Here is a 72,089-nt window from a genome sequence, read left to right as displayed (position 1 = left end):
TTGGAACCAAACCCATGGGTATTCCTTCTTTTATCTACTATTTTCTCTCTTAACTTGATGCTTTACAAGTAAATGGCTTTAATTTATGGAACTATGAGTTGTGAATAAAATAAATTTGGGGCTAGGGTTTAGCCCTAGCCGAATTTATGTACAAACTATGTAGTTAAATTTAATATCGATCATGCCATGAATTTTTACTTTGCTAGTTTAATTGTTCATCATTTATGCTTCTTAGATTTGTCACCTAAGGTTGGTAAATGTTGATAATTTTATGGAAGTATGCTAGGCTTGACAAACTTAGTAAACTAAAGCATGTTGCAAATGTAGAAATGGTAATCTTGTGATAATCAAATAAGGTTGCTTGGGTCCTTACAATTGAGCTTATCATGTGGATGTGGCTTAGGTGTCCAATAATCAAGGGATCTTAGCTTGCATTTACATAGGTCTACTTGTATCCGATAATCAAGGAATGGGTAGAAACTAAAAGGATTGTAGGAGAGTTATGTCCGATAATCAAGGGGTAGCTTCAATACATTCTCTAGTATAATTGTTTCTTGGTTACTCGATAATCAAGAGAACCGAGGGGGATTTCATCTTGGCATGAGCATGTTAGATTTGGTTACTTAGAATTTGCACAAATGAGGTTAGGTGTGATGCCTTACAACCCCTTTTATCTCATTTGATCAAATCTCTTACACTCTGTTAGTTTATTTTGCTTTATTTGCACTTTAATTTTAATATAGTTAAAATTAATTCAAAAGCAATCCACTACTATCCATTGTTAATATCACTTTTGGTAGTTAGGCTTCCAAAGGGCCAAAACTATTAAACTTGTAAAAAGGTAGACTTTGCATGTGTTTTCTAGGTTTATTTTCTCGGTGATCTAGGTAGGGTAGAGTTACTCAATCCCTTGGGTACGATGCTCTTTACTTTTCCCCTTTACTAAAACTTGACCTCCTATACTTGGGAGTAGGGAACATCTCACAAATTTGCACATATTTTCACACTCAATGATGTCTCCAACAAGTTTTTGGCGCCGTTGCCGAGGAGGAAAACGGACGGCCTAAAAGGTACTCAATTGTGGGTTTGGTGGCCTTCATTGTTTAAGGATGCCCACGCTATCGTGAGTTCTTGTGACCGGTATCAAAGAGTAGGCAACATTTCTTCAAGAGACCAAATGCCTTTAAACTACATGCTTGAAGTGGAGATATTTGATGTATGGGCCATTGATTTCATGGGGCCTTTCCCAAGTTCACATGACTATCTCTACATTCTTGTGGCAGTTGATTACGTAAGTAAATGGGTGGAGACAGTAGCCACCAAGTCAAACGACCACAAGGTTGTACTCAAGTTCCTTAAAGAGCACATCTTTACAAGATTTGGTACACCCCAGTTGAAATGACAAAGAAATGGAGAAATGAAGTTTTCTCAATTCTACTAGGAGAATCCCAGTTGAAGTATGAATCGTAACGCAACTAGGAGTGAGCTCGGAAAAATGTGTTTGGAAATGAAGAAATGACAGAGTCCCAGTTGGACTAGGAGTCCTGATGCTACTAAGAGACCTGGTGAGACTAGGAGATGTTGTGTCTTGAAGATGACTCAAGATAGTTCAAGAATGTTCTAGAATAAAGAAGGAATTTCAGCAATATGAAGATGGATTTCGAATTGGCCCATTTTGGGAGAGTTTGGCCTGAAGTTTGAAGCATGTGACTTGCACATGATCTAGATCCTTCTTGACGTTTTGGAGGAGTCATAGGCCTATTCTACATGCCTTTGCCGTGATATTTACAAGGAATTATCAAAAGATTTCAGCAATATCTTTAAGGGATTATTATTGAATTTTCTTGAGATTTTATGAGAGAAAATAGAGGAATAAGAATTGATTTATGACTATATATATACAAGGAGGCCGAATTATGGACTAGATACATGGTGATTTCTGCAAGAAACTAAGGTGACTTGTTCTCTACTTCTCACGGTATATTTTCATTGGTTGAATGATGTCACAAATAGATTTTGACCTAGATTCTCTAGCCCTTGCAGCCCACTATATAAAGGAGGTTTGTGAAGACATTCAACACACCACAAAATTCAGAATCAAAATACACAAACACTCCCCTTTCTCTTCCAAGTTTTGGCAACTTCAAGAAATCAAAGTTCAAGGCCGTGAAGCATCCATTCATCCATTCAAGCATCCTTGCCATAGCTCTCATCCATTCCACCACCTTTTGAAGCTTCTTGAGTTCTTGAAGATCAAAAAGTGTAACCATGGAACTTTACTTTTGTTTTCGGTTTTGCTATGTAAACTATTTCAGGTTTTATATAAAATTGCTATTTGGTTTTCTTGCTTGCGATTTCTATGGTGGATGAAAGATTGATTTTAGTTATGTGATTTTCGAATACTATGAAGCATGTTTTAGGTTTGGGTTATTATCACAAATGGTACCTGAACTATACCTCAATCTTATCGATGGTACCTGAACTTCAATTTTGATCACAACCAGTACCCGAACTTTTCGATTTCATTTTAAATGGTACCTAGAGCCACCTCCAATCACTATTTTGACTAAAAAGGGCATGGGAGGCAATCATAGTGATGATTTTTGATGATTTCGAGGGTTGCGAACATATATAGTGATGATTTTTTGATAATAGACTTGCCTTGAACTTGTTTTTTTGCTTTTTGTCTTTTTAGATTTGGTTTTTTTGGCCGGAATAGTGATCGAAGGTGGCCTTAGGTACTATTTAAAATGAAATTGAAAAGTTCAGGTACTAGTTGTGATCAAAATTGAAGTTCAGGTACTATCGATAAAATAGAGGATAAGTTCAGGTACCATTTGTGATAATAACCCTTTAGGTTTTAAGTTTTCAAAAAGATAAATTGCGATTTCATTATATGCTTGCATGATTGTTAATTTCGAACTTCAATCCCATCTTTTATGTGTTAATTGATCTTTGGATGCATACTTAGGTTGATGAATATGTAATTGAATCCATATTAAGCTGCTAGCGTTCTAGACTTTAACAATTTCGGTGGAAAACCTATGATTACTTAGGTAAATTAACAATGAGTCTTGCATGATTGATTAGCGTTCTAACTTGTGTTCTTGACTTGAATTGATCAAACTTTAATGGTTCTTAATGCGTTATGATTGTTTTTGTTAGTGATTAGCTACCACTAGTGATTACATGATTATTAGAGTTAACTATGGTGCGTTCATCGAGTTAATTTAATTAAGGAAAGTAAAAAGGACTTTGTATGCGTTCATCTTTGTTCTTGATTAATTCTATGCTTAAACATATTTTGATTTGTGGTTTGATGTTTGAAACCTTGCCAATGTATTAGTAGTAGTTAATTACATACTATTTTCGTTCCATTCAAATAAATTCTACTTGATTCTTTGTTTTGATGTGTCACATGTGTATATTTACTTAGTTGTTAGATAAAATAAAATCTTAAATCCTCTTCTTATTTTCGTAAATATTATGTATATATATATATTCTTCAATTTGTTTTACTAACGTTTTATTTTTCAGGAATTAATTAGGCCCTAATCCCCGGTTGAGAACGATCCCTACTTATTCTTACTATATTGATAGGGTTTTAAATTGATATACTAATTTGTGTACATCAAAATGGCTTTTGACTTTACCTTCATTAGCTCCCTGATTGGCTTAGGTGTAGCAGCTCAAGAAAAAAACTAAACAAAACAACTACATATCAGATACACATCCAATCATACTAAACAGCAAAGTAATCTCAAACAACATGGAAATGTTTCAAGTACATACTGTGTGAGCCACCAAGTTGTTGAAGGGCATGCAAGAACCGGCTATGCAACTCCAGCGACCAGTTCCACCTCTGTTTCCTCAGCACCTCCTTATCTTCCTTGCTGTTTCCACCCCCGCTACCGTTATGGATTTAGGAGTTTAGTATTCTCATTTAAACCGATTTACAGAATTAGTCAGCTTCATCAAATTTAGGTTCTTTCAAAAATAAAAGAATCTGCTATGTAAGAGGAGCAAAAAGCTATTGAACATCGTTTTCGATAAAGACTTTACATTCGAAAGAAAAATAGAGTAATGTTTAGAAAAGGTCGATCGTATTTATAGTAAGATATCATAATTGGTTTTTGTGAAGGTTCAAATTATATGTATAAAGACTTTACTTTCAAAAGAAAAACAGAGTTATGTTTAGAAAAGGTTTAGATAATTTTGGAAAATGTGGTATTTATAGTAAGATATCATAATTGGTTTTTGTTATGTTTGTGTTTTTCATGAATTGATTATTGGGTAGGCAAGTGTGATTTTTGTTATGTTTGTGTTTTTTTTATATGCTGTTGATATGCTAAGCTACAAAATCATCTTTGTTTTAGGTAATTATTATATTACTTGAATATTGAATGGTCATTTGAGTCTATGAAAGACTTAAGTGCCACTAGTTTTTTTTATCATGTTGCTCTATTTATATAGTGTTTTTTTATTGAATACCTCTGGTTCCTGTTGGTAATCGTTCAATGTACTTTTACTACAGGCTCTTTTTCCACACAATACCTATAGTGTGGACAGTGGAGATGATCCAAAAGTTATTCCCAAACTGAAATATGAGGAATTTAAGGTCTGTTGTGTTAACTGAGAGATCTACAATAGACTTAAGACTACAAAAGTTATTCCTCGATCATGAACAGTAGTACATTGTTTGCAGAAAACTTCATATATTTGTTTATGTATAGGTTAAGGAATATCAATATGCTAAACATAGGAAGGGAATTGCAAGTTTATGTTCATCATTGTCTACATCGATATCCAGCTGAAACAGTGTCAGAGGTTGGCACAATCTACCAAATGAATCTAGCAGCTGCATTCATACCAACTTTGAATTTAGCTGCTAGATTCATTTGCTACAATTACAACAATATTGATATTTGTAAGTCTAATTCCATTTTAAGAACCATAACTATCTTCCTTTACCTTTCTCTTTCAAAAAGACTCAATAGTATTACTTTTTTTATCTTCTCATGTTCACAATTAGAGAAACTACCATGTGAGATCTGCATTTTGTCACCAACTTATTGATAATGCTCAGTCTACCTCTGTCACGCCCCAATTTTTAAACAGAATTAAAAATCAATAGACTATCCCACAATTATACATGCGTGATGGTTCAGCCATCAATAAAAAATACCTGAAAAACTTTTTCCTTTTAAACCAAATACCTACTGATGTCCTGAATCCACAATGTCAATATATACTCGCTATGCAGAGTCATATATTACACAAGTTTACAAATTAATTTGCCACAACAAAATAATAAGTAAATGCTCCTCAGAGCTTATTACAAGCGGAAGTCTTAATCACGATAAAGTCACAAAATTGGCTTCCTACCGTAAAACTGCTAGCACGCTGCCCTAGCTTCAGCCACAATTTTCCTGACCTGCAGGATTGACCCCTACACCATAGAATAGTGCACCAGGTTGCCACACAACAAACCCGATAAGCTTATGAAAGCTTGTATGAGTAAATGCAAAACCACAGAGCAGAAACACGTACATTCTTAAGTCACCTCAACCTAAACAACGATAAACACATAACTCACAACTACAACCATCTGTTTCATAACCTTCCATAACATGCTTACGTAGGTCAACTCGTGACTAAAACCACATGCTTAGATTCTCAACCTAGCATCCAATTACACAAATTCCAGTCAAACAAAACTTCCTGAAGCAATGTTTGATACCATTTTCACGCACTACGGTGAATTCTAAAATCACACTCATTTCCTTCTCACTGGAAGCCTTTGTCATCAACATGACATCAAGGTGAAAAATCAATGAATTACCTTCCTATCCTCACCACAAAGTACAATCGTCACTACGATGGCCTTTAAGATCAACCAAACTATCAACAAATAAAACCCAGAAGAAAACAAGGCAATCACAATTCAAAACAAAGTGAAACAATTCATAATAATCCCCTGCGTGTAGTTTTAGTTCAGGAGGTTACATTAAAACAAACAATTCAAGTCATCGAAATCATCACAACCCCATACTCGGACATCTATAGGTAGCTCGGACTATCACAGCAGTCTTCTCGATCGTTGTTAACTTAATAACAATTCAACTCTTCTACAGAGTAGTCATCACACTGATCATCACACAGATTTCCCCGGTCATCACACAGATAGCAATCAACCTACTGATCATCACACAGATTCCGCCGGTCATCACACAGATAGCAATCATCCAACTGATCATCACACAAATTTTGCCATTAACCAATGAATAACTTGATGTCATTAACTTAATTAACCGAGCACATAAATCATTCACTTAATTCCCTTAAAGCCCATCGAATTATTCTTTAATGGAACAGTGATCTAGAATTTATGTTTGTAGAGATCTTCCTTTAATAGATAAATTCTATTATCCATTCCCAAATAATCCAAATGATCAATGAAGCATTTGAATCATTCGGGATATGGCGATTATACTTGGCACTTTCCCCTTCATTTGTTTAGCATTTTTTACTTTAGGAAAACAAAAGGCAATTTACATTCTACTAAATAAATTTCTCTCAATTTTCGGGACATGGAGAAATTAACAAAGCTATGATCCGAAAGTAAATCTTGGGTCAACTCATTAGACCTTTATATTTTCTTGGTACCCTAGCTTCCTTAATTTCCCTTTTAATCGTCAAAGTATTTACTAAACGTATTTCTTATTAAGTTCGGCCCAATGATCATTAGCCAATACAACTTCATTTCGAATACCAATTCCTTATGAACTTAAGCAATTTACATTTTCGTTAACAATAACCAACTCACTTCTTTTCTTACAACCGTGGTATCCGGAATGATAGTTCTAGATATTGTCATTGTTTACCGTCTTGAGCAAGCTACTCTTATTCATCACCAATCCAACACTAATCTCTTTCATTAATCAAATTAACCAAGGACAGTTTCGTATTTAACCCATTCCGTTCAACAACATATCAATATCACCATTTTTAACACTTTCCCATTCATGAGGCTACAAACAACATGCTGCTGATTTTAACAACTTCACCAAGTAACAGATTCAAATACCCAAACCTTACCATTCTTCTTTTCCAACAAGGTCGAATCTAGTCTTTTAACTGCTGCGAATCGGCTATTCCACCACCACTGGCCTTTCAAATCCCTAGCAGCATAATGTGATTAAAATCAATCCCTCAATCAATTCTTCAAAACCAAAATAGAGTCTGGGAATCCTTAATTCCAAGCAGACAAAATATGATCAATACTAAACTCCCACCTATTTCAGAACCAAAATAGGATTCGAAGTCATTACCTTTCCTCGATGTCAATCAAACAGACCCAGCAGATCTTTCCTAATACAATCCAATGTCAACAACAGAAATTAGGGGTTTCAATCTAATTCGAATTGGATCCATAATTACCTAGTAATTATTCCCCTAATCTTGCACTTTTTCTTAACCTTTGTGTTTATTTATATATATTTATTATGTTTTCCTTATCATGCTAGGAAATGATGGAGAAGCTTGGAAATGCACTAAAAAGTCAACTTTAGCACATTTTCATACTCCGGCTAGGAGAAACCAAGTTAGGCATGGAAGGAGGAGCGGCAGACTGACCAAATAAACTCTAAATGAGTTAAAACTTTCCAGATCCATTCTAGACGTCCTAAGGATCATTTTTTATGAAGAGTGCAAGAGCTAGTTCGGAGTGGAAGGCCATCAAAAGATCTGTCCAATTTTCTGCACTAGAAGACGAAAACTGTAAAACAGAACCTGTACTGATTCCGGCAGCATTTCCGGCCAAACTAGGATGAACTAGGCTCTGAAATTTTACTAGGATGATCTACACTCATGGAGGCACATTTGATATGAAGAAGTCGAGGGCCAATTCCTGACTCTCAGTGGAGATTCAATTGAAGGAAAAAAGGAGAAGAAAGTGCGCAAAAGGACAAAAAATGGGTCAACTGTGTTCAACGCCGGATTCCAGACACTTCCGGCCAAGTTCGCCGGCCAAGAACATGTGTAGAGGACAAGGAAGAGCTGACTAGGGTTAGAGACTTTAGGTTTAGGTTATTTTGAACTTCAAAATTTGAAAGATGACAAGTGGTTCTATTCTTACACCTTACACCTTTGTCTCCCATTTATTACCTTGTTCCCCTACACAATGACCCTTCTACCCTTACTTTTTCTCCTCCATCAAAATATATATGGCTTCTTAGGTCATTTCTGTGTGGAGTGAAAAGCTAGATCCATAATTTGTGCTTACACATTTGTCAATCACATCTAGCCCTTCATTCGTTTTGATCTCCACCCTTGATTTGAATTGCCTTGGCCTTTAAATAGCCCTTCCTCTCTCCCCAAAACCGTGCATCCCCTTGGCTCCCTCATTTTGGAGCATCAAAATCTCTATTTTCTCTAGTTTTAGGTTAGTTTTTCATACCTTGTACATAGTTTTTTGAGTTTGTGTGAGAAATAGGTGTGTAGGCACTTGAGTTTCACCAAAACCGAAGTTACTACACACTCTAAATCAATTACAATACTTACTTTCACACATCCAAGCCTTTGTTCTTCTTTATTCTTGAGTTTTGTGGATGTGTATGGTGTTTTGGGTTGTAAAACTGAAAATCTCATACCTTGAAGCAATTTTCTCATCATTTGACATCTTTGAGAGCTAGGTAGAAGGTTGGGTAGCTCTTCTCTTTTTCTTTCCTTCTCTCTTTAATTTGATGTCCATGGCTTGTATTTGTAATAACATGTGTTGTGAGTAGTTGGATTTGAGGCCCTAGCCAAACTTATGTGCAAATAATGTAGATTTCCATGTGTTTTGATGTTTATGCATGTTTTGAATCTATGGGCTTCTAAACTTTAATGCTTACTAAATGTGTTTACTAGCTTAGTCACCTAGAAAGCATGTTTAGAAAATTAATGAATCGAAAACTTGAACTTGACCACTTCTTGAATCCGTGAGCATGTGTAGCCTTTAGGTGGTGGCTTAATGATTCTTATGGGAATTGTTAAGTTGCTTGAATTTCTTACTTTAAACTTAATGCATGTGTCGTGAGTTTAATTACTCTAAGGGGGTGTTAGGCTTATGGTTCATAGCCCACTTGTGTTTTAATGAAATATAAATGGGACTAAGGTTGTGTAATTTAACTTAACTTCACCAAAGTTTGTTGAATTGCATGATTAGTTGGTTTCTTGGTAGCTTCACCAAAGCACTAAGGGGAAGTTTGTCAAAGCATGTTATTAGATCAAATATGGGTTACATTTTGTGCATGAGTAAGGTTAGATGTGATGCCTAAGTCTCTATTCTTCTCATTGATCTAGTCTCTACATTTTTAGTTCTTTATTTTATTTTATGCATTTAATTTTCTTTATCCAAATTAAAATCAACCAAGCCGCTCACTACCACAATTGTTAATACCATTCTCATGTTCTTTAGCTTCCAAAGGGCTAAGGTTGTGAATTTGTAAAAAGGTAGACTTAAATGTGTTTTCTAGGTTTTATTTTCACGGTGATCTAGCTAGGGTAGAGTTACTCAATCCTTTGGGTATGATACTCTTACTTTTCCCCTTTACTAAAACTTGACCTCCTAATCTTGGAAGTAATAGTCATCATACACCAAATTTGCACTTATTTTTATACTCAATGATGTCCCCAACAATAGCTTCTGGGTTTTTGCTCCTCATTGTTTGCTAAGCTAAGCGGTAGTGGTGGTGTGGTGAGGCGGTAGCCGGAATTTGAAAAGAAGTAGCGTCGGTGGCGGCGTGGTTTGGAGGATCACGTGCGCAGGCCGGTGTTGATGCATGGTTGTGCTGGGCTCGGGTTTCAGTCGAGATTGGGGGCTGGTTCAAAGGATGGTGGCAATGACGTGGTGTGGTGGCTAGAGATGGTGTTCTCCGGTGGTTGCAGAGAACTAGCATCCATAGGTCCATAAGAGTCTCAGCAACTAGCATCTCCCTCTTCATTTAACTTCTCTATTCATTCTTGAACATTGTTTTTACTATTTGTAAGAAAAAGTATAGAAATTAAAGTAGGAAATTAGTAATACTTCTTAGGATGATAGAATATGTAAAAAATAAGTCGTACATTTCCTAGATATCATCCATAGGTAGAATGAGTGCAAAAGGGAGCACATCACCATCTTAGTAAAAACAATGTTCAAGAACGAGTAGAGAAGTTAAATAAGGAGTGAGATGCTAGTTGTTGTGACTCTTACAGGTGCTAGTTGCACTAATATTACCTAAGGATGATATCTAGGAAATGTACGACTTATTTTTTACATATTCTATCATCCTAAGAAGTATTACTAATTTCCTACTTTAATTTCTATACTTTTTCTTGCAAGTAGCAAAAACAATGTTCAAGAATGAGTAGAAAAATTAAATAAGGAGGGAGATGTTAGTTGCTAGGACTCTTTTGACATGTTCATTGACTCTTATTTACTTATGCGTAGAATAACAGTTTATTGCCAAACCGCTACTCGGATAGGTCTTTAACTGCTTCTCTTGTACATAGATGTTGTTAATTTACCTCATTTTAGAAAAAATTACTGTTAGAAAATATGATGCTAAAAAACAAACAGAGAAGTCTCATGTGGAGTCACTGAACAAGACTTCTACAGATACTCATAAAATTACTTTATTGCAACGGATGATTACAAAAATATTTCAAGGTAAGAAGTTCCATAACATGATCGAAATCTGCGGTAAAATCCTAAACACCCCATCATGCAGATAACCAACATTAAGGATATCTACGTTGGTATATAAGTGCTTGTAATAATTATAGACCACATTGAAAACAATAGCTGGTGAATTTTGACACAGTAGATGAACCAATCTAGACTTATTTAAGAAAAAAATTCAACTCTTGCTGTAAAGAGGACCACAAATATCATTTAGGGAGACTACTTATAAGGTACTGCACATCAATCTTCATCTTCTGGAAATTATCAAAAGCAGTAAACCACTCATATACCAAAATTTGACGGTGCCCATGTTGCGTAATCAGATAACCATTCTTACAATACAGCATCATTGTCATAGCATTGAGAACAAACTTGACAGAATCTCGCGTAGTTCGTAAGTGAGAATGAATTGTCATAAACAGCACGTCACTCCTATATAAAAATAATATCAGAAATGGAGAATAAAACAAAACCGATATAGAAATAGAAAAATAAATAAAGAAGTTCTGAGTTAGAGTCATTAGTAAAAAAAAGAAAATAAAAATGATTTGATTTGCCCATGTTTTATAATCTCTTAGTTTTTACTTATTAACTTAACCACATATGTAGGTTGTTTCTCAATCGCTACCGAGATGATGTTGACTATATTCGAACATTGTCATAGAGGCACCTAAAAATATGATTGAAAAGTACCCATCAAAGTTTCATAAAGATAGTTGCTTCAAGTATCTTGGATGGACATTGATTGATAAAGTACGTTTCAAACCACAGATAAATTGTACACTTATTTCCTCTTTATTTTTGCTTATGTGCTAGAAAAACCTTAATTTTCCACTCATTTATTGCTTCTAAGAGTACTGATGTAAGGACAACTTTAATAAGTGGAATAAAACATATTTACAAAGTTGATCCTAGTGCAAAAACACTTGGTTTATTCACTGATAATATATCTAGCTACTCGAGTTCTAATTGCAAATTTTAAGCAATTATTCCATTGATCGAGTTCTAATTGATTATGTCATGGATTACGTTTGGAAGCATATGACAAAGATGAAGGTTTGTTACTGTTACTGTTTGTTAGGATGGAGGTTCATGTTCTATTTTGCTTATTATCAACATTCCTCCAGTTGCATTCCTCCAGTTGACTATTATTTCATTCCATATTTACTTTTTAATAAATTATCATGCTAAGAAAAGGTTCATAATAAGTAAAATAGAACACAAAATTGATTCTAGAAAAAGGTTGATAATAGTAAAACAAAAGATAAATTTATTCCAAATAAAACTCGTTCTTGAACATTGTTTTTACTACTACACGCTCAATGTCATCTTTAACAATTCTTTTAATTTCTAACTTCATGGAACACTCCTACACTCTATAGAGCTGAACGACCAGTTCTTAAAACATAAGAAAACACTTACTTTCTAAATATTTATCATCACTTCTAGATGGGGGAACCAATTATTTATGGTAGACTTAGTCAAATTAAAAAATAGGACACTTCATAGAATGAAAAATGAAGGAAATCTTCAAAAATAGGCAAAGTCAATAGTGTTGAGCCATACCTTTTTCAGTGCTTCCAAAACAATGTTTGGAAACTCTCCATCTTTGCTCAGAAAAGAAACCAGACACTAAAAAATTTTAGCAACAATTTTTCAATGACTCACTAATTTAAATCTCTTGACACTTCTACATTAAGCATCATTAATATAGGATTGTTACTATAATAAGCTTGATGAATAAAATATTGCCGGATTATAATACATTTTATGACTACCTCTGCTGAAATGGTGTCACCAACAACATATGGTAAAGCAGCAAGAATGACTGCATTTTCATTGATCTTAATGTTTCTTTTGCCCGCATCTTCATCTTCAGCTTTTGATCTTAATTCCTTATATATTTACTTATTATGAACCTTTTCTTAGGATGATGATTTATTAAAAAGTAAATATGGAATGAATTTTGGTTATCATCAACTTCTCTTTTACTGTTATATTTTCTTAGGCTGGTGGTTCATGTTCTATTTGTAGAACTAGAATTGTAATATCTCCATGCTCTTGAAGGAGCTCCTATGGTCTAAGAATAGCGATGAGAATGAAACAAACTTGGTATGGCTTCTTTGTGCATTTATCAATAAGGTTGTATGAGAGAGGATTGTTTGTGCTACTGATATTCGAAAGCCATCCTATAGAACAAATGAAAAAGTCTGTAATTTTTCACTTTCGTCTTTTATTTTGTTTGTTCGAATAACAACAATAGCATAATCTTTCATCAAAATTTATAGCTTGGTCAAAGACAAATATATTGTGTTTGTTTTGGAGAATGTTTGTTTTTCATATCTGACATGCTTCTGGAGAATGGCATAATCAAGTACAAAGGGTCCAGCTTGGGTTGAGTGTTGACTACTAATCCAAAAAAAAATGAAGGGATAAAATTGAATCGTGCCTTTCGGGCTTTCAGGTTTATGGATCCAGGGCTTGGGAACGGCCTGTTAAAACTCAAATGGTTGGGCCTTATTTCTTTGTGTATTTTTTCCCTCAAAGCCCGGCCCGAACCCGATAGTTCAGATCGGTCCAGTCCAGGTTTCAACTAAAATGCCCAGGCCTACTATTTTATGGAGGCTGCTGAATCTTTAGTCCCTAGGCTTTCTTTTGTTAATTACTGTTGTTTCGCTCCAGTTGGTCATGTTGGTGGCTTGTTTTTAGTCTGGAACTCTACTTATCATATTTATGTTATTAAAGTACATTCTCGGTCTGTTCATTGTAAGCTTGTTAATGATTGTTCTGGTGATGTTTGGTTCCTGACTTTTCTTTATATGTATCCTCATAAAGATCAACAACATCAATTATGGGATGAACTTGTTCACTTACAAGTCCCACCCCATGATCCTTGGTATATTATGGGAGATTTCAATTGCATCCTTGATTTACAGGAGAAACAAGGAGGTATTTGCTTAATTAGTTAACCGTTTTATGCTTCAATTTTGGAATAATGGGAGATTTCAATTGTATCCTTGATTTACAGGAGAAATAAGGAGGTATTCGCTTAATTAGTTAACCGTTTTATGCTTCAATTTCGGAATAACCTCAATAGACTTGGCATGATTTCTTTGCCTTGTACGGGCTCTTGCTTTACCTGGACTAATAAACAAAAGCATAATCATAAAATTGCTAAACGTTTATATTGAGTGGTTGTTAATAGCTGCCTGACTATGGTTCCCCATGCTAGTCTTCATAACTTGCCTATTGCGGGTTCAAATCATGGTCCTATTTATTTAACACTTTCTCCTACTGTGAATAGGAAACGTAAGCCTTTTAAACTAGAAGCTATGTGGCATAATCATGCAGACTTTAATTCAGTTGTTACAACTGCTTGGCAAAATCATACTACTGGCAATGCTATTCAAAGTTTTGTAGCCAAAGTTAATGCTTTTTAGGCCCTTGCCAAACATCGGAACTTTACTGTTTTTGATGACTTACACCAGAAAATGAGACAACTTCATGCTTAACTTTTGCATGTTCAATCTAATAGAAACTTCTCGCCGCAAAGCTTACATCAGGAACTTACTCTCACTAATAATCTTGACCAGTTATTTAGAGATGAAGAGTTTTTTGGGGCTCAGAGATCAAAATCTAAATGGTTGGAGTTTGGAGATAAGAATTGTAAGACCCCGGAAATTCGTTATTAAATTCTAATCGTTTTCGGGAATTAATTAAGTGTTCGTTAGAGCTATTTCGTGGTTCAAGGGTGGAGTGGAAATTATTTCGAACAATTATTTGAGTGAAATGTTTTGATTCAATGGTTGACTTTTTATACGTTAGGATTCTGTGAAAACTTCTTTCATGGAAATTATAAAGCGCGTCGATACGAGTTTCATGGACATGCGGAACGCGAAAATCAGAGTTCGTATGAAGAAGTTATGGCTATCGGAAAAAGTTTCTATTTTGGTATATATGGGACTTTTCCGGAAATTATTTCAGAAATTCCAACTTTCCATTTTGGGAAACTCGGACTCTCTCTCTCCTCCCGACGCCGGAAATCGTCTCTCACGTTCGACCGGTGATATCTCCGCCGTCCTGCCACCTTTGGACGAGCTACCACCGGCGTTGGAGTCGCCTCTTCCTCCTCTACCTCCTTGTGGTAACATCTCATCCCCTCTCGGCGTCTACGCAGCGGTGCACGGCGGACCCGATCCAAGAACCCGATTTGAGTCATGGCCGATATCTCGAGTTTTCGGCCACAAATCTACTTGATTCTTGGCTCTCTGAACTCGCCTTAACCTTATGAGCATGCTCTAGGAAGGATTGCACCTGGAGTGATCGGTTTCACGCTCGTCAGAGCTTCGCCGGTTTTTGAAAATTTTCCGGCCACCTTGACTGGTTCTAGGTAATTTCGATCTCTTCCAGTCATTTGGAGCTTACATGCTAGTTAGGAAAGTTGTTCAACTTGATGAAACGAAGAGGAGCAGCCTGGCCCCAATGCAATTGGCGGTGGTCGACGGCGGCTTTGCCTCTAACTCCAGCGGCCTTTTCCGGCCATCTCTGGGGACCTCTAGGGCAGTTTCTGTCCATTTTTATGTTCTACATGTTGATACGATCATGTCAATGTACAATGCATAATTTTTGGAGATCGTTTGATTTAGTTATGAATTTTCAAAGTTTTAGGGTTTTTGGTTCGTTCGGTTTGTGATCTGTGAGGATCGGGCCATCCAATCGACTTGTAGTTTTGATATAATGATTGTAGGACTGTCCTGATGACTTTGTGTGGTCATGGGTGAAGATCTGACCGCTGGATCTTTGTATAAGTGCGTTTTATGAATTGTGCGCTAAGTTAAATATCGTATTTGGTTAGGTGATTGATAGTTTGAATTGGCAGACAATTGTGAATCGTATTTTGAGCTGTTAAGAATGCGCAGCGGGAATTTGGAGGTGAGTAAATCTCACGTGGTTCATTTACGAACCGAGTTATTTAATTGTCGGAATTCATTGATAATTGTAAATCGTTTTCGAAAATAAAGATTTGTTTGAAATAATATGAACTCAATCGACTACGGTTCATAGGGCTACGGCTCACAGGTAAGAAAATGAAATTAAGTATAAAATGAATTTCTTGGTTTTAGTACATATGAACTATAGTTGGTATTAATGGTCATTCCTGTGTGAATGACTATATATATATACAGGGCCCTTCTAGTGAGGGATCCCTTTTTTTGGTCTTTTATAGGGATAGGCATTATACCAACTTTTCGATCATATTTTCACATCTTAACCGTTCAGTTTTTAGGTCCTAATGTATAGATCACTTCTGCAAATTTTCAGCCAATTTGATGATCGTTAAGGCATCCAAAACTGCAATTTACCATTACAAACACGAACGGTTCCGGTTCGACAGATTCGGTCCGTTCGTGTAAATTGCAGTTTTGGATGCCTTAACGATCACCAATTTGGCTGAAAATTTGCAGAAGTGATCTATACATTAGGACCTAAAAACTGAACGGTTAAGATGTGAAAATATGATCTAAAAGTTAGTCTAATGCCTATCCCTATAAAAGACCAAAAAAAGGGATCCCTTAGTGGAAGCCCTCTCTCTCTCTCTCTCTCTCTCTCTCTCTCTCTCTCTCTCTCTCTCTCTCTCTCTCTCTCTCTCTCTCTCTCTCTCTCTCTATATATATATATATATATATAGAATAATATATATTGGATGGAGTGACATTGGGTGAAGTAATTATTGAGAGTTGATTGAATTGTTATTTCGAGCATTTCTCTTACGAGCATACAATTATCATGATGTGTTTATTATTGTGTAAAAGTGTGTTTTGCTTGAGAAAGAGTATTTGAGTTTTGGAGTAACATTTTGGGTCATATAGGACTTGTAAATGTTTTCGGTCTATGGATCTAGTGTCAAAGTAGTGACGAAGGTAAGGGTATCAGATGCCATAACCCTAGGCGGGTGATGGGTTATGATTGAGATGAGTGTATCAGATTCCATAACCCTAGGCGGTGACGAGCTACGATTGAGGTGAGTGTATCGGATGCCATAACCGTAGGGGGTGACGGGCTACGATTGAGGTGATGTATGTTACCTTTGAGAGGTAACGATGTCGAGTTTTGAAATGAGTTATTTTGTGAGATGGTGTATTCGGAGTTGGAAGGTGAAGTCTTGGTTTTAGCATGAGTTGTTGATTTCTTTAATTAATTTTCTTTTTCATTTCTATTTTTTGGTTTCTTTATTTCTTTTTCTTTTTCTCTTCTATTATTGATTTTTAAGTAATCTCCTGAACTAAGTTATATGCAGGGATTACTATAATTTTTATTGATTGATTTTAATGTAGTCTCCTGAACTAAATTTCTACGCAGGGATTACTAATTTTTACCAAGTGTGATTATTGTATGTTTGGTTGTGTTTTGTGGAGTTAAATATCGTTGCTTTAATTTATCTCACGAGCTGAGAAATTATAAGCATAGGTGACGTGAGTCATTTTAATTGAGTTTACTCACACGAGCTTCCAAAAGCTTACCGGGTTTGTTGTTTCAACCCGATGTACTATTCCATGGTGTAGGGATTATTGTGCAGGTTAGAATATCGATTAATTGTCGTCAAAGCTGAGGTGTACGTTCAATAGCGTGAACGTTGAAGGGTGTTCTTAGTTTTAAGTCTTCCGCTGTGTAGTGAGTTGTGGTGGGTGTGTTTACTTATTAAATTGTCATTCAGTTTAATATGTAAACTATCTGTAATGTAATATGTGACTCTAAATAACGAGTCGGTATTGACATTGTGAGCTCAGTTTGTTTAGTTACTTAATTTAATTGAAAATTTTTCTATGTGTTTTTCTTGTGCTTGTTAAGTTATCACGTTTCGGATTTGAATTTATTTATTCAAAATTAGGGGCGTGACAAGAATACTAGATTTTTTCAAACTCAAGCAACTATTTTACGCAAAAAGAACTAGATTTCTAAGTTTAAAGTGTTAGAATTTCATGGTATTTCAAAATACTTGCTGTTAGTATTCCATTCCAATTGAATGCATCCGTTTCTTTCATGCCGGAATTCAAAGAATTCAAATGATTATTGATTGCCATAGATTTTCAGTTACATGAGTTAATGGCAATAGTGGTCTGTTCCATGATCATTTGAATTCAATCATGCATTCATGTTCAATTGGACCGTTCAAGTGGAATTCAAATCCATATTCAAAACTCAACAGGTTTGTTACTTTCCTTAATTGCATGAATTGGTCCTATATTGTGTCTGCATGCGTTGGGGTGTTTGAATAGTGTCAGTTACAAAGCCTAATTGTTCCATGATTAATTTCCTCTCATGCACTACTATTTATACCCTCCCTGACGAGCTCATCAAAACATGAAAAAAAAACTCAACGTAGCTATCTCAATATCATGTGTTTGTGAGTCTCTTTTCTCTGTTCTCTGTTTTACCAAAGAAAGTTTCAAAGCTGTTCTACCAATCCAAGTATTGTGAGTGTACACATACGAGGATCAAGGTTGTTGTATCCTGGAGGGTAGGACGCCTTAACCTGATACACCAAGACTTAGTCTTCGAGGGGCGGATCTACTCTTAAGGGCAGTGACTACACGCCTCAACCTAATAAGTTCTCATTCATTCGAAGCATCATCCATCTCCATTTTCCAACAATCTTAAGAGTAGAACACCATGGATGCTGCTTTGACCAACACCAAGATTCCTGATGTGTCCAAGATTGATGTGTTCAAGGGTTCCTTCTTCAAAGGTTGCGTCCTCGATGTCATGAATTTGGCTGATTACCTCACGAAGGCCAAGCCCAAGGAAGGTAGCGAGAATTATAACAAAGAGTTGGCTGAATGGGAGAAAGGTAACAAAATATGTAGGCACACTATTTTGAGCACACTTTCAAATGAGCTTTTTGATATATATTGTGCCTACAAGACTGCTGCTGAAATTTGGGAGATTCTCACCAAAAAGTACGTGACTGAAGATGCTGGAACCCAAAAATATGCAATTGGGAATTTCCTTAAATATCAAATGGTGGAGGACTAGGACGTTTCACTTCAAATTCATGAGTTTCACAAGGTCGTCAATGATTTGAAGACTGAAGGCATTGAATTACCTGAAGCATTTCTATCTGGAAGTCTCATTGAAAAGCTGCCTGAATCATGGAAGGACTACAAGAACAACATGAAGCACAAAAAGAAACAAATGAGTCTTGAAGATGTGGTTGTGCATATCTGAATTGAAGAAACAAACCGTCTTCAAGACAAAGTCGACCAAGAGAAAGAGATGATATCTAAAGCCAACATTGTTGAAGGTATGCCTTCCAAGCCAACTGGTAAGCGTAAAATTTTTATTGTCAAGCATGATAACAAATCTCAACACAAGCATGACAATAAGCCTTTCCCTAAGACTGAAAATAAGCTTAAGCCTTTCATTCCCAATATCAAAAAGAAAGGAAGTTGTTATGTTTGTGGAAAACCTGGGCACCATGCTTTCCAATGTCACGACAGGAAACGCCAGAATCAGGCCCGTGCTAATCTAGTTGTTGAAGATGACATTATTGCAGCGGTTGTCTCTGAAGTCAATGTGGTGACTAATGCAAAAGACTGGGTCGTGGACTCTGGTGCTACTAGGCACATTTGTGGAAACCGATCTGCTTTCACCTCTTTCACTCTAATATCTGAAGGAGAAGAGCATGTGTTCATGGGTGACTTTAGGCCCTCACCAATTATTGGAAAAGGAAAGGTTCTTCTCAAACTCACCTCTGGTAAGACTCTCTCACTTAATGATGTGCTCTATGTGCCTGAGATCAAGCATAATCTAGTGTCTGTAGCCTTACTAGGAAATGTGGGGGTGAAAGTTGTTTTTGAATCTGATAAGGTTGTTTTAACCCAAAATGGCACATTTGTGGGGAAAGGTTATCGCAACCAGGGTTTGTTTGTTTTGAATGTTTCTGAGATTATTAATGAGAATGCATCTACTTCTTTTGCTTATTTGATTGAGTCTGTTGATATATGGCATGGTAGACTTGGTCATGTGAGTTTTCCTTATATTAAGAAAATGAAAGAAATTGGTATGCTTACATATTCTACTTGCCAAAACGAAGAAAAGTGTGAAGTATGTGTAGAGTCTAAGTCAACCAAAAAGTCTTGTAAATCTGTAGAAAGAGAATCTGAGCTTCTTGCGTTGATTCATAGTGACCTTGGGGACTTAAAACAAACAATGACTAGAGGAGGGAAAAAGTACTACATTACTTTTATAGATGACTACTCTAGATACACCAAGGTATACTTACTTAGGAATAAAGATGAAGCTGGAGAGATGTTCCTAAAATATAAAGCTGAAGTAGAAAATCAATTGAGCAAAAAGATAAAACGTTTGAGGACCGATAGAGGTGGAGAGTATGAGTCAAACCCATTTAGTTCTTTTTGTGAAAAACATGGCATAATTCATGAAGTGACACCCCCGTATTCACCTGAGTCCAATGGAATAGCAGAAAGAAAAAATAGAACATTAAAGGAAATGATGAATGCCATGTTAGTAATTTCAGGAGCACCTTTAAACTTGTGGGGGGAAGCAATTTTATCTGCCTGTCATATTCAAAACAGAATACCCTACAAGAAGACTAGGAAATCTCCATATGAATTATGGAGAGGTCATGCACCTAATTTAACATACCTCAAAGTGTGGGGGTGTTTGGCAAAGGTACTTTTACCTAAGCCTATGAAGAGGAAATTAGGTCCTAAAACCTTTGATGCAATGCTTATTGGATATTCTCAGAATAGTGTTGCGTACAGGTTCTTAGTTGTCAAAAGTGATCAAAACTTGATAGAGGTGAACACAATAGTGGAAACTAAGAATGCTGAATTTTTTGAGCACATATTTCCAATGAAAATTTGTGGAGATAAAGCAGCCACTTCACGTTCAAATTCTAAACATGAAAGAAACAAAAGCCCCAAAATTGAACCAAGGAGAAGTAAGAGAGTAAGAAAAGAAACCAATTTCGGAGATGATTTCTATACCTTCTTAGTTGACAATGACCCACAAACTTATAGTGAAGCCATAAGTTCCATTAACGCACCTTTCTAGAGAGAAGCTATCAATAGTGAATTAGAGTCAATTCTCTCTAATCATGTGTGGGCGTTAGTAGATTTACCTCCAGGAGCTAAAACCTTAGGTTGCAAGTGGATTTTTAAAAAGAAATTGAAACCAAATGGTTCTATTGATAAGTTTAAGGCGCGTCTGGTAGCTAAGGGTTATAAACAAAAGAAGGATATAGATTATTTTGATACTTTTGCTCCTGTAAGTAGAATTTCCTCAATTAGAGTTCTTATTGCATTGGCATCCATTCATAATCTTGTCATTCATCAAATGGATGTTAAAACTGCATTTCTGAATGGCGAATTGGAAGAGGAGATTTACATGGACCAACCCGAAGGATACACTGTTGAAGGACAAGAGCATAAGGTATGTAGGCTTGTAAAATCTTTATATGGTTTGAAACAAGCTCCTAAGCAATGGCATGATAAATTTGACAAAGTTATGCTTTCTAATGGCTTTATGATTAATGATGGAGATAAATGCTTATATAGTAAAGTCATTAGAGATTCTTGTGTGCTTATTTTCCTTTATGTTAACGATATGCTTATCATGGGTACTAGTCTTGAAGTTGTAAATGAGACCAAATCTTTTTTGGCATCTAAATTTGACATGAAGGATATGGGTGTTGCCGATGTCATTCTTGGAATTAAAATTACTAGGACCCATGAAGGAATACTACTATCTCAAGAACATTATGTAGAGAAAATTTTGAGAAAGTTTAAGCATTTTGATGTTAGTCCAGTTTCCACAGCCTATGATGCTAATACCCAATTGAAGAAGAATAAAGGTGATGGTATATGTCAATCTGAATATGCACAAATTATTGGTAGCTTAATGTATTTGACAAATTGCACAAGACCCGATATTGCATATGCTACTAATAGATTGAGCAGGTACACTCAAAGTCCAAATAATGATCATTTGACAACTATATCACGAGTACTTAAATACCTAAGAGGTACCCTTGATTATGGATTGATGTATGGTGGATCGCCTGCTCTACTTGAGGGATATAGTGATGCTAACTGGATTTCTGATTCAGATAAACTAAATCCACTAGTGGGTATGTGTTTACTCTTGGTGGTGGTGCAGTGTCTTGGAAATCATCCAAGCAAACATTGATAACTCATTCCACCATGGAATCTGAGTTTGTAGCCTTAGAGAAGGCTGGTTCAGAAGCTGAGTGGCTTAGAAACCTCTTGGCAGAAATTCCATTATGGAATAGACTTGCTCCCTCGGTGTCTATGCATTGTGATAGCCAGGCTGTAATAGCTCGAGCTCAAAATAAAACATATAATGGGAAAAGTAGGCATATACGCCTAAGACATAAAACTGTAAGGCAATTGCTTGAGAATGGGGTAATATCCCTAGACTTTGTGAGGTCAGAGATGAATCTAGCAGATCCTCTGACAAAACCACTAAACCGAAAGGTAGTGGCTGATACATCGAGGGGGATGGGACTTATGCCTGTATCGAAGGTCAAGAGTGATGGTAACCCAATATATGTGAATGGAGATCCCAGGAAGTAGGTTCATATGGGTAATAACAAGTCATGTGTTGACCTGTAGTGCACTATTGATTATTTGTTGAAGTGTCCCTCCCTATGGTGTAGATAGTGCTTAACTGGAACGTGGAAGGTTGAACAAAATTGTTCTTAATGAATACCATAGCCCTTATTGAGGGTGGTGTGTTTGATTCTAGTACACATTTAATGGATTCACCTATTTGAGTGTGGAAGTGGGGCCACTTCCTATGAGACTTGGGCAGGTTCTCTAGAGCACTCATGAAAATCCAGGTGCGCATGGCCGATTTGCGCCAACCCGTAGAGAATAGCTTGATTTCGAGGACTTAATGTGGGTGGTTAGTTGCATGATTCACACTAAAGAAATTATGGTTCATAGAAAATTTAATTTTCACCAAATTTCTGTGAGTCACGGCTAACCTATCCTATGGCTGGTTCATAATCCAAAAGACACCAGTTCAGATGCATTATTTTCTCAATTTTCCTTTGGTACTTCTATCTTCATTTCCTAGTTCATTTCGTATTTTGAAATATGTGGGGGATTGTTAGAATTTCATGGTATTTCAAAATACTTGCTGTTAGTATTCCATTCCAATTGAATGCATCCGTTTCTTTCATGCCGGAATTCAAAGAATTCAAATGATTACTGATTGCCATAGATTTTCAGTTACATGAGTTAATGGCAATAGTGGTCTGTTCCATGATCATTTGAATTCAATCATGCATTCATGTTCAATTGGACCGTTCAAGTGGAATTCAAATCCATATTCAAAACTCAACAGGTCTGTTACTTTCCTTAATTGCATGAATTGGTCCTATATTGTGTCTGCATGCGTTGGGGTGTTTGAATAGTGTCAGTTACAAAGCTTAATTGTTCCATGATTAATTTCCTCTCATGCACTACTATTTATACCCTCCCTGACGAGCTCATCAAAACATGAAAAAAAAACTCAACGTAGCTATCTCAATATCATGTGTTTGTGAGTCTCTTTTCTCTGTTCTCTATTTTACCAAAGAAAGTTTCAAAGCTGTTCTACCAATCCAAGTATTGTGAGTGTACACATACGAGGATCAAGTTTGTTGTACCCTGGAGGGTAGGATGCCTTAACCTGATACACCAAGACTTAGTCTTCGAGGGGCGGATCTACTCTTAAGGGCAGTGACTACACGCCTTAACCTAATAAGTTCTCATTCATTCGAAGCATCATCCATCTCCATTTTCCAACATAAAGATGATGCTGACTATTGGTCAACTGACCCTAATTACATAGCTCTTATTCTTGTTAATGCTTTCAAGCATCGTTTTACAATTACCTCATGTCCACATAGAGACTTTACGCGTTCCTTCATTTCTTGTATTTCACCTGTTATTACTGCTAAAGATAACCAAAGACTTTTAGCCCCAGATTCTCCTACTGGTGTGTTCTCTATTAAATCTGCTTCAAATGTTCTGTTTGATCAAGTTCATCCACATTCTATATCAACTCTTTTGAATAGAATTTGGAGATTTACTGTTCCTCCAAAAGTTAAGGTTTTCAGTTGGCTCTTCATTAGAAACCGAATTAATACTAGGGATAAAATAAGTTCATACAATCCTAATATTTCTCCTTCCTGTCCTTTTTGACATTGTAATGTAGAAACTATGGAACACTTATTTAGAAGATGTCAATTTGCTATTTATTAGGTTTGGTCCCAACATCAGTCTTATAATCCTCTTAATTGGAATGGTTCTCTCATAGATTGGTTAGTTCATCTTAATCATAGTAAGCTTAACGATGAGCTTCTTGGTCAAATTCTTATGATTTTTTGGTCAATCTGGAACTCTAAGAATTAGGTTGTTTTTCAACAAAAGAATGCTAACCCAATTGCTTGTTAGTTTGAAGCTTTTCGATTAGGCGATTCTTAATATAAGGCTAATAGATGTACTAAAGTAAACCATCATTTTGTTAATTGTGTGATTAGATGGATCCTAATGATCATTTTCTTAAGCTAAACTTTGATGGTTTAGTTAAAAATGGGAAAGCTTCCATTGGATTTGTTATCCGTAATTCTACTGGAAATCCAGTAATTGCAGCTTGCAGGATGATAGGCTCTGCAGGTACTCTTATAGCTGAAGCTACAACCTTAAGAGACGAACTTCATTCATCTCTATTACAGGGTGTTACTCATATTATTGCAGCAGGGGATTCCAAGATTCTCATTGACTGTATCAAGGGCAAAGCAAATATTCCATGGACTTTGAAGATTTTATTTCAAGATATTCAACATCTAGCTCAACAATTTCAAGTTATTATATTTAGACATATTTTTAGAGAAGCAAATTTTGTAGCTAACCATCTAGCAAATTTAGCCTACAATTGGTCAAATTCTAGAATTTAGTTTTACTCTCTGCTATGTGTGTCTAGCGTTTCATTTTGATCAGTTGGGAGGGGGTCTTTTTCGTGGTTTTTCTTTCTCATTGTAAGTTTTTTGGCAATAAAAAAAAAGGACTAAATACTGTTTAGTCCTTGAGCTTTTGACCATAAAACACTTCAGTCTCTGACCTTCTAATTTCACACTTTAGTCCTTGTACTTCAAAATTTCAGACCAATAGGTTTTTGCCGTCTAAAACCTCCGTTAAGTCGTGGCGAAATGTCTATTATGCCCTCAGTTCTTTTTTTTTTAAATAAATTTATTCCTTTCTCTTTTATTTCTTTTTTCTTTTTTAATTCTTTTTTTCTTTTTCTTTCTTTTTATCTCTTCTCCTCCGCCCTCTATGAGGAATGATGAAGAAACAAACAGAAAGAAAGAAAGGAAAAAAAATAAAAAAAATTCATTTTCCAAAAAAATAAAATAATTAATTAATTAAAAAAAAGAACTCAGGGCATAATAGACATTTCGCCACGACTTAACGGAGGTTTCAGACGGCAAGGACCTATTGGTCCAAAATTTTGAAGTATAAGGACTAAACATGTGAAATTAGAAGGCCAGAGACTGAAGTGTTTTATGGTCAAAAACCCAAGGACTAAACAATATTTAGTCAAAAAAAAATGTGATTGTTAGCTTTTGTAAACACTGACGCCAACTGTTTCTATATTTTTTGACCTCTATTCTTCATTTTTCAAAGCATATAAAAACTTGGCAGTGACGCATCTAGAAGAGTCCTCCTCCATTTGGTATATTTGAGACGAGAGAAGAGAGTTTGCCTGGGCTAGCCCAGAGAGAAGAGAAGAGAAGAGAGTGGACAATAGTGAGGCACGATTGGTTTGAAGGGATGAACGTGGTGGCAAGCAAAGGAGCCGCCAATGGCAGTCGGACCGTTTTGATAACGGGGGTGAGCAAAGGCCTAGGCCTAGCCTTCGCCGTAGAGATGGCCAAGAGAGGCCACACCGTAATTGGCTGCTCCCGTTCTCAGGATAAGCTCACCTCCCTCCAATCTGAACTCTCCGACAAGCACCTCTTCCTCAGTGCCGACGTCGTTCATACTTTCTCTCCCTCTTTCTCTATATTCTTTCCTCATCAAAAATTTCCTTCAATTTCAATCTCAATTCGAATTCAATTGAACTTGCAGAGCTCAAATAGTGGCATCCAAGAGCTGGATCGGGTTGTGATGGAGAAGAAGGGAGTCCCGGATATCATAATAAACAATGCCGGAGTCATCAACAACAACAACAAGCTATGGGAGGTTCCAGTAAGACCCCGGAAATTCGTTATTAATTTCTAAATGTTTCGGAGTATTTCGAACAATTATTCTTTGGAATGCTTCGATTCAAGGGTTGAATTTTTATATGTTAGGATTCTGTGAAAACTTCCTTCACAAAAGTCGTAGAGCGTGTCGATACGAGTTCGTGCATATGCGGAATGCAAAAATCGGAGTTCGTATAAAGAAGTTATGGCCATCAGAAAAAGTTTCCATTTTGGTATATATAGGAAAAAATCCGAAAAAAATATCATAAATTCAAGTTTCCAAATCCGGAAACTTTTTCTCTCTCCTCTCTCCCGAGCCATTCCCGAGCAGCCGACTTCGACAGGCTATTTCTCTCCGTTTGGCCACCAATCGACGAGCCGCTTGTCCCTGTCTCTTCGCCTCACTCCCATCTACAACTATGTGAAGTTTCACGATGTGGGTCGGCCCCTACACGACTCAGAAATGCCGAGAAGTGGTGGCGGCTCCGCAACAAATCGCCTTGGTCGGAGTTCACGTTTTCGGCCACCATAGCCTGTGATTCTTGGGGGCTTTTGGAGCCCAGAGGATGTAGAAGCTTTCTCTCAAGGTAGCTTGCAACGATTCAACTCGTGGTGATCGAATTTTGAAGATTCGTCATCTAGGGTTCTTCGGGTTTCAAACCTTTTGAGGTAAAATTCGGCCAAACGGCTTTGATTCAGACTTTGTGCTAGTTATGAAAGTTGTAATTGGAGTTGAGATGAAGATCTTTTGTGTTGGAAGTTTTGTCAAATTTTGATTTTGGTTGGGCGGCACCACCGCCACTGTGGTGGTGTTTTCCGGCGGCTTCCGGCCACCTCAGGGGCGCTGCTTCTCGTTGCGATCTACTCGTCGATATGAGTATTTCGATATATAGTTTGTAAGTTTTGGAAATCGTATGAGCAAGTTATGATTTTAAGAGTTTTCGATTCGTTTCGGTTTTTGATTCGTGAGGATTCGGCCGTCCGATCGACTTGTAATTTTAATATATTGTTCGTATAAGTATTCCGGAGACCTCTAGTGGTCTTGGTTGAAGTTTCGCTTCAATTGGCGTCACTTTCGAATTTTTAGTGTGTTTCAAGAGTTTCAGAATTAAATGGTTTTTTTGTTAATTCGTGTGCTGAATCAAGGTTGTACTTGCTTTAGGTGATTGACAGTACGTCCGGTAATTTATCTTGACTGTTAGAGAAGACCCAGCAGGAGTTAGAGGTGAGTAAATCTTACATGGTTCATTTACGAACCGAGTTATTTAATGGTCGGAATTGATTGATAATTGTAAAACATTTTCGAAAATAAAGTTTTGTTGGAAATAATATGAACTCAATCGACTACGGTTCATAGGGCTACGACTCACAGGTAAAAAAATGAATTTAAGTATAAAATGAATTTCTTGGTTTTATTACGTATGAACTATAGTTGGTATTAGTAATCATTCCTTAGTGGACGACTACGTAGATATTTATTTATGTGAAATATATATCTGGATGGTGTGGTATTGTGATATGTAGATTATTGAATTGAACATTTACTTATGTCGGAAACATATATGTATTGGTAGAATTGTGTGATGCAAACAATATTTGTCAGTGAGTTCATATATTGTTTTGGGGTATGACTTTTCGGGTAACAATATGTTGTGGGAAATGCTATTTCTATTGTTTTGAAAAGTGTTTGAAGATGTGGGAGTCACAGGTTGTGATTTCTCCTTTTAGTGATTTGAATAACGTTTTGGGTCTAGTGAGACTCGTTTAAATGTTTTGATCTAAGGGTCAGGTTGACCTAAGAATCGAGGGTCGCAGGTTGTGACCTCAGGCAATTATTATTGTAAGGCTGAACCTCGGCCGAGGTGACAGGTTATGATTCAGTTCGAGCTCTAGTCTGTCTGCCAACGTGTTCAGGGTGGACCAGATTTTCATATTGATTTGTTAGGTTAACATTTCTTATGATTTTGTCACGGGGTGACTTGTGTTGTTTCTTTTGCGAAAAGAATGTTGGTTTTTAAAGAATCATAGTGTGTGTTGCTTCCTTAAATTGAATCGGTGGATTCCTCGTGATTTTGGTGTGAGTTATTTTCTTCGAGTTGAAAGGTTTTCCTCGTTATTCACGTGAATTGTTTGACTTCCTTATTTATGTTCATTCTTCATTTCTATTGTTTGATTTTAATGTAATCTCATGAACTAAGTTATATGCAGGGATTATAGCCTTTTGAATTGTTTGTTTTAAAGTAATTTCCTGAACTAAACTATATGCATGAGTTGCTATGATTTGAATTGTGTGATTTTAGGTGATCTCCTGAACTAATTTTCTATGCAGGGATTACTAAGTTTTACCTAGTGTGATTGTATGTTTGGTTGTGTTTTGCGGAGTTAAATGTTGTTGCTTTAATTTATCTCACGAGTTGAGAAATTATAAGCATGTGTGACGTGAGTCATTTTAATTGAGTTTATTCACACGAGCTTGCAAAAGCTTACCGGGTTTGTTGTTTCAACCCGGTGCACTATTCCATGGCGTAGGGTTTATTGTGCAGGTTAGAATATCGATTAATCGTCATCGAAGCTGAGGTGTACCTTCTGTAGTGTGGACATAGAAGTGTATTGGTTTTAGTCTTCCGCTGTGTAGAGAGTTGGTGAGCCGGATTACTTATTGAATTGTTGTTCAGTTTAATTTGTAAACACTTGGTGATGTAATATATGACTCTAAAGAACGAGTTGGTATTGACATTGTGAGCTCGGTTTGTTTTATCGCTTACTTTAAATGAAGAATTTTCTATGTGTTTTCTTGTGCTTGTTAAGTTATCGTGTCTCGATTTTGAATTTATTTATTCAAAATTCGGGGCGTGACAATTCCGGCCGAGGAGTTTGACAGCATCGTTGACACCAATGTCAAGGGGGTCACGAACGTGTTGCGCCACTTCATTCCTCTGATGCTCAAGAGGGATCCCGGTCTGGCCACCAGAATCATATTCAACATATCTTCCAGCTGGGGTAGATCAGGTGCAGCACACGTGGCGCCTTACTGTGCCTCCAAATGTTTGACCCGGTCGGTGGCTAAGGAGTTGCCGAAGGACGTGGCCATTATGGCTCTCAACCTGGGGGTTATACACACTGATATGCTTGTTTCCTGCTTTGGGCCACAGAATATGGATAGTTACCCGGAGCCTCAGGTTTGGGCTGTCAAGGCTGCTACAATGATATTGCATCTTACACCAGCTGACAATGGTGCTTCTCTCATTATTTGAGTGTGAGTGAGTGAATCAGTCTAATAGTGATGATGGTACTAATTAGTTTTTGGCGCCGTTGCCGGGGATTGTTAAAATCCCTTGCACTTAAAGTGTCATTGATTTTTTGTTGTATATAGAATGCATGCTAATTTTTTGTAATACAATTGTGGAATGGTGACAAATTGCGATTTATGTTTGGCCAAACTATAATTGTGATTTAGTTTAAGTTTTATGAGTGTTACGAAATTAAGTATGTCTTTTATAATTGTTGTACACACTGTAGAATGATTTTTTTTTTTTAAGCATGTTGTAAATTGTATATTGTAAATTGTAGAATGAGTTTTTTTTTAGCATGTTGTAAATTGTATGTGTTTCACTTATATTAATATACTTAGGTTATGAATTTAGCTAAATACTTAATTGTTGTAAGTGTGTAAAATCGTATGAGTAGACAAGGGCCCTTTTGTTAATATTGGCCTAAATCCTTCATTAGTACCTTGCTCAGGTCTCTTAAGGTTGAGGGCGGCCTTTATTAGCACTTGGAGAACGGTCTAACACATAAGTTAATTTCCCAACTGAGTAAGGGGCATACAGATGGTGTCTTAGATTGGGACACTGGGTGATGGGTTCAATTGGATATCAGAGATACTATAGAATGAGCCTAAACCACTATGTGGGAGTAGCCGATAGGGGCCTAAACCTCAATGAGGGAGTAGCCTCCGGAGTATCACTAAAATGAGTCCTCCCTCTCACTTACCTCTTAATCTGGCCATTCGGCCTTTTGAAACAAAGGAAAGAGACTTATGTCTGGGCGACTATCCCTATATCGTATCTCACCAATAGTAGTGGTTTCTATTGGGCTCGACTTACAACTTGGAATCAATTGAGTTATTAACTATGTTTATAACAAACTAACAAAATGTTGTGTAACATGCTTAAGGTATATTGGATTAAACATGACCTTGTCGAGGGTAGCAATTCTATAGTCCCATTGCACACCGAGGTCCTCTGTTCCAGTACCTAAGTATGTAAATGTAAAAGTAACTCAGAAAGTTTAGGAAAGACATAATGTTTGTATTTCGAACCTTGTATATGTTACTAACACTTGACCTAGCACTTGTGAACAAGGAGAAGACTCCAGGCTGAAGGACTATAAATATTAAGTGCTGCATGGGAGGCAACCCATTTCAACTGAAGCTGGGGAGGAGCCATCAACGAGAGTTTGACATTTCTATCCCTTCACTTGCTTAGGTTGAATTGTACTTGTGTCTTTGTTTATTGTTTGTTTTACCCTTCCCTTATTTTCATAGCCCCCCATATTTAGGGTCTATATACCATATTTTTTTGTCTACATTGAGAACAATGTAGATTCTAAGTGTGGGGTGGGTTTAAACCTTTATTTTAGTTTTTTTTTAAAAAAAAAAAATTAAAAAAAAAATATTTTCGTTGGTTTTAGAGTCTTTTTTGTGTGTTTGAGTCTTAGGATGCTCCTAACGTCTAGGATGAACATGTCTTTGAATTCATAGCTGAAGGTTTTCACAATCGAAATATGACTTAATTGAATTCTATGGTTAATCGACATTGTGATACTTGTATGAAGATTTGAGATAAGATTGTACCTTGGTTCATTAAGCATGCTAGGATTATGTCCAATTCATTTGACCCCCAGTGAGCTGTTGAGCTAAAATACTTTCTTTTCGAGTGCTAATTGATAATTCCAAAATTTCATGGTTGTATTATTTGCAAAACCTCATCATTCTTTGAAAATCCAATGATCATGTGCCATAGATTTTAATGGACTAGAGAATACTAGAACTCGACTGTTGTGACTGTCAAAACTTGTATACCATAATATGCCCTGATCTTGGATAGGATAGAAGGCATTAAGGTAACCACCATAGCCAAACAAGCATGTGTCCCCAATTGTGCCCGTCGTGGGACTCCATAGAATGAACCCCTTTGAGCCTACGTTGTAAACTTTTGTTTCATCACCCTCACTACCCTACCATGAGCTTAGTACAGGATATGATATCTCTACCCTTGTCTTAGGGACTTAGTAGAGCATGACATTGTGTGTAGGGGTGATGATGAAAGACAAGTGTGGGGTGGGGAAAACCCAAGAGAAAACAAGAAGAAAAAAAAAAAAGAAGAAGAAAGAAAATGAAAAAGAAAAAAAACGGCAAAAGAGAAGAAAAATTGAAAATAAAACTCTTGGGAAAGTGTTTAAGTGTGGTTTTGGACTTTCAAATTTGTAGAAGGCTCAAAAAATTGAAAATTAGGCCTTTGTCCATTTCCACGTTCGTTAGAGTGAAGGTTGGGCCCAAAACAATGATAATTGGCCCACAAAAATGGTGACATAAGGTGGTCCCTATATACTCTGCTAGGTCCTTAGGATTTTTGTATCCTTAATCTTCATTTCGAAAACCCTAGCTTAGCCCCATTACAACCTGTTTTAAGTGCTTACTTGATCCTTGAGATGGGTAGCCTTTGGTTAGTGGAGTCAGTTACGCAGTCGAGCTTATGGTTTAGGTCCATTTGTGCACTTAGTCATTTCTTGATGTTTTTAAAAATTCTTCACAAAATGCTTTTATTGATGAAATATGCAATCTGTTTGTTGCCTTACAATTTGTTCTCTTGCATATACTTGAGTGTGAAGCTTTTAAGCATAGTCAATTCTGAGAGAAAAATCGAGAGTATGCCCTGTGAGTTTGGATTGGACTTGTTCGAAACATGCTATCATTCACTGTATAACTTAAGTTCTCCATATCTTGCTTAGTCATATGAATGTCACATGTTTATTAACCATGGAATTATCTATGCGATTTTGATTAAGTGTTTAACATGAAAGCCATGAGTTTGGAGTCTCTGAGACAACAGATAGGGGAAGTAGAGTCATTTACTTGTTTTTTGTCGAGTCTTGCTTTGTTTTGTATTTTTGTTTTGCTAAGGGACTAGCAAAAGCTAAGTGTGGGGTAGTTGATAGGAGCAAAAAGTGTGACGATATTATTGAATATGTGCCCGTTTTTAGCCTTGTTTCTCCCTTAGTTTAGTGTTTTGAGTCATTAAGTCATTTTGAGAGTCTTGTTGAGTGTTTGGAGTGAAATAGGTGGAAAAAGTAAAATTCATGAAAAATCCTAGCTGGATCAGGATTCCTCACTGTCGACTGTTTTTGCGGTCTTTACATTTTAATTCCCTTTATTTTCTCTAGAAAATTCTGATATTCTCCTACTTGTTGTAGTAAACATTGCCTGGTGGAACTCTTGGAAACAGCAATGATGGAGTCATAAAATAAAGCATTAAGATATTTGACCAAGCAATGAAGAAGGGAAATAAAGGAGAAAGACGTTTTCAGTTGGGGAATAAAGGAGAAAGACATTTTCAGTTAAGGAATAAAAGAGAAAGATGTTTCAACTGGAAAATAACTAAGAGAAAGATGTTTCAGCTTGGAAATTAAAGGAATTGCCCCATTATGAGAGGAGTTAAGGCCTTAAAGGAGATGTTTTAGTTGGAAAATTAAAGGAATTATGATGCAATCTCATCCGTCCAATGATGAAGGGTATGATCGATAAAAGCCAACCAATTAATGCTCCCCTATAAATAGGCAACGTCCAGAACAGAATTAGCATCACTTCCCAACCAAGCATCACTTCCTGGCCAAAAACCATTCCAAGACTACCCAATTCACTCCTCAAACCTCCATCACCTACAAGACCGTGACCACCATCCATCCATCAATCTACGAAGTTCTTAGGCGTTGAGTCAAGGACGCTCCACCACCATAGCAGAGACGAGTTCATCACCGTGTTGCTAAGCCGCTGAGGAAAGCTTTAAAGTGTAACTATGACTCTATTTACAATTTTTGTTTCGGTTTTGTGTGTTTGGATTTGCGAGTTGTGTAATTGGAGATATGCAATTTCAGAATATTTTTATTAATATTTTTGAGATTTTCAGTTTATTATTGAGTTGATTTCGAGAATTCTTTTATGATGCATGTTACAATCTTGTACCCTTTTACGTGTTTAGGTAATTTTTCAGAGTTAGGTTCATAAGTTTGCAAGCTAGAATAACGGTGAGAGTTCTTGTGTGTTTGCTTAATTTGCCAAGAGCAATTGTTATTTGTTAAGACGCTGAGTTAAACATGCATTAATTAGTTCTAACGAGTGGTAAAAATCATGCTTTAATGATTAAACGATTCTGGAAATTACGTGTTAAATTCTATGTGTAATGGTTAATTTGCATGTGTGAGTTGATTCGAGGGTTAGATAATACTACTAGTTAAGAGAATTACGCTGAGTGTTTTCGAGAATTAGTAGCATTAGGCTTGGTAAGGACTTTTCCGATCCAAGCCTACATTAGAACGAATCAGATAAATGGATTGATCCGCTGAGGCTTTTCATTTGGGCTCTTATCTAGGCATTTAAGATGGGCACGTTTTTGTAGCATGTTGAAATGAATTTTCTGTTTTTACACTTAGTAATTTCCGAGTGGTATTGGTCTTGGTTAGGGAAGTCGATCATTGTATATAGTTTTATTTGTTTCGTTTTTATTTTAAGTAGATTAGGAACCAAATTTCAAAACCCCCCATTTTATTCTTTTATTTGTTAATTGACCTTTTTGTGTAGGTGTACCCTACAAACCCCGGACTGAACGATCCCTGCTTATCCTATACTGACAACTATATTTTGCAGGGTTAAATTGTGAGGCTATTTAATCGGCATCAAATATGTGTTTACCAATGACCCAAATTTAAACAAGCAAATTTTCTGAGTAATAAGTCAAGTGGAAAAATGGTGGGCGGCGAATTCGATCCAAAAGGCTTGGAATTGAAGCACTGGGAGAAAATCTCCAAAACCCAATTCAAGTAATGGTTAATGGTAGCCATTAGAGACTCCAACTACTCCGTCTTCCCTCCAATTAATCACGAAAACCTCCACCTCCCAACCTCCCCATCACTATCGTCTTCTTCTTCCTCGTTGTACATGACGGCGAAATCCAGGTCGTCAAAGCCTCCGAAGACCTCGGAGTAGTCGAAGCCAGAGCTGCACACATCGAAGAACTTCTCATTGTCGTCATCGTCGGCGGCAACGGGGACCTTGAGCACGGGAATTGAGGAGACGCGTGAGGCTTGGAAGGCGCTGAAAATCTCGTCGTAGTCGAGGCCCAGGGAGAGGGAGGAGGAGGAGAGGTCGAACTTGGGCCGGTCGCCTGCATCAACACCTTGGGTTTGGGATAGTGCCCGTCCCTTTGGGTTTGGGATTTCGTAGGTTGATTTTAGTTCATGTAGGGATAGTGGAATTGATGCTTGCTTTTGGTTTTGAATGAGTTGAAGTTTTGGTTCTGCAAGGGTAGTGGTTTGGTTTTGTTGACCTAGATTCTAAGGTTTTGGGGAACAAGGGTATGTTAATTGTATGGTTTTGATGATTTGAGTGGTTAATTTTGAGGGGAATGGTGTTGGAGAATCAACCATGGCCATGGAGAGAGAGGTGGAAGAAGAAGATATAAATAGAAAAATAAAAAAAATGAACTGAGGGTATAATAGACATTTTAACGAGAGATTGATTGCCACGTCAGCGATGTAACAGAGTTTTTCGACGGAGAGTAACGGAATGGACCTATAGGTCCAAAATTGAGAGTACAAGGAGTAAACGTGTGAAATTAGAAGGATAGAGACTGAAGTGTTTTTTGGGTAAAAATTTAGGGAGTAAACAATATTTAACCCTTATATTTATGTTGTTGTATTATTTAGTTTTAACATATTCATCATATCCTCATAATGTTTTGTGTCTATAATCTTATTTTCAACTAATACGCATGTAATGTATCTTTATTTCAAATTCAAGAACCACTTTTTCATTCGATATATAACTTACTGATGTAGCAAAAATAAGTGAATAAGGAAAATTAGAACAATGGGAGAAACTGCTTGTATAAGAATCATAAAAGGAAAAAAAAAAAAAAAGAGCTTGAGAGGAAGTGAAGCAAAACAAATAACAGAACCAAGGATATAACCAGAGTGAGAAGAATTGCGAGCCATTATTTTTTTAATAGGGGCAATTTTAGATTTTGAAATATTAAAAAATAAAAAGAGATCTACGTATCAATAAAGGACATATAAATAGAAGTATTAAGTACGCAATGAAAATTTGCATTTACGGAAAATAAAATCTAGATGCAGAGTGAGGATGAGATAATTTAAGGGTGGCATTATTGAATACATGATTAACTGTAATTATAAAAATAGGGATGAAAATCAAAGGAAAATGAATATTGATGAAAGTATATAAAAGGAAGGTCAACAAAAATGAAGTGATAGGCAAACGAAGCAAGCTGGCCATGATGAAAGAAAATAAGAAAACAAGCTGGCCATCATCAAACAAACAACTCCCCTATCGCCCAAAAAACAGCACAGAAACAGAAAAAAAGGAAAACCCACCGTAAACGCCGCCACGACATTGCCACGTAGGTTCGATAAGAAGCCGAGCCTAGCTTCTTCAGTTAGCCGAACCACAAGGTTCGGACGACACAGCTGGATACAGCCTGTCACCAACAAAGTCCCACTCACCTATTCCCCTAACTACGCTCGCTCTCTCTCTCTCTCCCCCCCCGTCCCCCTTCTCCCTCTTCTCTCCTCTTTTCCTCTCTCTCCATCTCTCTCCGTCTCTGTGTGTGGAAGTTAGGGTTTGCTGATTTCCTTGTGCGGTTCTCCAATTTTATGCTCGGACTTCACCAGATCACGATTCTCGGCTTTGTAAGCTCTCGATTGATCTCCTTTATGCTTCGTCTACTATTTTCTTTCGCTGTGATTTCGATGCCTTATGTTGCCGTCGTTGTTCTGCTTTTCGAATTCTTCTTTCCCTGAATTTCAATTATTTATAGCCAAAATTGGGACTATCTCAGTGATGAAATAGGTTTTCCGTTTGTTCTTGGAAGGATTAGATTTGCATAATGTTCGTCTAGGGTTTATTGCTTTCTTGTTGTTTTTTTGTTTGTTTGTTTTGTTTATGGATATTGAATCAATAAATGATGTTAGACTTTCTGGGTTTGATTTTATTTTTTCTTTATTTTTTTTTCTTTGTATTTTATATGAGGTGATATTGTAGTTTGTATAATGATATAGACAAAAAGCTAATGGCAGTCCTTCAAGGGTTTTAATTTACTGAAAATGAATTTGTTGCTGATTGTTAGGTGGGCAATCTTGCACGCTCTTCCTTTTCTTGCATAACTGTGGATCCAGTAGTCTTGTTCTATTTGAAAGAATTAATGTTTGGATTTGTTTAAATACCATTTAATTTGTCAGCCTTTACGAGTTAATTTATCTTTCATTGTTGTGTTGTTATTGAGTTTCTTGAGTCTGTAACTAGCTTCACCATGCATGTGTATTTTTGTGGCTTCCTTGTGTGCTTATGCTTTATTTCGTCTATGATGCAGGTGGCTGGGTAACATAATCAACTTAACAGTCCAATTGTTCTACAGTTATTGGCAGTTCTGTATGGTTGCTTGGAATGTATCACGAATGTATACACCAGTAATAGGTATAGTTAATCTGTGTTCGATGAGCACCTTCTGGTACAACTTTTCAAGCTGCTTCTATAGTTCCTGTTGATTCTGGAAAGGAAGCGTTTACGCTACCCGAGGATCTTTTGTATCCATGCTGGCAGAGAGCATGCGTGGAATCTGTGCTTTGGGTAATGCCCCAGACGAGAATTGCTGCCGATACACTCGGTGTGTTGACCGTATGTCTAGTTGCTCTCTTGATCCTTCTGGGTGTCCTCTGCATCACCTACTTGTTTTACTTTCGCTGTCGTATTCGTAGTCAGGGTTTTTTTCAACTCAGTTATTTCAGTGGCCCTTGGATAATCCGAATAACTTTCATTTTGTTTGCAATCTGGTGGGGAATTGGTGAAATTATCCGGTTAAGTTTGTTGAGACGGGAAGGAAGACTGTTGAATACCCTTAACTTGAAATGGCAGGAGACTGTCTGCAAATGCTATATTGTCTCAAACCTGGGGTTTGCAGAACCTTGCCTATTCCTGACCCTTGTGTTCCTACTTCGTGCTCCTTTGCATACAATGGAGTCAGGTATTCTAAGCCGACAATGGAATGGGAAAACAGCTGGTTACATTCTTTTCTACTGCCTCCCAATGGTTCTTCTTCAGCTCGTTGTCATAGTAATTGGACCCACGCTGCACAATAATAAAAAGTTGCCTTCCTACTTTACCAGTACAATGAACAAGACTGATCAGATTGTCCTCTGCACTTACCCTTTACTGAGTACGTTACTTCTTGGGATTTTTGCCATCATTCTAACTGCCTACGTGTTTTGGCTTGGAAGGCAGATTTTAAAGATGGTCATCAATAAGGGTCTGCAGAGAAGAGTTTATACATTGATATTCTCAGTTTCAAGTTTCCTTCCATTGAGGGTTACTTTCCTTGGTTTCTCTGTTTTATCTAAACCAGAGCACTTTCAGTTTGAAGCTCTTGCTTTCTTGGCTTTTCTTGCCCTTTTATGTTGTGCGGGTGTGTGTATATGCATGCTTGTTTACTGCCCGGTTGCGGATTCTTTAGCGTTGGGGAGTTTACAGGACTTGGAGGGTAGGAGGAGACTTGATGATGGTCAAAATGACACCATTTCTCTTATTGCTAACCAGAGTCATATGGAAGAAAGTGCTGGATTTAGTCCCAGTAGAAGCTCTGATGTGTCAACCAAGCAGCGCGGATCAATTTCTTTCCGTGCTTTGGGGAAGGAGGATGGTTCTTCTAGGGGACCATTTGTGGAATTGAGCCTCTTCTCTCCTATTGAAGATGCAACACCCCCAGAATCACCTCCGCTTCTTGGCTGGCCTATGCGTCCCTCTCCATCACCTCACCAGTAGGAGCTGTGCAAAGAACCACCTAGATAGGATGAGAAGCATGCAGCAACTATTCGTGTTCAATATCAATTTTGTGGTAAAGGAAAACTGATTGTAAAGGGTTTAGATTTTTGAATAAGGGCTTTTATTCTTGGTTTGCTTTTCTAGTTTTAGATAATGGTGGTTTAGCTTGCTTGCTTAATGGAATTTGTGATCTGATCTTTCTTATCTCCCTCTCCTGAACTATTTTTATAGCCATTTCTACTTTGCTCACAGGTTTGTTAATCTATTCTGAAATGAATTCGAGACATTTCTGATTTACGTTTTAGATAATATCTTCGATGCACACGCCTGTTCTGCACTTGTAAGTTGCTTGGGGAGAGTTTCTTTATATTTTACAGTAATGAAACCAGTCTAAGAAAAAGAACCAGAGACAAAAGCTCCCCAGTTCACAGGATCTATCCCTGCAACCTTGTCCTTCCTGCCCTTTCGAAATGTGTGGCAAATCTGCAAATGCGTCCCCTTACCTATTTTAGGGAAGGAGAATGCTCGACCGTCTCACTACTCTTTTGGGTCGGAAAAGGGTTGACAGCATGTCTCATTGTTTGATATGGATGCCTATCCAAATGACGGATGTCGGATTGATCCACATATGATTCATTTTTTAATTGTGCGAGTTTAACTTGATTTATTTCATGTTGGTTTTAAGTCTTAATTTATTTGTCTAGTTTATTTGTTGATTTTTTTGTACGTATATGGATTCACCATTCACTTTATAATTGTCTATGTAATGTGTAAACCAATTGCTATTACAAAAGAATTTACATTCCACAATTCACTTTTTTTTTCTTCGAAAAATTTCAATGTGGTATCTATTTTCTCAAATTATCTTTTCATGTTTTCGCAGTGCAAATTAAGCTCGTTACATATTCTCAAATAAGGCTAACTAGACTTTTTGAATTGCTTGTTCTCTATTATGGTTTCCATTGTCATGCTTATTAACTCTTTAATATCTCCTCAACAGACTTCACACTCCTAAATATTGAAAAACCAGTATAGAATTCAGATAATTTGTTTACATGCGCCGTCTGACAATATGGCCAATGCATGCTACAAGACATATCACTTTATATGTAAGGGATTATTGCCTTACAAAAGAGTGAAAATTTGTGAAGACCAAATCCTTGCAAAAGACCAAAAACAACGACCTAAAATTGCTTGCATTTTCAAGACTCATATGCAACGAAAAATTACTCATATGCATTTTCCTTGCATATCTTCATTTGAGATCATGTTGTTTTAAAAAAAAGACAGTTCCTTGTCGTTGACTCTACATATCAAGATCATGTCGTAGCATTTCGGTTATACGTCTTTTTAGACTGATATAGTTGGGTCTTTCAATAATAAGAAAATAAAATGCTTGTGTTATATGTATTACTGTAATATATCACTTGATAGTTGTGGCCAACCGCCTTGATGTGTTATCTCAATCGGAGGAATCCAGTTCTAAGATTCTTAATTACAAGGAAGTAGCTAATAAATTTGGCAAACTTCCTTACTTCGTGTGTTCTGGTGTCTTCGAATCTAAAAGTCTCATTAGTGGTGGCACGACAGTACGTGGGACGAAGACTTTATATTCCCAGTTTGGCTTCTCCGATCGGTTGAGAATGACAATCAATATGTTATGGTTATTGTGATGGTTGAGGATGCAATTGATATATTGAGCTTGAAATAATATAATCCTTTATATGAATTTTCACAAGTAGATTAGTTGTCGGACTTCACCTATCAGCGTTTGAGTAAAGCTTGGGGAACCTTTTCTAATAAGGGAAAAAAAAAAAAAAAACTTCTACTCCCTCAATTTTCACCCAATCGACACTTTCGTCCATGACATTTATAAAATATTACTTTAGTCACTCAAAATCAACCTCACCTTACATTTTTGTCTCTCCGTTAAATTTACCATAAAAAATTCAGTTGGATCAATTATGTATTTATCAATAATACATTTTCTCAAAGATAATTGGAATAAATTCAATTTATTACCTTGAATTTTATACATGTGAGTTCCTGATATTTTAATTTGATCAGCAACCCCCTTATGCTTGCCAATTTGATCAATCTAATCCAACCTGTCAATTTTGACTGTTGATGCCTTGGAATTTAATAATGAAAATTAGGTCCCAAAACAAAGCCAAACCCCCAAATTTGCCAACTAGATCCACATTAGCATTCCAAGTCATCGCCACATCATAAAAAGGTAGGTAATATTTGATCCAAGTCAGCACTTAACTGTCAAAATTTATGGATTGGTCTATACTGATCAAATTGATAGCATGAATAGTTGAATTCTCTAATATGGACATGAGTTGTTAGAAAGTTATCTTGATTAGTAAAAGACATTTAAATGTAGAGGGATTGAGAGAAAGTTATCTTGATTACAATTTTATTTTGTGCTTAGTATTATTTTTGAATAAGTGCACAGTAAGTTCTATAATGAAGTTTATTTGTTCCTTTCAAAAAATGAAGTTTTCCTATTTAGGCCGAATAGAAATAACATTGTACTGCTGTAGGAGCTTTAGGCTTTAGTATATGCGTTTTAGCTCAATGAAGTCATGTGAATTCTTCTCCTTAAGAAAAAAGAACGAATGGCACGAAATTGGGCGTCTTAAGAGCCGCTCCTTTGCTGTCTAATTTCTAATAAGCGGAGGCATAATCTGAAAATGGTCACTTTTTCTATATCTAGTTTCCGCCACGTGGCAGGTAACCATTTAACCCCTCCTTCCACGAGACTAGGGTAGCCAATCGTTTTGTGCCCATCAGGCTTTGAAACCCCACCCCAAAATTTGATTTCCTTTTTCCTGATCAGTATTTGCAAGAAGAGAAGAAGAAGAAGATCAAAAGTTGTTAAAGAAGGGACCATTCCCTACTGTTAGGGCGGTTTTCCATCTTCAGGGAAACCGCTCTACTCTTGTTCATTCGTTTTCTTGAACCAACAACAAAGTAAGAGTTTTTTATTGGTTCGTCATTGAATTTACAGTTTAAGTCAATACTAAACTCCTTGTTCTTGATAATTAAAGCTTTCCATTCATTCACTCTGGAACTTTTTACAACCTTCCAACTTTGATCGTAACATGTTATCGTTTCTCTTGTGATCATCAGTTTCGATATTCTACAATTCAAACCGAAATATATAGAGCGATTCATTTCACTCGCATGCATTTAGAATTAGAGAGAACACGTCCGCTAGTACCTGCATATTTTGAATTGGGTTATTTTGTGCCCAACCCAAGATATCAGTGTTTATTTTTGAAATAAAAAAGAAGAAGAAATCATGGGTAGAATTGATGAATGCACATCTCCTCTGCCTGGTGAATGGATGAAGGGCAAATTGGTTGGATCCGGTTCTTTTGGAAGTGTCCATTTGGCCATGAGCAAATCCACAGGAGGACTTTTCGTTGTGAAGTCGTCGCAGTCTCGGGATGGAGCGCTCGCTCTTGAGAATGAGGCTAAGATTCTCGACAGTTTGAATTCCCCATATGTTGTTCGATGTATGGGGATCGAAAATGGTAAAGAGAAATTGTGCAATGTGTTTATGGAGTACATGGCAGGGGGTAGTTTATCAGATGTGGCTAAGATATTTGGCGGGGCTTTCGATGAAGACGTGGTTCGTTTGTACTCGAGAGAGATTCTTCATGGTCTCAGGTATCTCCACCAAAATGGGATTGTGCATTGTGATCTCAAGTGCAAGAATGTGCTCTTGAGCTCCTCCGGGAAAGTGAAGCTGGCAGACTTTGGTTGTGCTAAGAGGCTCAAGGACTCAAACACCAAGAATGGGGGTAGCTCCACGCCTTCCACCACTGTTGGTGGAACTCCATTGTGGATGGCTCCTGAAGTTTTGAGGAATGAAGGGCTGGATTTTGCTTGTGACATTTGGTCATTGGGATGCACCGTGATTGAAATGGCCACCGGAAGGCCTCCTTGGGCCGCTGAGATATCTGATCCGAGAGCTGCTGTTTTGAAGATTGCTTGCAGCAACGAGAGGCCTCAGTTTCCAAGACAGTTTTCAAGTGAGGGGTCGGATTTCTTAGCAAAATGCTTGGAGAGAGACCCGAAAAGGAGGTGGTCTGCTGAGCAACTACTTGACCATCCCTTTGTCTCTGGAAATCCAATGAGAGTTTCAAGAAAGGGCGAGACATGCTCACCGGCAAGTACTTTGGACGATATTGGAACTTACGATGAGAGTTCTGATTGTAGTTCTGATCGTGGAATGGAGAGCTGTGAGGGCAACGAGTTGACCAGCAGAAATCCTTTCTCGAGGTGTTTTGATGAAAGAAACAGAAGTACAGTAAGGCCTGAGTGTCACTTTGAGTCATCTGAAAATTGGATCACTGTTAGATAGAGTGAGAAAGAGCAGACGTAATACCTTTAGTCCATACCACAGCACTTCGCAGAGCAGAAGGAATTGTAATGTTCATATTTTGTAGACAGTTGATGAAGATGGGTCGGTATGTTTTCTTTCCATTGTTGTACAGCTAAGCTAGCAAGTGGAAAGAGAAACGGGTTGACACTTCCCCCATGGTAGTATTCATTTCATTTGGTATCTTGTACACTCGTAGATTTGCAGCATAAATTCAGATTAATCTCAACCAGTCTCGTTGGACAGGCGTTTGGAAATAGGTTCCATAACAAAATTAGACTAAGGAAGCACATACAAATGGATGATTGATGTGGATTTTTTGTAGGTTATATAAGATTCAATATGTAATATAACTGGACTCAGTTTTTGATATAGATATATTCTCCAGAACTTCTTGTCTCCTACCAAAATGTATAGCTTTCTTTTTTCTTCTCTCTTTGAACTTGTATCAGTAACAGTAAACTAATCATCAGCAACATAACAACTGATAAATCCCTACAAATAAATTTTCTGTTCAGATTTGATCTATAAATTTTGGGGGTTTCCCTTAAGGAATTTGAGTCTTGAGCTCAAATAGTACGTTAAACGCAACAACATAGCTGTATGCTGTTGAGAGCAAGATAACAACAAAAATTAGAAGATCAGGGTTCTCTTATTATGTTTCCATACTGCATTCTTCAGCAAGGTTTCCACACTATAAATTCAGGGATCTCTTACTTTGTGCCCCCAACTAAATACCTATGATACTGATTAGACCTGCTTCGGTTTTCGATATTTTTCACCAACATTTGCTTCCTGAATCACAGTGGTGGCCTGGTGGGAGTTGAAAGTGGAAACATGCATCCTGCTTTTATTTACCTTTGCTACAATATATGACTGGTGATGTAAATAAAGAATGATCATATCTTGAGCATTCTTGAGGATATACCTTGCCAACTCTATTCCATGGTACCCAGAAAGCTGTATCTTTACCTCCCATTTTGTTCTATTGAGTTCCCTGGTCTGGAAAGGAAAGAAGTCAAATACACTATTTTAAAGAAAAATCAAGAAATTATATCCTATATTAAAGGGCGAGTTATTCACATAAATGTACCACAACTATAGAGTTTGGTGATTCTAATTCACATAAATGTACCACAACTATAGAGTTTGGTGATTCTAATTCACATTTGGAGCATAAATATTTAACGATCTGCTCTTGGGTATATAATGGTTGTTGCAAGACTTACTGGATAGAGAGGGCGTTGGAGTTGTTTGAGGATATGAAGAAGAGGGAACGTACCCCCAACCGGGTTACTTATGATTCGTTTATTAGATACTATGCTGCTGTTAATGAGATTGACAAGGCTGTGGATATAAATCTATAATATGATTTTATCGTTTTTTTTTTTATTCATCATTTTCCACCCTTCTGCAATTTTCGTTTTCGAAATCAGTATGGTTGATTTTTAGAAAATTTATTTAAAAAAGAAAAAAAATACAAATAATTGTCGACAGTGGTCACAGTTTGCATTTGCATGCGCACTATCTTCTAGTCAAGTACCCTTTGTTTTAACACTACCCGAGACACGGCTAGCTAATAAACAGAATACTTGTTATTATTCATTCTTTGCTCTTTTATGTCTTTCTTTTCAACTACGTTCTGTTTCCTATTCCAATCCACGGATTGAGAAAGATCCAGAGAAAAAGATGCAAAGATAGCAATCCTGGCTAGTTTCATTTATAACATGTGCTGTGTTCTCTGTGGTTTACATATTATGTGGTGCCTGTAAACTTTGCAAGACTTGAGAGCTTGGTGTTCTTTATGGTTGTTGCTTATAAACCCCAAAAAGCAGGGACCAAATCCCTCCTCCTGTTTTCTCTTTTTTCCCAACATTCAAAACCTGTTTCGGTGAAGCAAACCAAGCAAGCCCATGCTCGTATCATCGTCTCCGGCCTCACCGCCAACACCCAACTCATGGCTCACCTCCTCTGCTCCCTTGCTCTCTCCTCATCAACCCCATTTCACTATTCTCTCTCTCTTTACCACTCCATCACACGCCCCACTGTTTTCGCCTCCAATAACATGATCCGCTGCTTCTCCAAAAGCCACTCACCCCGACACTCCCTGCTTCTCTACTCTTCAATGCTGCGAAGAAGCTGCTATTCCCAACCCAACAACCACACTTTCACTTTCTTGTTGCAAGCTTGCAGCGAGGCCTCCGCGCTCTGCGAAGGAGCTCAGGTCCATGCTCAAGCACTCAAACATGGTTCCGCTGACTTCGTGTTTGTCAGGAATGCTTTGATTCATTTCTATTGTTCTTGTTCTAGTACTGAATGCTCCAAGAGGGTGTTCGACGACAATGCGCGCTCCCGAGATATAGTTACTTGGAACTCAATGCTCGCTGCTTTTGTCAGAGGCGGACAGATTGATAATGCACGCAAGGTGTTTGATGAAATGCCCCAGAGAGATGTGATCTCATGGAGCACTGTAATCTCCGGTTACGTGCAAAACGGGCGGTTAGAGGAAGGTTTGGAGTGCTTTAAAGAGATGAGAGACAAGGGGATGAGGTTGAATGAGGCCACGTCAGTCTCGGTGCTTTCGGCATCCGCCCAGATGGGTTTGCTAGAACACGGTAGGTTAGTTCACTCGCTTGTAGAGTCGTTGAAACTCCCGCTGACTGTTTCGCTTGGCACAGCACTAATCGACATGTATGCCAAATGTGGATGCATTGAACAGTCTAAACACTTGTTTGACAATATGCCCCTGAGAGATATATGGACATGGAATGTTATGATCTGTGGATTGGCCTCTCACGGCCTTGCAAAAGAGGCGCTCGAACACTTTGAGAGGTTAACTAACGACGGTCTCTGTCCCGCCAATGTGACGTTCATTGGTGTCTTGGGTGCCTGCAGTAGGGCAGGTTTGGTTAGTGAAGGACGACATTATTTTAAATTAATGACCGACAAGTACGGCATTCAGCCAGAGATGGAGCATTATGGGTGCATGGTTGATCTCTTAGGCCGTGCAGGCTTTGTAGATGAAGCTGCTGAGATGATTGACAAGATGACAGTTCCACCAGATCCTGTATTATGGGCAACACTACTTGGTGCTTGCAAGATGCATGGCTCAATAGAATTGGGAGAAAAAATTGGGAACAAGTTGATTCAATTGGATCCAACCCATGATGGGCATTATGTACAACTAGCCAGTATATATGCAAAAGCAAAGAAATGGGAAGATGTTGTTAGAGTTAGGAGATTGATGGTTGCGAAAAACACCAATAAAGCTGCAGGCTGGAGTTTGATTGAAGCGCAAGGTAAAGTTCATAAATTTGTTGCAGGGGATAGAGAGCATGAACGTTCTCATGAGATTTATAAAATGCTAGAGACAATTGAAACACGAATAGCAGAAGCTGGCTACTCGCCAAATGTTTCATCGGTGTTGCATGATATAGGGGAGGAAGAAAAGGAGAATGCAATAAAGGAGCATAGTGAGCGGCTTGCAATGGCATTTGGCTTGTTGGTAACAGGGGATGGGGATTGCATTCGGATTGTGAAGAATTTGAGAGTTTGTGAGGACTGCCATGAGGTAAGCAAGATAATATCAAAGGTGTTTGGGAGAGAAATTATAGTGAGAGATGGAAGCAGATTTCATCATTTCAAGGAGGGCAAGTGTTCTTGCCATGATTATTGGTAGATTAGCCTTTGATATTCTTATTTTCTGATTCTATTATATATATATATATATATATATATATATATATATAGAAAATAAAAGATGGGCCTTGGGTCGAAACGAAAATTCTTTTTTGCATTTTGTTTGATGTTCAAATAATTATAAAATTCCAGTTATTTCAGACAATTATCAAACATCATCAGTTTATTCAACATTTGTAACTGTTGATGGAGTTTGAATTTAAATGAACAGTTGCAACTGTTCACCCTTTGTCTACATATACAACACGAGAAGAAACAGAGCGCAATGCTTCTCCTCTCCTCTGTCTGTAGAGAAACACATAGTAGAGTTTGTCAGAATTCAAGTCGAAGTGTTTTGACTTGAAACTAATAGTTGTATCCTGCAAGATAGACGTTCGAGAACTACAAGCACAAGAGTAGGGACGAACTTCTGTTTTAGGAGATTGCTACAAGCAAGCCTCTATTAATCACAAATCATGTCAGTGGTTTCATTACTTCTTTCCTTAATTTTGAGCAAATTTCAATTTATTCATATTTTAGGATTGAATTACGTTTGCAATCTTATTTCGTAATTATATTTATATCTGCTTACAATTATTTTTGAGGATCGATCCATTGCTTATTATCGTCTGTTTTAACAATTACCTCCCTTCTTTTTCATTGCTTTCTTTGTTTTATATCTTTTCTCTAATGAGGGAGAAAAGTGAGTAGTCTTGAACTCTTAGTTAATCTTTTCCTCTGAATTGAACTTCTCTGTTGTTTTCAGCTATGCTAGTAAAGTGAGTAGTTCGAGTTATTTTCACTCATTTGTAGTTATTTAGAAGAACAAAAATACTTATTGCGCGGACTATGTGCGATGAGACAGTCACCAACGTGGCCTTTTAAATAAGTAGACAGTGGACCCGTTGAATCGAAATACAAAAATTTTCAACATTCAATCTCAACGTACTCCCTAATCTCCACACACACCCCCCCCCCCCCCCCAACAGCATAGAAAAATTATTTTGAAAAAATTTGACAGAGTCTATTTTGTTTTGATGGAATATCTAAATTGCATAACACTTGCTAAAATATCATCCGCAAAATGCATATTGTTACTTAAATCTGACAACAGAATATTGAAACAATTCAAAGTTAAATTTTCAATGTCAATACAAATTAAACTACTTAAGTTGTGCTCTTCGGTTGCCTGAAGCATAAAACTCATCAATAACCGAATTTGAATCAATAGTATCAACAATTTCTGCCTCAATATGTACTATCATTAAATCTGCAAGAAAATCATCACTCATCTTGCTTCAAAGTAGGTTCTTAATGAGCTTCATGGCTGAAAATGCTCTCTCTGTTGTAGCCATAGAAACAGGACGAGTCATCACTAGACGGACTAGTCTCTCAATCAACAAGAATGGTATCCTTGTGTTAACAAATTCTTGACATAACTCAAAATGGTGTTAGGTCCATGATTACCTAGTAATTATTCCTCTAATATTGCACTTTTACTTAACCTTTGTGTTTATTTATATATATTTATTATGTTTTCCTTATCATGCTAGGAAATGATGGAGAAGCTTGAAAGTGGCCTAAAAACTCAACTTTAGCACATTTTCCTACTCCAACTAGGAGAAAGCGAGCTAGATAAGAAAGGAGGGGTGGAAGCCTGACCAAATGAACTCTAAATGAGCTGAAAATTTTCAGATTCATTCTAGACTTCCTAAGAATAATTTATTATGAAGAGATCAAGAGCTAGTTTAGAGTGGAAGGACTTCAAATGATCAGTGCAAGTTTCAGCACTAGAAGACAAAAACTGCAAAACCGGACCTATAAGGATTCCGGCAGCATTTTCGGACAAACCATGGTGAATTAAGCTCTCAAATTTTATGAGGATGATCTACACTCAAGGAGGAACATTTGGTATGCAGAAGTTAAAGGCCAATTCCGAACTCTCGGTGGAGATTCAATTGAAGGGAGAAAGGAGAAGAAAGTGCACAAACAGACAAAAAAATGGGTCAACGGTAGTCAAAGCCAGATTCTGGATATTTCCAGCCAAATTGGCCGGCCGAGAACATGTGTGGAGGACAAGGAAGAGCTGACTAGGGTTAGAGACTTTTGGTGAGAAGACTTTAGGTCTAGGTTATTTTGAAATTCAAAATTTGAAAGATGACAAGTGGTCTCATTCCCCCACCTTACACCTTTGTATCTAATTTATTACCTTGTTCCCCTACACAATGACCCTTCTACCCTTACTTTTTCTCCTCCACCAAAATATATATGGGTTTTCTAAGTCATTTCTATATGGAGTCAAAGACTAAATTCATAATTTGTGCTTACACATTTGTCAATCACATCTAGCCCTTCATTCCTTTTGCTTACACCTTTCTCTCCCCAAAACCGTGCACCCCCTTGGCTCCCTCATTTTGGAGCACCAAAATCTCTCTTTTCTCTAGTTTTAGGTTAGTTTTTCATACCTTGTACATAGTTCTTTGAGTTTTGTGTAAGAGAAAGGTGTGTAGCCACTTGGGTTTCACCAAAACTGAAGTTTCTACATACTTTGATCAATCACTTCTCTTGTTTCTCACACATTCAAGCCTTGTTCTTACTTTGTTCTTGAGATTTTGTGGATTTGTATAGTGATTTGGGTTCTAGAAACCAAAATCCCTATACTTTGAAACATTTCTCTTCTCATATAGCATCTAGGAGGCAATGGAGACATCTTGTGCTTTTGGTTTGGCTCCAAAAAGAGTCAAATCCGTGGGTATATCACTTGTTCTCCACCTTTTGCTCTCTTTTATTTGTTAGTTATGATGTTTATGGCTTGTAGTTGTGTAAATATGAGTTGTGAGTAGTTGAATTTGGGGCTAGGACCAAACTTGTGCACAAAACAATGTAATCTTTATGTTCTTTGATGTTTATGCATGTTTTGATTCTTTTGGCTACTATACTTTCATGTATCCTAAGTGTGTTTATAGATTTATCACCTAGAAGCATGCTTTAGGAAATTAATGAATCGGAAACATGAATTTGATAAACTCTTGATTCTGTGAGCATGTGTAGCTAAATAGGTGGTGGCTTAGATTATTCCTACGGGAAGAACTAAGTTGCTTGAATTTCTTACCTTGAAATTAAAGCATGATGTTGTGAGTTTAGGTTCCGGAAGAATTTAGGCTTACGGCACCATAGGCCATTTAGGATCCGGAAGATTTGAATGGTATAAATGTTGCGTAATTTAGCTTTGCTTCAAAAGAGATTGTTAAATTGCATGACTAGTTGATTTCTTGGTAGCTTCACCAAAGCACTAAGGGGAAATTTATCAAAGCATGTTGTTACATTAATTTGGGGTTACATTATGTGCATGAGTAAGGTTAGGTGTGATGCCTAAGTCTCTATTTCTCTCTTACATCAAAGTCTATTTTTATTTGCATACTTTGTTTTTGTGTAACTTAACTTACTTCATAATAATTGAAATCAACAAAACCGATTCACCACTTTACCATTGTAAATATCATTATTGACAGTTTTGGCTTCCAAAGGGCCGAGACTATTAATTTGTAAAAAGGTAGACTTGTATGTGTTTTTTAGGTTTATTTTCACAGTGATCTAGTTAGGGTAGAGTTACTCAATCCCTTGGGTATGATACTCTTTACTTTTTCCCTTTACTAAAACTTGACCTCATAATCTTGGGAGTATGTAACAGCATACAAACAAATTTACACATATTTTCATACTCGTGATGCACCCAACAAATGGTCATCACTGGACGGAGTCCTTGTGTTAACAAATTCTTGAAATAACTCAGAGTGGTCATCACTAGACGGACTATGTTGCATTGATTAATACTTCAAGAGGAAACAAATTTAACTTACTCAAAAGCTGAAAAACACCAATCAAAAGTATAAACAACTCAACTCTCAAACAATCAACACAATAAAGAAATTGCCACTATCTTGGGCAATTGGGCATTAATAATACAAATTAAATATCTTTTTCTTGGGATAAGTAAATTTGATTACTTACATCAAGAAATCTAGAAATCCACAAATTCTAACCTAAATTACATTCCAATTTCGTCAAGCAATTTCATATTAGAAGAGTATATAAAGTGTAATACCCTGAACAAGGTTGAGAGAATGAGAGCAGAGTGCTAAGGATAGGAGATAGAGCAACTTGGTAGACAGAGGTGAGAGAGCGACTCGGCAGAGAGGTGAGAATTTGAGAAAGCGACTTGTGAACCTTGGCAAAGGTCAGAGATGACTATGACTGAAATTACCCCCTTTTGACTTGTCGTTTGCTATATATATCTCAGCAAATATATGCTTTTTTTTTTTCTTTCCAAAATGTTGAGGTGGGTTGCAGCACACCTCAGCCTACCCCTCATTTCGTGCCTAACTCCTGCTCCCCCCCCCTTTAAAAAAAAAACAAAACAAAACAACCCAATCCGGCCAATCCCTATTTCTTTCTCACTCATCTGCTGCCCATATCTGGTTGCTTCGCCATCAAGGTCACATCGATACTTGTCTTTACATCTGCACACAATCTACTTGGGAAGTTTTTGTTTAGAATCCCAAAATCTACCAAGATTTTCAACATCTAGGTGTCTTCTTGTCTCATCTGTCTATTCCTATTATCTAAACTTGAAATACCTAATTTTAAGGGACATTGAAGTTATAAAATAGCAAAAGTCTAAGGAATCCACTGCTGCATTCTACCCAAAACCAATTTTCCATCTACTTTTCTATTGCTCGTCTGGCGGCCCTCCGCATCGGTTCGGACCTTGGGCCTTGTTGGCAAGACGCGGCCTTTGTGTGTCATCAGAGTGATGCAGATCTTAAGCCTCGTCGACGTGACGCGATGCTGCCAAACGGGTCATATATGCAGGTCTTAGTGGTGGCGTGAGGGGTAAGGATCTAACATGGAATAAAGAGCGGGTCTTGTCATGGTGGCCGGTAGTTTCTTGTCGTGAATCGTTGGCGTTGTGTAGCATGGTATGGCGGATTTCTCATCATGGTGGTCCAAGCGCTGTTGGTGGTTCTGATTTATGGGGATGCTTGAGGGTTACCATGTTTCGCAACGTTTGCTGCCTCGCGGTGGTCATCCTATTGAAAAGGTGGCCGGTAGACCAGTTGCAGGCAAACTTGTGGCGGGCGGGTGGGGTGAAGGATGGTGGCAGCAAGTGGTGGCAATGGCAAGGATTTCAAATGAGAAGATGGTGTTGGGCTTATGGTTGCCCTCACTTTGGGCTTGGGTGTTGGCCTAGGCCAATAGTATGTTAGTAGCTTAGTTTACTTTCAATAACTCCCTAAGTTTATTGAAGAAGTTAGACATTGTTTATTTTTTGCATTGCAATTTGGAAGTTTTAAGATCCAAAACATAATTTGTTTAACAAAAAAAAAAAAAGTAATTTCTCGTATACATGTGTTGCACACATGGCTCATCTTAGTCTCCTTTTTTTTTTTTGGATAATCTTCTTAGTCTCCTCTTCACATCAAAGGCTCATAAATCACCCTTTCAAATTATTGCCTAATAAGTTCAACTCAACCATGTTAAGAGGTGATTGTATTGCAGTTGTACAATAGTAATTTGAAATGTCTTGCACAAGAATTGGAAGTGTCTGCATATCTCAAGATCTTCTCTTCTGATCAAGCAAAGTACCAAAATATTAAAGGAGTGCACTCCATGTTTCCTTTTATAATAATTTAAATTTTATCTTTTTATAAGAACTTCAACCAAAAAAAGAAAGAAGTGGAATTGAAAATTAGAGAGTGAATTTCATTCTCCAATAGGGATTGGGTGCAAAATTGGGAAGCACTAGTAAAAACAAATGCTAAGAACTATGTAATTATGCCAAAAATGCCTTTGTACATGTGGACGGTTTTAATTAGGTTGGTAATTGAAATCGCCTATAAGATTTTATGGACTTATGCATACTCAATAAGCATGTAACAACTTAGCTACATATCTTGCATAATAATTAACTATGCAATGTTATGATATTCTATTTTATGTCACTACTAGAATTATGCTAATAGACATTGGTTTCTGGCCAATGTAAAAAAAAATTAAAAAAAATCGTTTGACGTCTTAGTGGGTGATGTTAAAGATCATGAAAAACTAGACATTGATTTTTAACCGATCGATGTCTCATAATAAAGAAGACATCGGATAAGCATTCAGAATAGATGTAAAAATGTTATCATGATCACAAATTGGTATGTTTAGCAATTGTCAAACTTTCATATTTTTACATTTAATGTGTAATGAAGTATAGGTCTAACAACACAATTATGCCTATTAACATTGTTTCTCATAACACAAACGATGTTTTTTATTCTTTGGAACATCATTTTGCATTACATAACGATGTCCAGTTACTCTTTGGACATCGTGTATTGAATTTGTGTTGATGTTCAATTTTATATAGCACATCAATCCTTATATTATAATTAGATGTGAACTAGCTTTTGAGACATCTCATTATATTTCAATATCCATTGGCTAATGAGACATCGATTTTTTCTTTTTAGAACTGATGTAGTAGTTCTTATTAACTTCTAAACAAATAATAAGTCAAGAGTAATTATAATACTTGTTGTAAATAATTATGGCTAATATCATGTAAATAGATGGAGAGTCATATATGCCTTTCACTATAGATTAGTGATTGATAGGATTGTGAATAGGAGTAATTGACGTTGCTATTAAACGTTGCCTATTTGTATACATCATGTACTCCTATATAAACTCCCTCATGGTGAGATGAATAGATATAGTCTGATTCTCTGTGTCCAAACTCTCTCTCTCTTTCAAAATTTTTCTATTTTACAACACGTTATCAGCACGAAGCTCTAACCCAAGCCCTAGCCAGAGAAAAAAACCCCCCCTGCTGCAGCCTATTTACACGCCCTGAAACTTCTTGATTGGGACCTCAGATCAAAATCTTTCCTTCATCAAAGTTGTTCGTCTCTGCCTCTTCTATCGGACCTATAAATTTCAGCCCTATTGGAGTCGTTTTGAGACCTGTACATCATTCGAAGTGGGAGCCATTCAGAAGAGAATCTACTCCGTGTTCACGACTAGCTCTAAGATTTGGATTGAATAGCTTTGAGATTCGGGATTTCCTACCAAAAGAGGCGAATATCTCTTGGATTGGCTGAGAAGACAACCTTCTCAGTTCTGCACATATAAACTGAAGATTCATCAGTTCTTCATCAAGTAATGTTTTCCAAAATCTAATTTTATAATCATGTTTATTGAGCCTATTGATTGAACATGAAAAATCCTCCATGATGCATGAACCCTAAATTCTGATTGTTTTATTTGGAATATATATACCTATTCATCTTTTGGATTGTTTGATTGGAAAAGAAAAAAAAATTAGGATACTTTGGCTGTAGCTATTTCTTGCACTTGGTCCAGTAGCACCAATTCACAACTAGAGAGCATCAATCAATCATGCAAAAATAAAGTATGCTATTTCAGGGATTCGAACCTAGCCACAGTGTGTATCAACCCAACATGTTGTCCACTATGCCATTATGGCCAATTGGTAATTATCACCACCATTTAATATTAATACTGTTGGAAGCAGATTCAACTCCATTTAATTGGTGATTGATCAATTGATTAAATTCATGTTTTGATTTTGATTGATCTTTATCCAAAGCAATTACCATAGTAATTTATGCACATTACCACAATCATTTAATAATTTATTCTTTATTATTTCATTTTAATAACGTATATTGCGTTTATTACTATAATGATTTTGTGGTGTTACTTGCTTATCTATTTGCTCATATTAATTATATGAATATTTTAGTAGCTTAAAAAAAATTCCTTGCACTAGAATATATATGAATAGAATGCAGGTACTTAATGAACAAGAAGTTCACACACAAATATTGAACCAGAAGTTCACACGTATCGAACCCATAGTTTCGATAACATTGAAAGGTTATGAATCTTTCCAAGTAGGCGTACCCAATTCGATGCGATGTCTAGGCAAGATACAATGAGGCTGTGTACTTAAGTGAGCCTCGCTCCACCCATGTTACACCCCACATCTGATATACCCTTTTTACTGAGTTACATGAAATTCTTTATGGTTACCGTTCGCGGTTATAATTTTAACGTTTAAGGGGGGGTTAAAAATTGACTTTTTATGAGTTAATAATTTGAGAAAATTTCCTTCATGAAAGTTGTAGAGGACGTTAAACCGAGTGCGTGCATATGTGGTACGTAAAAATCGGAGTTCGTATGTGAAAGTTATAGATTAAAATGTGAAAGTTACTGTTCATGGTAACAAAAATATAAATATGGAAAGTTACCACTGTAGGTTTCCATTTTCGGAAACCCGGTAACTCTCCCTCTCTCTTCTCCCCCGACCCCTTCCCCTTTCGGCCCGAACTGGTTTACCTCCGATTTCTCCCTCCTCCGGCCGACCCACGACGGAATCCGGCTACCCCCAGGCTCGTCTCCTCCCCCTTGACACATTGGTGGTGGTGTTTTGTGAAGATTTGGCCGGAGAAGCTTGATTTCGCGCCGGGAAGGTAATGGTTTCAGTTTGTGATTTTTGCCGATTTCCGGCGATTCCGGCCTTCTCCGGTCACCAGACCGGTGTCGAAGGTCGGGTTTTTGCTGGAGATGATTTCCCCTAAGGTCTTGCTTCTCAATTTGCAGTGTAGAGGTTGAATCGATCGAACCCGATCCTAGGGTTCTTGAATTTTTCTGGAAAATTTTCACCGGCTTAATTGGAGCTCTTCCAGGTAAAATTGGCACTTGTTGTAGTTGAGAAAGAGATTAGGCATGTTGAGTAGGAGGTGCTGCCAAAATTTGGTGGCCATTGGTGGTGGTTGGCCGGTGGCGCGTGGAGCTGCAATTTATTTTCTATTTTGGCTCCATAAATCCCTTAACGATTGTAGAAGTTTATACATGAAGTTTGGTGGAAATCGGAGGAATTACGAATTGAGTTTAATTGATTAATTAACGATTTACGTGAATTCAATCGCCGGAATTCTTTCGAATTCACTCTAGAATTTATTTATCGATGAATGAATATTGATGGAATATTGTAAATTAAGGAGTTGGATTTTGAGGGGGGGGGGGGACGTTATGAATTTCAATTTCTAATTATCGTAAAGTTAATTGTCGTCCTATAAATGTATTTTTACGAGTGCTATTCGTACAGGACGAGAGGAGTCTTCGTACGAGGAAAATACCGAGCGACGTCAGGATTGAGCATATATTGTGAGTGGACTTTTATTTTTCAAAGAATGATGCATGCATTTATTTAATTGATTCCGAGCTTATAATTTGTTTATAGTATTAATTTCCCGAGTATATGGTTAATTTCAGGAAGAGTTTGGTTATTTGAATATTTGAAGGTTTTATGGTGTGCGGGGTCACGTCATTGGATTATGCTTATTTTCCTTTATTTATTTATCTCCGATGGGATTTCCAGATTTATACTATTTATATTTTATTTATACTCGGTGATTTGTGATTTTTAATGAGATTTCGATGGAGTAAATCTTTATACTTATTTATCTCCTATTTATTTCGAACTTTAGATTATCTTGGCGTGTGGGACACGTCATGGGAAATTCTTTTACGGGATATGGGGAAGCTTTATGTATTTGTGGTTTTACTTGGTTTTCGGGTTTCTTATGCCATACTTAGGGTGACTACTATCATTGCTAGCATTGATCTTCCGCCTTTGTGGCGAGGTGATGGGATCACCGAAGCCCTCCGCCTTTGTGGCGCTGGTTACTGTCTTTGTGACAGTAATTCTAAAGCCCAGTATCCTATCGCTACACATAGTGGCGTAAGGGTATATTACGGGAGTAATGGGAGTACTTTAGCCTAGGAGGCTATCACCCGAGCCTGGGTGGCTCACTCGTATGGCTATCATCTTCCCCTACTCTTTATACTATTTTCGACTAGCGGGGCTAGTCCGATTTATTTTAGCCAGCGGGGCTGGTTCTATTTCTTTGAGTATCGGAGTTTCAACCTTTTCTTTTATTCGTTTGTGACTAGCGGGGCTAGTCGGCTTTCATGACTGGGACTCCTTTTGTTTTATTTTCGTTAATCATTGCATGCATCGGGAATTTTAAAGAAATAAATATGGGAAAGTATAAAATCCATTTGGTTTAAAAATCTTTTATTTTTGTCTACTCACGCTAACGTTTTTATGTACTTCCCCCTGGGCCCTTCGGTTTTAAATGCCCAGTTTTCAGTGTTGCTGCTCGGCATTCTAAAGTGAGCCATAGTGACCGCATCCGCTTCCGTCATCATATTTTTTAGGTTATTTATTTAGCCTACTGTACTCTATGTTAAACTTACATTCCTAGAATGCTCTGATTACTAAGGGATGTGTGACCCAAACTTGTATGAATTATATTTGAGGTCTATGACCTAACTTTGGTGATTGTAGTAACTTGTACCTTTTGGAGATTATGTTTGATGTTGTTAGCTTTGAGATGGGATTGGTGGAATTTGGGAGCAGGGTGGCTCCAGGAGTTGTGGTTGGATTATTAGAAGTGAATTTTGTTTTCCGCAGGATTTTGGGTTATCCATTTTTAAGGGAGGTTATGCCGAAATTTTTGGTAAATCTCCTTTAAAGGTGGGTCCCGCAGGGCCACTTCGGATTCCAGGGTGGAATTCGGGGTGGGTCTTGTCAACCCAAACCTCATACTCTTACCTGGTTGTATTTAATTGGAATTACCAAAAGGGTTGAGTAATAACTTTTCATTCCTTGGCAGACCAGTTTGAGCCCAGTAGGCCCACTCTCCCTGCGCAGGACCTAGCAGCCCAGTAGGCCTCACATACTCTTTGACTAGTGCATGAAAGCCTAGGTCACGAGATTGCAGACTAAGCCCAGTAGGCTTCACTATCAAACCCACTCCTTTGGTCCAGCAGAATCAAATAAAAGGAAAAATGATTTGATATTGTAAGTAGATTCACCATATTTAATATGAGTAATTAATTGCCAGAAGCATTTATTCACATAATTGTGTGATAATTAATCTGTTATATTACTAGCATGCAATTAATATCTCAATTGATTTGTGATTTCCAATTAGCCGATTTGTGATTTCCAATTAGCCAATTTGTGAGATATTATTACAATTTGCTCTATTCAATATCATTTTGTTACTTGCCAAATTTTCGCATTAGAATATATGCGTAGAAAATGCAGGTATCTGATGAACCAGTAGTTCATACATAAATCGAACTTGTAGTTTCGATAATGCCATTTAAGAAACTTGAAGTTTCCTTCATAAATTCACCACACATGATAAAACCAGTAGATTTTACATGTCTAATCCAATTTTTCATACCATGTTATAGAACCTGAAGTTCTCATTACTTGCTTGTGGATGATATTACCCAAAGTACTAATATTATTTGTTCCTTTCCTATAAGAAATGTCAAATCTCAACATGTTTGACTTTGTTGCTTTGGAGGTCTCCAGAAGAAACTATCTAAAGTGAACTCAAGATGTGAAAATTCATCTGACTACAAAGAAGATGAGATCACAATCAATGCTAACAATGTCGTCATTAAGGCTTTTAATATGAGTGCCATAATTTTCAAAAATGAAACATATGGAGTAAACACTCCAAGTTGAGTATCCGATGAAGAGGATATACAAACTCTTTGGGTCGCTCTGGAAGAGCACTTTCACCATCAGATGACCATTTCTTGCTTGGAACAAGACATGATTGGCAGAACAAAATTAACCCATGTGACCATCTGCCACTTGGCCAAAGTCCAAGAGGCCACGTAATTCGGCTCCACGTGGTAGGAACCATGATGCCATTACTCAACAAGCCCAAGTTGAAAGGAACACTGGTCCTGCCTGTCACCACCAGAATCAGCATGATCTTTGTTATCGATGTGGAGGAATTGACTGCTGGTCCCGCACTTGTTGTGCGATAGCCGAAGCAGTAGATGAGTATTACACCGGTCGCGGAACTCGAAATACCAACTTTATTGAAGGGTAATTTTCTATTGATTCCATACTAGAGATCATGGATTTTCAGGCAGTTACTGAACATACCAAGGATTAGAACTCGAAGACATGGGTATAATTGGTCCCTTGTGTCATATCTATTTCATCTTAATGAATGAAACATCTTCGGATTATTTTTGGTGATTTATGTTTTCAATCATTTTGGATTATGAAAATGTGGTTATGTTCGAATGTATTTAATTCAATAAACTTATTTATACATGTGATCCATTGAATTATGTAAATGAATAGACATATTATGTGGGGAAGTTTGTTGTCTGGTTAAAAGTGCTATTACACACACCATACTCTAAGATCGGAGATGTTTTTCAAACTTATTGTCTATTCATACCTCTGTGACAACCGTATCAGGGAAATCCAACCTGAAAGAGGGCTATGGCAAAGCCTACTTTATGTTGTCCAATGGTACTGAACTTACCATTAATGAGGCCTTATATTCTACACGTTCCAGAAGAATGTTATTGAGTATTAAGGATATTCGAACAAACAGTTACCACGTTGAAACCACTGAGAAAAATGAGTGGAATATCTTTGCTTAACCTCCGAGTGTGCGGCCAGAAGCGTAATTGGAGAAATTGAGGTCTGTTAGCTAGAATCTAACTAATTCAAGCAACTACTTGCTATGGCATGACCTTTTGGGACACCCAGGTCAAAGTATGATGCGCTGTATCCTCAACTTATCGCAGGTGCATCCCCTTTTGAATAAGGGTCATGTATATAATGATACACTATGCCATACTCGTTAAGAATATTTAATACTAGACCATCATATGCAAAGACTAGTACATACACCACCATTTTTCTACATAGAATGCAAGGGAAATTTGTGGACATATCCAACCACCATGTGGACCAGTTAAATATTAATGGTTTTGGTTGATGTATCAACAAAGTGATCACATGTTACACTACTGTCCATAAGAAAATACTGCTTTTGCTAAACTCTTGCCCAGATCATGAAATTGAGGGCTTACCACTCAGATTATCCCATAAAGTCCATAAGACTTGATAATACCGGAGAGTTTACATCGAAGTACTTCGATGATTATTGCATATCCTTTGGGATTGATGCTGAACATTTAGTTCCCTATGTTCACATCCAAGATGGTCTCGCAGATAGAATCTTGGTAATGCGCACCAAGCTTCTAATTTCTGCATGGAGCTATGCAATCTTGCATGCAGCTATGTTGGTCCCGTTGAGGCCCACTGCTACCAACCTTACTCTGCGTTACAACTGGTGACTGGGTACGAATATGATGTTTCACACTTACGCGCATTTGGGTATGCAGTCCTCGTGCCAATTGTGCCGTCACAACGTACAAAATTGGGTCCTCAACAAAGGATGGGCATACATGTCGATTATGAATCCCATCCATTATGTGCTCTTTAGAGCCCTTGACGGGCGATCTCTTTACCGCTAGATTTGTGGATTGTCACTTTGATGAGACAGTCTTCCTGCTGTTAGGGGAAGATAAGAACATTACCGTTCCTGATGAACGACGTGAATTAACGTGGAATGTCCCCACTGTCTCATCTTGATCCCCGAACCGCACAATGTGATAATGAAGTGTGGAGAATTCTAGATCTACAGAGTGTAGCCCAAAATATGCCAGACGCTTTCTCTGATCTAGCTAAAGTGATCATATATACCTGCTGCAAATGTGCCTGCAAAGATAGACGTCCCTATAAGGATGTGTCGTCCCAGATGGACGAGGTATGACCATGGCGGCTAACCAGTCATATATCCTTGCCTAGAAGCAAGGTAGACCATCAGGTTCGAAGGATTCTTATCCCCAGAAGAGGGTAAACTTGGCACAAACGAATCCTCTTAACATCGCAATCTCAAACTAATCCATCTCATGAGATAAATCCGGACTATGGGTCTGTCCTAGAAGAGACGATGTTGGGGGACTCTCCAACATTTGAACCCACTCCCGAGAATAGAGAAACTCGGTAAATTTAGTGAGATTTGGAATTGGAATGAGATCATTATCGATGATGTGTTTGTATTTGGGGTGGCCACCGAAACTATAACAAGCAATGAAATTGAACCTTGCTTTGTTGATCAATATCAATGAAGAGACGACTGGCTAAAAAGGGAAATAGGCAATCCAGGTCGAATTAGATTCCTTGACAAAGAGAAAGGTGTTTAGACCTGTTGTTCCCACACCTCCCCATGTTAAACCCGTAGAATTTAAATGGGTATGTGTAAGAAAGCGTAATGAGAAAAACGAGATTGTGATACACAAGGCTCGTCTGGTGGTGCAAGGATTTTCTCCAATGCCCTGTGATTGATTATGAGGAGACGTATTCTCCCGTAATGAATGTCATGTTCCACTACCTTTCTAGTTTGGTAGTTTCCGAAAAACTGAATATGCAGCTTATGAATGTGGTCATAACTTATCTCTATGGGGATCATGATATAGAGATATACATGAAAGTTCCTGAAGGACTTATGATACCCGATGCAAATAGTTCTAGACCACGGAACACGCTATCCATTAGTTTTGAGGCGTTTACTTTATTGATTGAAAAAATCTAGACGGAGGTGGTATAACTGTCTAAGTGAATATTTGATCGGGACGGGATATGTGAATAATAAACTATGCCTTTGCGTATTTATTAAGGAAACAAGTTCCGGGTTTGCAATTGTGAGGTCTATGTCAAAGACATGAATTTGATTGATATTTCTGAAGAAATCAAGGAAACCGTAAAGCATCTGAAGTCGAAACTTGAGATGAAAGGCCTTGGAAAACAAATTATTGTGTCGACCTGAAGCCCAAGGACAATTGCATATGAAATTTTGGTCCATCAACCAAATTACATCTAGAAGATGTTAAGACGCTTAAATGAGGATAAAAGCAAGCACACTCATGGTCGTCTGAAGTTTAGAAAGAACCGTATCATCTTGCAGATGATAACAAAGAGATATTGGTGCCAGAAGTCCCATATCTAAGTGCAATAAGCGCATTATTGTACTTGGCTCAATGCCCTAGACAAGACATCCCATTCGATGTGAACTTGTTAGCTAGATATAGTTTTGCGCCAACACGCCGCCACCGAAATGGCATAAAAGACATTTTTCGCTTCCTTAGAGGTACGGCGGATATGGGCTTATTCTATCCGTATGCATCAAGGAATGGATCAAACCCCCTTGATCCTCAGAATGATGCTCGCCTTGTTGGATATGCTGATATAGACTATCTATCAGACCCGAACAAGGCACGTTCTCAAACTGGTTATGTCTTTACCATTGGGAATACTGCAATTTCTTGGAGGTCTATGAAATAGACACTTGTTGCTACCTCTTCGAATCATGCTAAGATACTACTAGCTCTTCAAGAAGCAATATGTGAATGTACAGGGCTAAGAGCTGTTACAAAGCATGTTCGAAGCACATGTGGACTGCATTCCACCACTGATGAACCAACCATTATCTACGAGGATAATGCTGCTTACATAGAGCAGATAAGGACAAGTTTCATCAAAGGAGACAACACCAAACATATTGTACCGAAGTTCTCCTTCAATCAGCAACAACAAGAGCATCAGAAGATTGAAGTTAAGCAGATTTGATTTGAAGACAATCATGCAGACCTCTTCACCAAGTCACTACCAAAGTATACATTCCAGAAGCATGCTCAAGATATTGGTCTACGTAAACTATTTGAATTACCTAACTTGTAATTTTCAAGGGGAGTCGAAATCAGGGGGAGTATCCTGAAGCATACCCACTTGACCATGTGTACTTTTTTTGTCCTTCGTCCAGGGTTATTTTGTCCCACTGGGTTTTGTTACCTGGCAAGGTTTTAACGAGGCACATCTTTAGCATGGTCACCCCAATTATAGGACATCCTGAAGATGCTTTGATTTGACATATATGCATTTGCTCATTTTTTCCCTTCGACCACGGGTTTCTCGCACTGGGTTTGCCGGGCAAGGTTTTGGTGTAGCAATTCTAATGCATCCATCTCGTAGACATACTATCTACTTATGATGCTGATAAGAAAACTTCACCTATCTCTATTGTGATACAACTACTCCACATTCACGCGCGTTGTGCTCTTTTTCTCCTTCGACCAAGGTTTTTTTTTTTCTCCCATAGGGTTTTTATTACTTGGCAAGGTTTTTGATGAGGCAACTTAGAAGCACTCAGCCTAGGCAACACTATTGACATGAAATATCCAAGGGGGAGTGTTGTAAATAATTATGGCTAATATCATGTAAATAGATGGAGAGTCATATATGCCTTTCACTATAGATTAGTGATTGATAGGATTGTGAATAGGAGTAATTGACGTTGCTATTAAACGTTGCCTATTTGTATACATCATGTACTCCTATATAAACCCCCTCATGGTGAGATGAACAGATACAATCTAATTCTCTGTGTCCAAACTCTCTCTCTCTCTCTCTCTCTCTCAAAATTTTTATATTTTACAACATCAATCCTTATATTATAATTAGATGTGAACTAGTTTTTGAGACATCTCATTATATTTCATTATCCATTGGCTAATGAGACATCGATTTTTTCTTTTTAGAACTGATGTAGTAGTTCTTATTAACTTCTAAACAAATAATAATTCAAGAGTAATTATAATACTTGCATTAATTTCTTTCTTTGATCATGATCCTTATAATTTACAAAATAGGTAGAATAAAACGCCACCCTACTATAACGCTAGCCTAGAAAATACTACAACTAAAACAATAGTTTTGGTTCCAAGTTGCAATCACTACAACTACTACAAAATTGTTAAACAATAGCTAGTTGTTCCCAAAATCATATTGCAAATCAATAAGCGTAGAAGAGTGTCCGAGAAGCCACCCACTTCACTGCACACCATAAGTATCCTCTTTCAACTGAAATACAATCACCAAGATTATTAGATTCAGGGAACTAATAAACAAATTCACTATAGACCCAATACATGCCTACATGATCTCTCATCAATGTATAAGAATATCATGATCAAATTTTCAGCATAAGAAAGGAACACAGGTAGCCTAGGAAATATTGAAACATTACATTGCTATTCAGAAATAAGATTAATAAGAGAATATACCATTACTTTCAGCAAACATTTTCATTTCAATAACATCATCAACCAAAGCTATCTGCTAGACAACTTGCAACTTTCTACTCAAAGACATTCTGCTAGACAATACCTTTGAATGGTTTTCCTTAAAAGCTAGCAACATCTCTTCTTCCTTCTTTAGCATTTCCAATAGATCAAAAGCTTGAACATAATTAGGACTGACATAAAAACGCACGGGTATGGGTATCCACGGGTACCCATTCCATTTGGGTAAAAAAATTTGGGTATTTGTAGCAGCAAATTACCTATGGGTAAATGGGTAATGGGTATTGGATACCCACTCAGGTATGGGTATACCCGCGGGTACCCATACCCATATAACTTATTAATCTTTTTTTTTTTTTTATCAAAACTTATTAAGCTATATTCTTACACTTTTTTTTTTTTACAATTTTCAATCAAACCTAAGTTTATGATTAAAAAAAAAAAAGAAAAAAAATTTTCACGTCTCTCTATCTTCATCTCAAAATCCCAGATCTTCATCTTCTCCCGGATCTTCATTTTCAAATAGAGCTCCAGATCTTCGTTGTTGATAGATAGCTCTCTTTCTTCCTCCTTTGGTTTCAAATTGAGCTCCCGATCTTCGTCATCTACTGCTTTGACGCCATCAACGTTACAGAGCATGCGTCGGCGGCTCTCGGCATGGCGGGATTGGCGACGGTGGTGGCTGAGTCCTACGCGCACATCTTCTTTATGAACTCAGTGGCCACTAGCAAGGTGTACCCTCGACTAGAGTCATCGACTTCACCGACTCCGACGTCTTCCACATGGTCGGAGGATGCACTGCCGCATTGACGACTCTCTTCAGGAAACGAACGTCTGCAACGGCCTCCTCTACGGCTTCACTGCCATCATCTCCGGCTGCTCCGTTGTCGAGCCCTGCGTTGCCATCATATGCAGCTTCGTCGCCGTCGTCATCTTAGTCTCCTGCAACAAATTCGCTGAGAAGGTCGAGTACGACGACCCCTTGGAGGCGGCTCAGAAATTGGGCTTGAGATGAAGAATTGAAGAATTGAAGAAAGCAGGAGTTGAAGAATCGTAGATGGGTTTTTTTCTTTTCTTTTCTTAGGGAAAAAAAATTGAAGAAAGATGATGGGTAGTTGGGTACCCATTTACCCGATGGGTGGGTATGGAAATACTTGCGAAATATAAACCGGGTAATGGGTATCATGGGTAATACCCATTTTAGTTGTTGGGTGGGTCTATTACCCGCGGGTTTTACCCAATGGAAAAAATGCCAACTTGAAACATGATTGCATAAAAGGAAGGCATAAGTCCAAAGCACTTTGTAAAAATAGTTATGTTGAAGATTAATTTAAGGCAACAAAGCCACCTTACAAATACCATAGAGATATATAGTAGTAAACTAGGCCTGCAAATAAAAAAAAGGAAGTACATAATCAGACATATAACTTAACAAAACATTGTAAAAGAAAGCCAACCAATAGTCCAATATGTCAATGCTATTTGGACTCCACATTCAACTTTGACATGCAATGTCGTGGCACTAAAAAAATAATCTGGATATAGAAACAAGTAGATAAGTAAAATATTGTAAAATATTATTTGGACCTAATATTATCTACATTAAGTAAATAACAAATTGATTAAGCTTATTACAATAAATAGGAAATATATGAATTATCTACCTAGACACCTAATGAGCTTTGGTATGTCACTCATATGGTTAGGAATCCATTTGGATAAAGATAAATATCTAATTAGTTGATATGATAAATTATAGCATCTGTCAAATAACTCATTGACTAGAATCAAAGATTCTTTTATGGGAAGACCTATCTAGCTTGTATATATAAGTGCTTGAAGTCCCTATTCACTGTGTGACAAAACATTCAGTTCTGCCCCATAGAGATGAGTTAAACACATAGTTGAGTAGAAGATTTCTTGAGTGTGGCTGCTTGAAGTTTTGGAGCTCGGATTATTTGTGTTGAATAGCTGTGTTGCTACTACTGCTTTTGAAGGAATGACTGTTGTGCATGAAGCAGGTGATGCATCTCCTCTTGTTGTATTCTAGCTCATATTGTATTGATCATTTGGTTGTGTTTAGGCATTTTGTGAAACTATCTTGGTTTGCTCATTAAGTTAACAAATATTACACAAGCAAGCTTCCACCTTCTTTAACCACTACAAAGTTAAAAAGTATAAACCAGTGAACACTAAAATGATACAAGAACTTATGAGTCTTAAGGAAAGTAGTGTCATAACGTCAAACTTTCATGTATTTCCAAACTTGGATTCACCCATCAATCACTATGTCCAATTGAATTGTTTTTGAATCCATAATACTAAGCCAAAAGAACTATTATGATTACACTATAAACTTTCAATTAGAGTTGGGGTTCAAATTTGCTCAATAGTCAATTTATAATAGTCTGTCTGCATGATCCTATTTTCCTTTAGGCATAGAAGATATACAAACAGGTTATGAAGAAGGAGAAGTATAAGATGAGCTAGCATATGCAACTATCATCAACACAGGACAAGAAATTGTTCAAAAAATCAGTCCTGTTATAACGCACCCAACATGTAGCAATACAGTACATTTGCGGACCATCTGCTTAATTTCCTTTTTTAACTCATCGAATGGGATGATCTTTTTGATAAGGAAAAAAATAAAATATCATGTATGATAGTATCAGAAGTAAGTTTCTCTCTGAGATTAAATATTACTAATCACATTGATGCAACCATAATCACTCACCTGATAGGAGTTCCAGGAGTATAGAGTGGGTTCATCACAATATACAAGTTGTAAATGTACTTCAAAGACTCACGTAAATCACCAGTCCTGGGATGAGTAGTCAATATAATCTGCAAAATCGAGTAAGAACTGTAAATCGAGTAAGAACTGTAAGACAAACACTAACAAAATTAAAGAAAATACCTAAAAATAAAATTCAAGTTTGATTATACACACTATCAGCTAAGGAAGTAACAACAAATTACTTGAAAATTTGAAATGAACTACTCCAGAAACAAAACCTTTCAATCTAAGCTAACCGATTTCTTATCTAAATGTTAATCACCGTACAAGAGAGAAATGAAATGAACCTAACCTGGTCATCCTGGTCAGGGCCTTGTTCAAAACCAATTCAATTTGATTACAAAACAAAGATAATAATAGGAAAAGACCCAATTTGATTATAGCTTAATTATTATATCAAAACATCCAATTCTGTTAAAATTGCTCGATATCTTTAGATAGAACCCTAATTTTGGATACCAATTTTGAATTTTCAAACCAAACACAGCACAAAACTATAAAGAGATGATTCTCTTTGCAGCCAAAATAAAAGCCCTAAAACGTGAATCGAAAGCTCTAAAGCAAGCATGATAAATATATACATACGAGTATCACTAGCAAACTCAATGTCGACAGGGTACAAGGAGAAGTAGCAGTCAATGAAAATTTGGTGGTGCCTAAGCTGGCGGTCCACCTCGACTCTAAACTGCTCTCTGAGCTGGCGATATATGGAGAGGGCATTGCTCTTCCGCAAAGCCAGCGATTTCCCATATTCGACTAAGATATTGAGAGAAGGATTCTTCTCCTTCTTTCAATCTTTTGAGATAAGAGAGAGCTTGCTAGTTGAGATGAGGGGGAGGAGGCGATTAATGAGGGAGAGACAGTAACGAGAGTGAGTGGACGAGAGGGAGGCAGTGGTGGCTGTGGAAATATAGCAGGAGAGGAAGGAGAAGAGGGCTTGAGTTTCGGGGAAGAGGGAGAGAGAATGTGAAACTAAGAGGTAAAGTGAGGTAAAAGTGGGAAAACTGACCAAGTGTTGGGGAATAAAAATTTTGTTCCCCGCGTGTCAAAATTTTGGAAGAGATTGCCTTATTTAATATGTTTCTTCATATATATAAGATATATTTTGTTAACATAATGGATATAATCTTTGCTGTTTCATCATATTGCATATATAATATTTCTTTAATTAAAGTTATCTTACATGTTTTATCAAACATATTCAATATTCAAATACAAGTGAACCTGAAGTTTCACTACTGTTATTCGACCCAGAAGTTTTGAGTACATATCTTTTTGAACGTGAAGTTCAAAAATACGGAATTTACAACCTGAATTCTAATAATAAAAACAAGAACCTGAAGCTTTGTGCATATATATGAGGTTCAATATTCATTATATTTTTTCAAACCCGAAGTTTTGATTTTTTATTTGTTAAGAACCTGTAGTTCTAACACTATATATGGATCTTAATATATTTCATCTTTATTGTGTGTAAGAAGATGACCAATTTGGTAAAATTGTATCTTGACATCTTTGGCAAGAACGACCTATCTTAGGCCCTCAATGCTTAGATCATCTCGAAGCCCAAAATCTTGGAGCTACAATCAAGGAAGGAAACTCAGCGTCCCTGCAGAATAAAGCTAAGGCCATAATTTTTCTACGACATCATCTCCATCAAGGAGTGAAGGACGAATACTTAACTATCGTTAACCCACTTGAGCTATGAATAGTCTCGATAGATAGGTTCGCTCACCAAAAGACTGCTGTACTCCCTAAGGCACATTATGAATGGACCCATCTGCACCTTCAAGATTATAGTTCTGCGATAGATTACAATTCTGCCATCTTTAGGATCACATCCCAAATGAACCCTTGTGGAGAAAATGTCATTTAGGATATGATGCATGAAAAGACGTTATTCAATTTTCATGCCTTGAATATGGTCTTACAGCAACAACACCAAAAAAGAGTACAACGCGCATACGTCCTAGGTAGCATGTTTCTTGATGCTCCCCCTGATTGTTGCATGTCACTAGCCAAGTCACTGTTAACCTCACAGTCATGGCCATGTCACAGTCATGACCATGTCATCGACTATGTCACTAATCATATAACTGTCAAAGTCACTGATGATCTTCCCATTTTCACAATTAATTTTGTATAGGATATACAAACAGGACACATGGTTCAGAGTAAAAGAAAACAGAGGGAAGAAAGTGAAGAAGAAGATTATGAAGAAGAAGCAGAAGTTCCAATGATGAAGAAAAAGGTTATGAAGAAGAGTGAGTAGCAAGGACAGAAGAAATTTTAGAAATTTGTTAATGGATTAGGATGCAAGTCACTGGCCAATTGTAACCTCCAGCTTACTAAATCAATTAGTTTTTTGAATCTTTTTATGGTGCCATTGTTATATTTAGGTTTCCTTAATAAACCATTATTTTTATAGATCTTTTGTAGCAATTCAAGTTTTAAGCATTTTCTGAATTGACCAAGTCACTATCACTGTCACTAACCATGTCATATTGCATGTCACTAGCCAAGTCCAATATTGATCATAAGTCAGCAGACAAATCATTGGCATTAATAAGAATATAGTTAGAAACTATTGCTGCTTACTTTGAAGAATGAAAATGAGATACCTAAAGCACAAACAAATTAACAAAGGCAAAAAAAGTAGAACATTGCAATCATAAGAACTCATGAAAAGATCCCTAAATTTTGAAGATTCTGATGCCCAAAATGGAATTTGTCCCACTGAATATTTACATCTTTATCCCTTGTTCCCTTAAAAATGGACTACATCATTGTCTCTTGAACTATGTCTTTCACTTCACTTCCATTGTAATTACGTGCAACCCTTCTTGAGAATACAGTGAAGCCAAGGATGCATTAACGACGTAGTGCTTGCAAGAAGAGTATAAATAGTTCAGTTTAATTTAAATGTACACACTCCAATATCAAGAAAGGTCGATATAGTTTCTGTGTCTGTTAATATGCAAGTGCACTCATTCACATGTCCATGATTATCAAAGAAAGAGAAAATCACAAGCATCTCTTTAGCTTTTGGTCTTAATGCAAATCCATTACAGTACAAGCACCACAACCAAACTTTGTCCCTAACAGACCTATATCTTTATTGCCACAAAGGCAATGGAGTTTCTAATTAGAATTTTTGGCATAAAGACTGCCAACATAAAATTTATAACACGTTGGAAAGGAGAAATTTTTCTATGCTACGGTCAAACCATGTCAACATGCTGACATGGTTTGACTTGCCAATAAAAAATTAAACACGTAGACTCGTCTTTAGTTTAATTGAAATTCAATTATTTTGTTATTTTGAGAAAGACCATTTTAGATTCACCTTCGTCTTCTTGCCCAATCAATCTCTGGCGAAAGCAACCGATGATGGCACAACTCCATCTCCGCGGAGATCAATCATGCTGGAACCTGGTATCATCACTATGAATTACTTGAATCATCTCTCTCGAGGCTAAACTTGTTCTTGCTAAGGTTTGAGGCGTATTTCTCAAGAGCATTGGTGGGATGAGGTAGAATACTAATATCATGCATTAGCTTTACATGTTCACACTTCATAATAGCATGCATTAGCTTGTCTATACTTGAAATAAAGTTGCAGAAGAAACGATGTTGAGATGAGTCGATGAGATGCTGGGGATTATCAAGGACAAAGAAGTGCATATCTGAGAGGTATGAAGCCAGTGATGAAAGACCCAAAAAGGTTTTTTCCGAATATAACAAAACAGTCGTATTTTAATTAAATTAAATATGAATCTATGTGTCAATTTTTCATTAGCAAGTCAAATTTCATTTGACGATAAGATAGAAAAATTTCTCGTTGGAAAGGGACATTATAACACAAATAGGTGAAGAACATCAGTAAAAAACGAAAACTGACTAAATACAAGATATGATAACTAAAGCAAATATATCAACCATTTTGGACATGGAGAAAAATCAACTCAATAGTTCAAGAATACTAATCATCATTTTAGGTAAAACGAACAATATAACAATCAAGCAATATGAATACCAACCCACAAGTCTTGGCTTCTATTAATCGTGAAATCTAAATAATGAAAGCTACAGGGCTGTATAACAAACAGTATAACAGTCAAGCAATATGAATACCAACCCACAAGTCTTGGCTTCTATTATTCGTGAACTCTAAATAATGAAAGATGCATTTTCAAGGGATCCTATTTGATTCTCTGAATATAAATAAAAGATCATCCACACGATTCTTAAATAGACTAATAATTCACCTCAATAATCAGTCGGACAACATAAGCTGAGAAATCTAAAACCAAATTAAGGGAGTAACAATCAAAGTTTCAGCTGCTAAGAGCATCTCCAACAAACTAGCTAAATTTAATTTTTAGCTATATATAACTATTTTTAAAGCAAAAATCAACTCCAACAGACTAGCTATATCCAAGTTAAATTTAGCTTTAGCTAAAATGGCTACCTACATTTAGCTAGAGAATCTTGCATAACTAAAGCAGAAGTTATATTTCTCTCTCCTCTTTTATCCACATGTCAGTTTACGATTCGATAAAATTTAGTATATTATTTACAAATAGCTACTATTGCTGGAGCAACATTGTTAAATCAATAGCTATATTTCACATCTTTAGCTAAATTTAACTAAAAAGTAATTCCTACTGTTGGAGATGCTCTAAGGTAATCATATTGAACCATTCAAGTAATACAAAAAAAAAAGAAAAAGATTTAATAGATATTCAGCAAGTCAAATGCCCAAAACCAATAACCATAACTCGAGATAGAAGAGAATCTAAAAGCCAAGAAACCACACGAAATCCTATCAGATAAGTTCTAAACGCAAATAACTTCTTTATAGTGTTTCTGATATCAGTTTATTACGCAGAAGGCAAAGATTTTAGTTCTATATTTCACAATCGTCAAATGAAGCAATGAGGATTTACACATTCTACATTTACTTCAAATCTTCAACACAATCTTTACTCATCGAAACACTTCATGATTCAAAACCACACAAAATCCTAACATTTCAATGTCAAATACACTAGTAATCTACTTGTTTCAATGGTATTCACATTTGCTGCAAAATTTCAAAGTTCATAGCTATATAAACCAAGCTCAGGATTCATCTCCATCTCCAAGACCAAAATAGAGTACAGAGAGAATAATTTAAAAATTAAGCTTAGGGCAACAAGAAACTAGAACTGACCTTTACATGCAGTGTCGAGGAGCTGCGACACATCAGCCCATACAGAATGATCGCCTGAGTGAATGGGACGCTTTCTAGTAAGGGGAGGTCCATGCTAGCTTCCCCTTTCAGTTGAATTCCATCAAATCCAACAAAACCATCTGAATTCTACTCCAAAAAAAAAACAAACCAAAGCATTGTACAAAGTTTCTTTCTAAGAAAATAGATTCAAAATTCTGAACTCTGAAAGAGATTTCATTGTTCCGAAACACACAGTTTGCATCAGATGGAGATTGAACCTGAAAAGCAGCTTCAATGTCGGTGTCGGACTAGACAGTGAAGTAGAGGCGAGCGAAGGCATCATCGCCGGAGATGTTAGAGTCATTCTACTCATTGATGTTATATCAGTTGTACTTGTTGCAGATCGCCTTAACTATCGTTAGAAGTTCGATGACACTCATCTTTGTCTTCTACCTTTTGGATTTCTAATCGGAGCTCTATTTTGGGATTTTTGATCAAAATGGAGAGAAGATTTGAGCTATGGGATTGCTTTTGCGGAGGCGAAGTCGTTGATGAGAGAAGTTGCGGCACCTTCCATTTGAATCAACTCGAAGAGAGAAGCTCCGATGGGGTTGTAATCAAAATGGAGAGAGAAGCTTTGATCGAATCGAATCAAGCTTTTAGGTTTTGATCAGATAATCATCTTCTACCTTTTGGATTTCTAATCGAATCTCTGTTTTTGGATTTCTGATCAAAATGAAGAGAAGATTTGAGCTCTAGGATTTTTGAATATAAAGTTATAAACGTGTATT

The 72,089-nt window shown here is 37.1% G+C and overlaps 4 protein-coding genes across 4 annotated transcripts; all 4 read left to right on the top strand.

Annotated features, from left to right (window-relative positions):
* The first annotated feature begins 25,498 nt into the window (after positions 1-25,498).
* LOC112175939 (NADPH-dependent pterin aldehyde reductase) lies at positions 25,499-29,239 on the top strand. The gene is made up of 3 exons (XM_024313674.2): positions 25,499-25,776; positions 25,870-25,984; positions 28,845-29,239. Exons 1-3 carry the CDS (start codon positions 25,573-25,575, stop codon positions 29,237-29,239), a joined length of 714 nt encoding a protein of 237 aa, XP_024169442.1. The 5' UTR covers positions 25,499-25,572.
* Positions 29,240-35,811: 6,572 nt separating this feature from the next.
* LOC112178546 lies at positions 35,812-38,380 on the top strand. Its single transcript, XM_024316695.2, has 2 exons — positions 35,812-35,969; positions 36,650-38,380. The coding sequence occupies exon 2, from the start codon at positions 36,910-36,912 to the stop codon at positions 38,092-38,094; it is 1,185 nt and encodes a 394-aa protein (XP_024172463.1). The 5' UTR covers positions 35,812-35,969; positions 36,650-36,909; the 3' UTR covers positions 38,095-38,380.
* A 2,536-nt stretch (positions 38,381-40,916) lies between these two features.
* On the top strand, positions 40,917-42,895 carry LOC112175114 (mitogen-activated protein kinase kinase kinase 17). Its single transcript, XM_024312780.2, has 2 exons — positions 40,917-41,073; positions 41,233-42,895. The coding sequence occupies exon 2, from the start codon at positions 41,405-41,407 to the stop codon at positions 42,470-42,472; it is 1,068 nt and encodes a 355-aa protein (XP_024168548.1). The 5' UTR covers positions 40,917-41,073; positions 41,233-41,404; the 3' UTR covers positions 42,473-42,895.
* A 1,172-nt stretch (positions 42,896-44,067) lies between these two features.
* LOC112179155 (pentatricopeptide repeat-containing protein At3g62890) lies at positions 44,068-46,189 on the top strand. Its single transcript, XM_024317492.2, has one exon. It carries the CDS (start codon positions 44,295-44,297, stop codon positions 46,167-46,169), a length of 1,875 nt encoding a protein of 624 aa, XP_024173260.1. The 5' UTR covers positions 44,068-44,294; the 3' UTR covers positions 46,170-46,189.
* Positions 46,190-72,089: the final 25,900 nt, after the last annotated feature.

The sequence above is a fragment of the Rosa chinensis genome, chromosome 7 (assembly GCF_002994745.2).
Source record: "Rosa chinensis cultivar Old Blush chromosome 7, RchiOBHm-V2, whole genome shotgun sequence".
Taxonomy (NCBI): Eukaryota; Viridiplantae; Streptophyta; class Magnoliopsida; order Rosales; family Rosaceae; genus Rosa; species Rosa chinensis.
This window is presented reverse-complemented; position numbering and strand designations above follow the sequence as displayed.

Coding starts and splice junctions, on each gene's coding strand:
- LOC112175114 (XM_024312780.2), top strand. CDS start 41,405: ATGGGTAGAATTGATGAATGCACATCTCCTCTGCCTGGTGAATGGATG.
- LOC112178546 (XM_024316695.2), top strand. CDS start 36,910: ATGCCCCAGACGAGAATTGCTGCCGATACACTCGGTGTGTTGACCGTA.
- LOC112175939 (XM_024313674.2), top strand. CDS start 25,573: ATGAACGTGGTGGCAAGCAAAGGAGCCGCCAATGGCAGTCGGACCGTT. Junction 25,777..25,869: donor TCTTCCTCAGTGCCGACGTC/GTTCATACTTTC, acceptor TTGAACTTGCAG/AGCTCAAATAGTGGCATCCA. Junction 25,985..28,844: donor CAACAACAAGCTATGGGAGG/TTCCAGTAAGAC, acceptor GGGGCGTGACAA/TTCCGGCCGAGGAGTTTGAC.
- LOC112179155 (XM_024317492.2), top strand. CDS start 44,295: ATGGTTGTTGCTTATAAACCCCAAAAAGCAGGGACCAAATCCCTCCTC.